Here is a 71,327-nt window from a genome sequence, read left to right as displayed (position 1 = left end):
GGCCATGCTCACGCAGGGCCTGCAGCCGCAGGGCTCGTTCGGGGAAGCAGCCGGAGCATCCGGACGCTCCCCAGGGGTCGCACCAGGCCTGGAGGCCCTGGCAGCCACAGGGGCTCCCGGGCTCCTCTGTGGACCCCTGGCCTGCAGCCCGGGGCGCTTGCGCAGCATCTGAATGCCCATTTGCTGCCGCCGCGCTGCCCAGGGCCCAATGGCCCAGCAGACAGCCACGATGGCCAGCAGCAGGGCAAGTGCAGCCAGCAGGACACTGACGTCGCTCATGGCTCCGGCATGTGCCATCGCAACTGCACTGGTGACTGTGGGGCCCCCCGACTTTTATTGGGGTAGCCTAGGGATGTCACAATGCTGGGGCCACCACACCCGGAGACATCCCGAGGCTGGGAACACCCCCTTTGTGCCGTCACAGCCTGACCCAGGGGCAGCAGGCCCGGCTCAGCCCTAAGGGTGCTCATGGCCCAGAAAGGCCTGGAAGTGGAAATGGAAGCTCAGCCCATGCAACTGATACCTTGCCAGGAGCAAGAGACACATCAGGAAGAGCCCTGGTGCTACCAGTGCCCAGCCCATGGCTCCCCAGATGCTGTGGCAGTGACAGCTGGAAACAGTCTCTGCTCTGTGCCTGAGGAGATCCTGTAGACACAAAGTGACCTGGAGTTGCCCATGTCCGGGGAGCTCTCCTGACCTGGCTGCCAGCTCCAGCTCCTTAACCTATCACCACAATTCCTGATGCAAAATTGCTTCTTCAGCCCCTTGGAGCTGCTTTCAGACTCTGCAAGGCACTAGGAGGTCTCCCCACAACCTTCTCCAGGCTGAGCAGATCCAGCTGTCTCAGCCTGTAGCCACAGCAGAGCTGCTCCTCTTAGCAAGCTGGTGGCTTCCTCTGGACTTGTTCCAGAGCACTTGTTGCATGTGCTGATGTTGGGCACAGCAGAACTCCAATCCCTGCTCCAGGTGCAGCCCTGCCTGGGCAGGTTCATTCCACAGGGTCAGGATCTGTGTCTGGCCGGTCAGTCCTGGCTGCTGGAACTGAGCAGGACTTGTGCTCCCACAGGGTCACCAGAGTGCTGCCCATGGCTCACAAAGCCTGACCTCATCCCTCGGGCATCTCTGCTGATGTAAAGCCCAGTCTCGCATGGGCAGGCTCCGGACTGGCAAGAGGGTGCCTGTGCCAGCCTCTCCTGTCGCCAGGCAGGGGCAGCAGCCGGCCGTGCTAGTGCTGCTTCCAGCCTGCTCTGAGTCACAGGCCTGGAGAGTGACAGCTTCGTTCCCGGCCCCAGCAGCTCCCAGCGCTTGGCAAGGCAGCGCTGACAAGGCAAACACCCTGGGAAGCGGCTCTGGGAGCTCTGCTGTCCTTCCCCTCTCAGAGACCAGGGCTGGTGTCCCCTCAGAGCCCCAGCCTGCGACGGGAGCAGCTCACGCAGCTGCCCATGGAGCAACAGGCAAATGTTTCAGCAGTCCAGACAGGAAATAAAAAGAGGAGTCAAAGGAAATTCTGCCCTGAAGCTCACAAAATCCCCCTGTGCCTGCTTCTGTGTGAGATGGGGCCTGCAGCGGGCCTGGGCACAACGTGTTGGGCCCTGCTGACTCAGGGTGTCCGTGCACAAAGTGTGTCCATGTTCCCAGGCCCTCTGAGCCCCCAGCAAAGGCCAGCACACAGCTTCAGCCTCCACTCCTCAAGTGCAACAAGTTCTTCTGCTCTCTCTGGGCTTCAGACTGCCCTCAGTTGCTGCTTTCAGCTGCCCCACTTGCAGTGTGCTGTGGCCCTCCTGTGTGCCCCTCTTCCCACACACCCTGATCCCTCAGGAGGGGCCTGCCTTGTGCCCCCTCTGCTCCCCAAACTGTGCTCCACAGCCAGAGCCCTTGGTGGCAATGGGGTCACAGCCCAGAAGCCCTGCAAGGGCCCCAGAGCTGCCTTTAAGTGACCCAGAGGAGGCTCTGCCGTGGGCAGGATCAGCTCCTGAGCCTGCACTTCCCTGCCCTTGAGCCTTCCTGGGGGAAGGGGAAATCTGGCAGGGAGTGGCCTGCAGGGTGGGGCGATGGAATTTCTCTTGGACAATTCACAGCAAGGATCAGGCAGGCCCTGCCTGCAGCATGGCACAGGCATGGGGACACAGGCAAAGGGACACAGGCAAGGGGACACAAGCAAGGGGACACAGGGACACAGGCAGAGGGACACAGGCAAGGGGACACAGGCAAGGGGACACAGGGACACAGGCAAGGGGACACAGGCAAGGGGACACAGGGACACAGGCACGGGGACACAGGCACGGCCCTGTGGCTTCCCAAGGAATTTCGTCCCCATGCAGTGCTGCCAGACACAAGGCTGCTTTGAAGCACTGCAGAGGCTGCTCTTGCAGCGGGGCAGCCCTGGGCAGGTGCAAAGGCAGAGCTGCACTTGGATGTCCCAGCCCTGCTCCGACAGGGATCAGCAGCAGAGCGTCTGGAGGAGCAGAGTGGGGCTGTGACTCCATCCCAATGTTATAAATTTGTATTGTGATATTGGCTTTTGCAGATGAATATTATATATTAAATACTTTTTAGCTATGCTAACAAGTCTTAAGTTTAAAAGAATTTCCTAGGTACAAGGCAAGGAAACTCCAGAGGGCAAGGACAGTGGGGCCCAAGTTGTTATCAGGAGAACAATAGAGCCCAAACTGTTATCAGAAGATATGAAGACCAGCTGCCCTCAGGGGAAGGATGAGGGGCCCAGGCTGTTATCAACAAGTGACCATCTGCAGCAAAATAGAAACCAAACTCCAAAATAATGCTGACCAGCAGAAAATAACATGATCCAAGAAGGTGGAACCAGGGAGGGGACATGCTTGAATATGCATTAACCTCTCACAGCAAAGATGGGATAAAAAGGACACTCCTGAGATACCAGGTGTGTTCCTGGTAACCCACCAGGGCACCCGGCCGTTTTAACCCTTTGCTTTATTTCTTTTGTCTCCTAATTGTCTTTTGTTTATATTAAATTATTTTTATAATTTATTAAGGTCACCAAGCTGTGACAGAAGGCTGTCAGGCCCAGCCTCGCAGGCAGGGGAAGGTCCCTGGGGACCCCTCTGCTTAGGGGCTGTGCACTGGCACGAGTCTCCCTTTGCTCCTTGCTGGCCTGGGCTGGATGCACTTTCCCTGGCCCATGGAGGGGTTTTCCAGCCCAGCCCAGCCCAGCCCAGCCCAGCCCAGCCCAGCCCAGCCCAGCCCAGCCCAGCCCAGCCCTTCGCTCTGCCCAGCCCTTCGCTCTGCCCAGCCCTGCCCAGCCCAGCGCAGCCCTTCGCTCTGGCCTGGAGTCTTGGAGTAGGCTCATCCATTCTCCCACATACCTTGCAGCACCCCAGCACAAGCCCCAAACACGGCCCTGTTCCTGCTTCCCAAACTTTTCCCTTATCAAGTGGCTTTGGAAGGATCCCATGCCCATGCTTCACACATCTGTTCCTCCCTGCTGGCCCTCCTGTCCTCCCCACTGTGGTATTTGCAAAATTACCAAATTCACAGCTGTGGGAGCTCTGAGTGCTCTGTGCTCTCTCCTCCAGGCCATCACAAGGGTGTGCCACTGTGTCCCCACAGCCTCCCCTCTGAGCCAGCTCCTCATTGCTGAGACAGCTGCCCATTCCTGCTGTCCTCTCACCTGTGCTGGTTTCAGCTGCTCTCTGATGTTCTGCCAGCAGCAAGAACCAGCACTTTCCACTCCCAATGCTGCTCAGAGGGTGCAAAACTCCCCAGCCAGCTTCTTTGTCTTTGGAGGAGGAGCACAGCTTTTTGTTCTGGAAACAATAAGAACCACTCCATTGATCCATACCTGCTCTTCCTTTTGTTATTCTTCAGTACCTGTCCTTCCCTTTGGAAACGTCGGAGCCAGAAGCCTAATCAGCTGCTCTGTGCAAACACACTTTGCTTTGTACTGGCTGTCTGAACACAGAGCCAGGAGAGAGAGCCCACGAGCTCCTGTTGGATCAGCTGTTGCCAACACACGTGGCCCAGGTAGAGCCTGTGATTTATTTAATATGTACAGTTACAATAATTTCATTTTGGAATCAGCCTCGTGAGACAGGTGTGAACAAAAGGGTAACATTTGGAGGAGAAGAATTCCTGATTTGTGCTCAGACAGAAGAAATTCTCCTCTGCTACCTTGGCAATAACACAATGAAGGAGGAAAGCAAAATCATTCTCATTCCCAACTCCCTTCTCTCCAGTAGCACCAACATATATTTTGAAGAGCCTCAGTGCAGGTTTTTTTATGGCAGAAAATAAACAATGAATCGTGTCCCCCCCCAAACAGAGGCAAGAATAACATCCTGACTGCCTGCAGCCTCAGCTGCTCACCTCCTGCAGAGCTTTCTGGCTTGACCAAGCCAAAGCACAAACAGATTTGACACTAGCCAACCCCTTCATTGCTGAAGGAGAACACATCCAAGACCTCCACATCTTGAATTCCAGGAGCTCCTGCAGTCCCTGTTTAGCTGGGGGCAGGGTGCTCAGGGTCATCACCTGCCCTGCAGAAGAAGCAGGACTCGGGTTATCAGAGCCTTTTGCTTCCCACTTGATTTACATCTTGGACACACCCAAAAAACCAAGGCACAGTACTACTGGACAGAGTAGTGGATCAAAAAATGCTCAGGCTCAGACTCACCCAGCACTTGAGAGGGTCTGATATTGAACTCCACATTAATTTTGAGTGGATCTGAGAAAACTGCATAGGTGGGAAAAGGCAGAGAATTTTGACTTCTTTTCTGTCTTCCATCATCCTTTTCCAGCGTAATTAACTCATCACAAATAATTCAGGCACTGAGTTCTTTCTCTTCATTTTCCCTGTGATCAGGCAAGTGCTGAAATTCCTCGAGTTTATTCCTTGTTTCAATCTACTCACTGAATCATTGTTGCTGATAACTCCCCAAAGGGAGGAGGAGGAGGCTGCTCCTCAGCATCTCACCGTGTGTGACAGCCAGAGCTGGAGATTTGGGCCAGACTGGTTAATTCTGATCAGATCTGGAGTTTGCTCCTTTGATTTGCTGAGCATGAAATCTAGAAAAGACTTTTAGGGGAAAAGATGATTTAAAATTTTCACTTGCCACTAACGTGGCATTGGATTGGCTCCCAGCCTGCCCTGAGATTTCTGTGATTTCTGTGTTGCTCTTCCCAATTCTCCTCTGATTTTGTGGTTCTCAGATTGGTGTAACATCCTGGTTTTCTTGCCCTGCTGCCTGCAGAGCACTTCTCCAGGATATGATTGAGAACTCAGCCCTGGGCACCAGCATAGCCAAAGGGAACGTCCCCCTCCATTCCAGCAGCTCCAGGGTTTCCACCTCCTTGTTGTGAGGTGCCCTTCAGAGAAGCATCATTTTCACTGGAGTGGCAGCTGATGCTTCCCACTAATTCAGAGCTGAGATAAAACCTCGGGGAAGCTCTGGAGCTGCAGGACCTTCACAGCCATAACTCTTCCCTCTGAGAGTATTTATGTTCTTGAGACTGATTAAGCTGGGCCTGAGCCATACCTCACACTCCTTGAGGGGCTCTCCTCCTGCAGAGGGTGACATCTCCTGGGAGCAGCAGTCAGAGATCTGGGATGGCAGGGAGTGAAAGCTGGGAGCCCACCAGGAATGATTTGAGGTGAAACCTCACAAGAAAAAATCTGAACTCCAAAATCCAGCACAGTTTCCCACCCTATCTGCAAAGGGAGGGAGCTTTTGGGGTGATTTCTCTAAGGATGAGGAGGGGGGACTCAAATCTTCCTTTGATTGTTCCTTCTGGTCATCAACTAAAGACAGGGAAGATATTTCTGTGGGAAACACCACTGCTGGATGTATCATCTCTCACTTGGAACATCCCCCAGGGACAGGACAGGGCAACAACAAAATGCAGCTAGAAGTGGGGAAAAGGAGAGGAAAGAGAAGAAGTAAAGAAAGTCAAAGTGAAAATAGGGAGGAGCTGCAGGGTCCTGCTCCCTCAGGTCCCTGCTGCCAAGGCAGCATCCAGGCAGGCACAACAAACTGGCTGGGGCTGCCACATGGGATGTGATTAACAGGAAACTGCATTTTCCCCTAACATTTTGAGTTAAAGGGGAAACCCTCCCATAGCCCGGGGAACTGCTCTCACTCAGAGGGGTACATGGGCCAGCTCCCCTGGCTGCTGGCTGGGGCGGGTGGCTCTGAGGAATGCTGCTGTGCCCAAAGGAATGAGGTGCCAGGGATGGCCAGCCCCAGGAACCAGGCTGCAGCAGCCACAGGCAGCAGCGCTTCTCCCTTCCCTCTCATCCCTCTGTACACGTCCTACTTCTACAAAGCTCCTGACCACCCCAGCTCCCAATTTCCCTCTCCTTTCTCCAAAGTGTGACATTCCCACCATCTGTAAGGCTGCCAAACAAGCGACTTTGCATTTCCCTGCAGGGCTGCGCTTCAATTAAAAGCTTTTCTTGATGTTTTAACTTTCACCTCGCTTAATTGAGGCTCCCTTTCTCAGCCTCCTCCTCCTCCTTTTTAATGAGAGGCTGAAATTCTGGTTAATGGTGTTTGCAACGGGCAACACCAACTACGCTTCAGAGGGCAAAGGCTGCTCCTGGCCTGGCTGAGAGCCATGGAGCCTGGAGCAAAGCCACTGGAAAAATATAGGATCCAGGCCACAGAACCAGTGATCCTGGCCTTTTACGTGATCCTGGCCTTTTATGTGATCCTGGCCTTTTACGTGATCCTGGCCTTCCTTGCTCAGGAAGCAAGGCTTCAGAAGCCTTCAGAAGCAGCACTGCTCCTTTCCCTGTTGGAAAAGCAAGGACCCAAGTGACAGAGCCCAAATTTCCCTTTCTGGAGCACCACTGCAGCACTACCACCCCCAAATATTTTAGAAGCGTGGGCTAAGTTAAATGTAGTGAAATAAAAAAAAAAAAAAAAAGAAGTCTGTACAACCTCTTTAATTTGCCTGCTAGTTTATGAGCAGGTAAGCTGCTCCCCTGCCAAGCTTTTCTTCACCAGAAAATAAAAAAAGGTTAGAAACACTTCATAAAAAATACTGAGCACTTCAGAAATTCTACAAGTCCTTGTGCAGGCGTGGGGATGATGTTTTGTGATGTACCCATCTTTTAAAAAAGATAATGTGTGTGAAACAAAGGCCACCCTTATTTTACAGCCAGCCAAGGCTGGATTCAGGAGGTTCCCATGAGGTACACCCAGAGCTGCTCACTGATGAAACCAAATCTTCTGAGGAAAGAAGGGATTGGAAGCTTCCAGGGAATTTCCCTCGTGCTGCTGGGAGCCGGGGAGGATGACAGAGCCATCACTGAGCTCTGCTGGCCGCTCCCCATCCCTCTCCTGGCCCAGCCCTGCTGGCTCCTGCCAGTGGCCCCAGGTTGCTGGGAATGGAGCAGCTCTGGACTGGGATGCACGGGAGTTTTTGGGGCTCATTGCAAAGGGTTTCCTTGCTCCAAGGCTGATCCTGCTGCAGGCACAGCCCCATCTTCCTGCAGAAGGTTCCCCCAGCTGCTCCCCAGAGCAGCTGCGCTCGCTGAGCCGCTCCACCCAGGTGGTGCCAGATGTCCTTGAAGCGCCGCCAAGGGAAGGGACAAATGTCTGCAAAATCACTCATCTCTCACTGTCCCGACCGTTTTATTTCATCCCTCACGCTTGTACAAGCTGGGACCCTCCTCGCCAGCTCTGCAGGAGCTTGAAACCCGAGCTGCTGCGCTGGAACACTTCCACAACTTCAGGCACAGCTTTTATTTCTGGCCTTGGAACAATATAAGAATTTCTGATCCTGGGTGCTTGGTCGTCTCTAAAAATCATTCATTTGCAGCATTGCATCGCCTCACAGTGCTGTGGTGTGGGATTTGGGAGGGAAGAGCAGGAGCTGGAGCAGAAGGGCAGCAGAAGGGCAGCCCCGTGCTGGGGCCTCGCAGATGGACGAGCAGACGCTGCCAGGGGGGAGCATGGGCTGGCGGCGAGGGAAGGGGGCCAGCAGGGCTGGGGGAACGCAGGAGCTGCAGCCAGGAGTAGGATTTACCAGCCCCGAGGGCTGACACTGCCCGCAGGGAGCCAGCACAGGCAGCTCTCCCGTGCCAGCGCAAAGGCAGGGCCGAGCTGGCTGGAGGAGCCCAGCTGAAGCGATCTTCCCTTAGCCCCCCGAAGTAATCCACGCTAGCTCTGTCGAATGGAGGGGTCAGGGAGATCCTTTGAGACCAAGAAAAGACCAAAAATGCTGCTTCTCCCTCCGGGGTATCAGAGGATGTTTATTCTGGCTAGCTTCCAGGGGAGAAGAGACCGGGTTTCTCCTTCCCGGACTCTTTCAAACCTCGGGAGAGGGGCGGGGGGACATACAACACCAACTGTTGTAGTGCATCTAGAAATCTTGGTACCTCCCAAGGGTAAAACTCACCTCTGGTTTGTGTAATGTTAGTTCCTACCTGAAAACCTTCTTTCCCTCCCACCCCTTCCCATTGGCTGTGACCTCCCTGCATCCCCTAATCACTCCTGCCCCCTGGTATAAGAGATAAGATCCAGAGCATTTCGCTCTCTCTCTTGCCCCGGATGGACGACAGACAATAAACCCGGGATTATTCCAGCAAGTTTGAGCCTCCTGTGTCTAGATACTTTGAGTCCGTGTTGTATCCACTCCAGGACCCCCTCCGCCGCCTCTGCCCAGAGACGAGCAGGCACCACGGGGGGTGGGACAGAGGGGTCCCATCGGGGAGCTGGATAGCGACAGAGTGGCGCCCGACCGTTGGGGCTGAACAAGCCCACGTTAAAGGCTTATCGGAGCCAGGGTGAGCCGTTCTTTGGAGACTTTGGATGCAGTTAAAAAAAATACAGCAAAAAAGTTTCCAAAAAGGAGTCGAAAATCCTCCAGCACCAGAGGACCGATTCCAGGGCAACAAGTATCCTTCCACCGCCAGAAAACGACAGAAAAAGGTAAGATTGAACTCGGACACCGGGCTGGGAGGGCTGGAGAGTGAAACAGACCCCGGGGGACTGTGTTCCATGTAACTCCTTCCCAGCGGCAGCAGACCCAAGCGTGTGGGGTTCCCCCAGCCGTGGGCAGAGACGGAGAGGGGGTGGGAGAGGGAATTCTCCCTGCTGCTTGTACAGTGTGAGTTTAATTGTAATCCTTTTGGTGCAACCTTGTTTTCTGTGGTAGGGAAAATAGACAGATTGTGTGCAGAGCTGCTGTGACCTCCAAAAATGGGATCCCGGCTATGCACACAAGAAAGGAGTCATACACAACAAATACAGAATTTTTTAAAAACCACAAATGTAAAAATTTCAAAACATAAGATAAAACAGTTTGTATCATATTTGACTCAGCAAAGTAAACAGATCGAATTGTTAAAATTAGATTCAGTAACTGCCTGGGATGAAATTGGAAATTTATTAACCTTAAAAATAGAAGGAGGAGACAAATCGGCCCTGAAATTCCTCCCAGTTTTTCTTTTAATTCGAAAAGAATTAGTTAACAGAGAAATAAAAACGGAAGACAATCAAGCACCACAGTATCCACCTAACTTTCCTAACTTTTCCCCCAAAACCTCTGTTCCCCCACTAGAAAAGATACCCGAGACAAACAATACAAGTTCTAATCCGGTGTGTCTCTCTCAGTCACCTAGTCCTGCCTCACAAGCCATCAAGGCTCCCTTCCTATACCCTGTCAGTGTTACAGAAAATGTATCTTTCTATCCCCACATGGCTGAGAGCCAAGATGGCGCTGGCCACGTGTTACCCGGCCACATGGTGAATCCTCCTGTGTATCCCCTTTCTCCTACCCATAATCCCTCCCAGCCCTGCCTGGCCCCACCCTATGACCCTGCCCCCCGAGGCTGTAACCCTATTCCCTGTTCCTCCGGCCCCTGTCCCGTGGGGAGGAGGAGCGGGGAGGGAGAGAGTTACACCCCTTGCTCCTGCAGAGGGTCAGGGAGAAGGGTGTCCCGGCTCTGCCCCCCGATGGGGGGGTGCCAGCCTCCCGGACCCGGCATGGGGTGGGGGGAGACCCCGAGACCCGGCATGGGGGGGGTGGAACCCCGAGGCCCGGTGTGGGGGGGGGTGGGACCCCGAGACCCGGCATGGGGTGGGGGGAGACCCCGAGACCCGGCATGGGGGGGGGTGGAACCCCGAGGCCCGGCGTGGGGGGGAGCGCTCCCCAGCCCGGCTCCTGCGGGGGCGGGGCTGGGGGCGGAGATGGGGTGAAAACCGGGGGCGGGGCTGGGGGCTGGGCCGAGTGGATGGTGAGGGGCAGAGCCCCTCCCAGTTCCCACGGTCCGGGGGGGCGGGGCCGAGATCGAGCAGGGAGGTGAGGTTGCCTCACCACATTCCAAAGGCGGGTGTGGTCGTGCTGCTGCAATCTGCCCTGATGGCCCCGGGGGACGCCCTGGGGGATGGAGGGGTGGAACCTCACAGCCTGCTCACAGTGTGGAGCCACATGGTGCCCCTGGGGGATGGGGGAATATGGGCTTCCCCGATGTCCGAGCAGGACAAGCCTCTCCCCCCTCCCAGTTCAATACAACTGGGAATGGAAAACAAAATGGTTTTAACTCAGCCATTTTCCCTACTGCTGCTCCGGTGACCTTTATTGGAGCAAGACCTCAAAACCGTACTTACAAACCGTTTTCATACCAAAACAAAAAAGAAATTTGCAAGGTACAAAGAGAATTTGGCCGTAATAGTGAAATATTTAAAAGCATTGTTAAAACAACATTAACTTCAAATGATTTAGTTCATACAGATATTAAAGATCTTTTTAAGTGTTTGTTTACACCATCTGAATTTGAATTATGGGAAAACACATGGAAGCGGTTTCTAAAAAACATACTGGTGGAATTATTAAAAACTAATCCCCAATATGTGGATTTATTAAATAATCCTATTACTTTAGAGCATTCTTGTGGTGAAGGAGTATGGGAAAAACCTGAGGACCAAACTAGGGCATTGCCAAAAGTTGTGATAGATAAAATCACTACAGCTGCAGAAAAGGCTTTCACACAGCTACCTACAGCTGACACTAAGGGCAGTTATATTAATGTAAAACAAATGCCCTCAGAAGGATTCCTGCAATTCTTAGACCGATGAAAAGAACAAGTCTCCCGTCAGGTAGAAGACCCCGTGGTACAGGCAGAGTTAGTCAAGGAACTTGCTCAGAGAAATGCTAATGAATCTTGCTGTAGAGTCATTTTAGGTTTGCCATTGGAGCCACCTCCTACACTCGCACAGATGTCAGCAGCCTGTGCAAGGAAAGCAGAGATGTTTTCGCAGGAAAAGAGACCTCCCTGGACCACCCCAAGACCTGTTGCTGCAGTTTCATCTGAGACAAGGAGTGAACAGATGACGCCTGACCAGCAACAGCAAATTTGTTTTTATTGCAGAAAACCGGGACACTTTGCTAAAAACTGTCCTTTAAAACAACAGAAACACACAGATATCAGCTTGCCAAAAAACTTACATCACAGCGTTTATCCACTCAGCGTGCAGACATAAATGAAGTGGAAACAAATCTCTGTCCTTTAATAAAAAGGGGGGACAGAGGGGAAAAACTGCAAAAATATAATTGTGAAAAACGTTTGCCTAATAAGGTCTGGCAACCGCAAAAGCGATTCAGACTTGTAACTTCTAAAGCTTTTTGTTTCAGATCTGACCGCTGGACTGTCGTGGGAGTAAATTTGCAGGATAATTCACAAGACCTGGCTGGACTGGATAGTAGGTATTTTGTTATTGGAGACACAGCACACACACCAATAGAGATTGAGGTGGCTCCCATGACAATCACGGGAGACCTAACACACCTCACTCTCTTAGCTAGGTGCCCCCAACCCCCTTTCTATATAGACAAAGGGCAGGGAATAGCCCAGGTAATCCCTGTTCCAACAGAAGTCCCAGTAGATGACAAAGCACCGGGAGTTTACTGGGCAGAAGTAGTGGGTGAAAACAAGCCAATTATAGGATGCAATTTAACACATAAATCAGAACATCTCCATGTAGAAGGGTTAATTGACACTGGGGCAGATGTGACCATCATACCGGAAAAGGTGTGGCCCACACAGTAGGAACTACAACCCCTGGCAGGAAAAATACAGGGTGTTGGAGGGATGAAACTGGCAAAAATTGCTAGAAATATCGTCCAGATCGAAGGTCCGGATGGTAGGATAGCTAGTGTCCGACCTTTTGCAATTGACTACAAGTGCCCCTTGTGGGGGAGAGATACCATGTTGCAGTGGGGGGTAAAACTCACTATTCCTGAGACACCTCAGGATTTTTGATAGAGGCCACTGTAGAGCGTCCTGTCCAAAAATTATCTTGGCTAGGTAATGATCCAATTTGGGTGAACCAGTGGCCTCTCAGCAAACAAAAACTTGGGGCGCTAGAAAAATTAGTAGAAGAAGAATTGGCTAAGGGACACATAGTAGAAACAACCAGCCCTTGGAATTCCCCGGTGTTTGTAATAAAAAAGCCAGGGAAAGATAAATGGCGTCTCCTTCAAGATTTAAGAGAAATAAACAAAAAAATACAAGACATGGGATCTCTCCAACCAGGAATGCCCTCCCCAACCATGCTACCACAAGATTGGCTACTAGCAGTACTGGATATTAAAGATTGCTTTTTTCAAATTCCCCTGCATCCAGAGGATGCACCAAGGTTTGCCTTTTCCATTCCTACCATTAACAGGGAAGTCCCAATGAAATGGTACCACTGGACAGTATTACCTCAGGGGATGAAAGCCAGCCCCTTCATCTGCCAGTGGTATGTGGGGTCATTGCTGTCCTCAGTGCGTGCTGAAAAGAGAGAGGCTATCATTTTGCATTATATGGACGATATTTTAATATGCTGTCCCAATAACAACATACTGAAAGATACCCTTGACCTAGTGGTTAAAGTTTTAACTTCTGCTGGATTCCAATTGCAGGAAGACAAAGTTCAAAGGATGCCACCTTGGAAATATCTGGGCCTGCAAATTACAGCACGGACTGTTGTTCCACAAAAATTGGAAATTATTTGTAATCCTAAAACTCTAGCAGATCTTCATTCTCTATGCGGGTCACTAAACTGGGTCAGACCCTGGCTAGGTCTCACCAATGAAGACCTGGGCCCCCTACTCAATTTATTAAAAGGGGAGAGAGAATTACTGTCTCCCAGAGTGCTAACTCCAGAAGCGAAAACTGTAATTGAAAAGGCACAAAAGGCCTTGACAGAAAGACAGGCACACCGCTTCAAACCTGAGCTGCCTTTCAAATTTATTGTCCTGGGAAAATTGCCCTACATGGGTTAATATTCCAATGGGCTGAAGGGCAGAGAGACCCACTCTTAATAATAGAATGGGTCTTCCTCTCCCATCAAAGACCCAAGACTATCACCAAGCCACAAGAGCTGATGGCTCAGCTGATTCAAAAGGCCAGGGTAAGGCTGCAGGAACTGGCAGGTTGTGACTTTATGTGTATTCACCTCCCAGTCAGGCTCTCTGGAGAAAGGAAGAACTCCCCTGAGAGACTGACCAAAGAGATGTTTGAGCATCTGCTGCAGAGCAATGCTAACCTCCAGTTAGGTCTGGACAGCTCTAGTGGGCAAATTTCAGTTCATGCACCATCACACAAATTGTTTCATGAGGAATTCCATCTCATTCCTCGTGAGAAAAGGAGCCGGAGGCCACTCAAAGCTCTCACAGTGTTCACTGATGCATCTGGGACATCCAACAAGTCAGTGATGACTTGGAGAAATCCACAGACTCAGCTTTGGGAAGCTGATGTTGAGTTTGTAGAGGGGTCACCCCAGCCAGATAGCTGAACTAGCTGCGGTCGTGAGAGCCTTTGAAAAATTTTCAGAACCAATTAATTTAGTTACTGACTCAGCCTACGTAGCAGGAGTGGTGTCCAGAGCGGAACAGGCAGTTCTCAAAGACATTGAGAACGAACATCTCTTTAGATTGCTTTCAAAACTGATTTACTTGGTCTCGAATAGAGAACAACCTTTCTATGTGATGCATATAAGATCGCACACCCCGTTGCCAGGTGAAATCGCTGAGGGGAACCGGAAGGCTGATTCCCTTGCTGCCCCAGCCGAAAAGGTATGTCTCCCTGATGTGTTTCAGCAGGCAAAAATAAGTCACCAACAATATCATCAAAATGTGCCAGGACTGATTCGTCAGTTCCAGCTGACACGGGATCAGGCCAAAGCCATCGTGGCTACTTGTCCCAATTGTCAGCTCCAGGCAGTGCCATCATTAGGCATCGGGGTTAATCCCAGAGGCCTTAAGGGCTGTGAGGTGTGGCAAACAGATATCACTCACATCCCCAGTTTTGGTCGCCTTAAGTATGTACATGTGAGTATCGATACCTACTCAGGAGCGGTGTATGCCTCTGCTCATGCAGGAGAAAAGTCTGTGCATGCTAAACAACACTTAGTACAAGCCTTTTCTGCAGCTGTAGTGATTTTATCTATCACAGCTTTTGGCAATGCCCTAGTTTGGTCTTCAGGTTTTTCGCATACTCCTTCACCACATAAATGCTCTAAAGTAATAGGATTATTTAATAAATCCACAACCAACCAATGGGATAACGTTTCAGGGACAGGGAGGGGAGGGGAAAAACACGTCACAGCTGCAGGGAGGGTCTACACAGAAACCAGGTAACTCCCAGAAATATGCACCACCACATCTACCCCTACTTTGATATATGTAATTAAATGAAAGGTAATGAGCTTATATGACTTACTGACCTGAAGCGGCCCACCAATTCCCATTTGCAGGCTGGTGAGGGTTACTCCGGTCTGCCAACTCTATATGGTTGACATCTGAGGTAGCTGAGATTAGCTTAACTATGCTTCTGTACAGTATTTTGCTTAGCACTCCAAACACTAACGCCGTTAGCAAAACAATGACTAGCAGTGACAGAATAGTTTTCACTACTGAAGCCCACCACCCCGAGAGTCCCCAGTTTTTAAACAGTCCATTGAACCAGTCATCTGCTTCTTGCTTGACTTGTCCGATCATGCTTTTCATCTCTCGGAGCGTGGCATGGATGTTAGGAGCTTTTGATGTCAGGTTCATGCAGCAGAGACCCTCCAACTCCTGGCACTCGTGCCCGTGGAGCAACAGGAGAAAGTCTATTGCAGCACGGTTTTGAAGTGTCACCTGCCTGGTAATTTCCTCATCTTCTAGGAGGGCACTTATGGCATTAGATGTTAAATTTGCTTGTTTTACCACCCAGCATTCTAGGTGTCGCAATTCACCTAGGGCCTTGGCTGCAGCCACCCAAGGAAGGAAAATGGATGCAGCAATTCTTTTTGATTTGGACCAAAGGAAAATCTCTGAGTCACAATTTTCATCTAATTTGGTAGCACTTCTCTTTTGAATTTTCTTGGTCAAATTGTTTTTATGGGTCCACTCAGCAATTAATGTTTGATTGGGCGCTAACAGTGATAGACACCCTCTGGTACACGGCCCTCCGAGGAGACGGGATGGAATTCCTGCCCATGCACGGTCCCCACAAATGAGGAACAGTCCTTTGGGGAGGCTTTTGGGATGTGTATGAGCTGAGGAGTGCACTTTGATGTAGCTTAGTACACGGCACCACCTTTTTGCTGTGAATTCTTCTCGATGTTGTACTATATGGTGGAATGTTTCTTTATGAGTTGGAGGACTGACCCTAAAGTGTACACAGTATGATGCTGGGGAGGAACCCAGCAGCTCTAACTCCTGGGGTTCCTGGCTTGCCTTAGGAAAATGGGGTAGCCACTCTTCGGCGGGGTTTCTTAACTCTGCTTCTACATGAGTGCTGAGTAGTTTATTACCTGCTTCAGGAGTCAGTGTACTAAAGCTGTGTGTGAATTCATCATGCTGCAAGGGAATTCCTACCAGGCAGGTAGATATAGGATTTTTTGCTGCTGCAGTAGAGAGACAAATGTTTTCCTGTTGGAGTGTTTGTGCCAGTGTCTTGGTTCTAGAAGACAGGTGTCTGCTAGGGAGAGCAGGAGCCTCCCTTGGGATAAAAGAATGTAGACCCCCTCCCTCCGAATTTTTATAAATTTGAAATCAAGGGGCTTTCAGGCAGAGATCTGGGGATAGGAATAACAGTTCTTTACTAGTATAACCAGGCAAACAAACAAACAATAACTACAGCAATAACAAAAAAACAGAACCAGGGACCCCGGGACAGCTTTCTCGGCTGAGATGGGATGGAGGAGAGGCTTTGTTTTCACAAACCCCTCGGGCAGTCAGTCCCGGTGCTCCTGCAGGGCTCCGAGGAACAGTCGGCTGGAACAGCAGGGACGAGCTGAGATCCTGGGCCGGTGGCTGAGGTGTATCAGCAGGGATGAGCTGAGATCCTGGGCCGGTGGCTGAGGTGTATCAGCAGCTCCACGGCGATGCCTGGCACTGCCACACGTCCCAGCAGGGCAGGGGGTGCGAGGCCACCAAGAAAGGGGAGAAGGAGAAGCAGCAGCAACTCCGTCTGGGTGATGGCAAAATTCTCTTCTCTCCACCGCAGCAGCTCCGCGACCCAGCACACGAACGTCCTTCCTTGAAGCCGAAGAAAGAAAGCCAGCCAAAATCTGTCCCCACCCTCCTTTTCTGCCCCCTTCCCACCCCGCCCTGGGCCCGGCCACTCTTTGTCCGTTGTCAAGCACTCCTAAGTACCGGTAGTTAGGTTGTCCCAGCACATAATGGGTAAAAATTCCCTGGGCAGGCCAGAACAACAAAACAAACAACGAAAAAGGACACCTAACCCTCAACACTATCCACCCCGAATTTTTTCCCATACCAAAATGTTACATCAAATATTAAACCTTTAAATTATACACGAACACATACTACTTTAACTATATACATATGTACATACAGATACAGATACAGATACAAGCACAGTGTCATGGGTAGTTCACCCTAAAACCAGGTCTCCTTGGGGTATGCACTGGGTCTCTCCATCTTTTTGCATCACCCACCAAGTGCAACCCGGTCCCTGAGCAAAGACAACCCCACGGATTGGACTGTCTTTGCTGGAGGCAGACTTAACCCAAACAGTTTTTCCCAGCATACCTCTCATATGTACCACTGGAACCTTATCTCCGTCTGTCGCTCTAAAGGGCTCAGATTGGGCAGGGCCTGCTCGGTTAGTTAGGAACCTCAGGTGTTCACCAACCACGTGGCTTTTGCTAAATAAATCTCCCAGTTCTTGAAAGTTCCCCCACCCAGTGCCTTCAAGCTGGTTTTAAGCAAGCCATTGCACCGTTCAACTTTTCCAGCAGCGGGTGCATGGTAGGGGATATGGTACACCCACTCAATGCCATGTTCCCTAGCCCAGCTGTTTATAAGGCTGTTCTTGAAATGAGTGCCATTGTCTGACTCAATCCTCTCAGGGGTGCCATGCCTCCAAAGGACCTGCTTTGCAAGTACCAGGATGGTGTTCCGGGCAGTGGCATGAGGCACAGGGTAGGTTTCCAACCATCCAGTGGTGGCTTCTACCATCGTGAGCACGTAGCACTTGCCTTGGCGGGTTTGGGGCAGTGTGATGTAGTCAATCTGCCAGGCTTCCCCATACCTATATTTGGACCAACGCCCACCGTACCATAGCGGCTTCAACCAATGGGCTTGCTTGATCGTGGCACACATCTCACAGTCATGGATAACTTGAGAAATAGTGTCCATGGTTAGATCCACCCCTCGGTCCCGTGCCCACTTATAGGTGGCATCTCTCCCCTGATGACCTGAGGCGTCATGGGCCCATCGAGCTAGGAACAACTCTCCCTTGTGTTGCCAATCTAAGTCTATCTTTGACACCTCTATCTTTGCAGCCTGATCCACCTGCTCATTGTTTCGGTGCTCTTCATTACCCCTACTCTTGGGGACATGGGCATCTACATGACGGACCCTCACAGACAGTTTCTCTACCCTGGTGGCGATGTCTTTCCACTCATCAGCAGCCCAGATTGGCTTTCGTCTGCATTGCCAGTTGGCCTTTTACCACCTTTCCAGCCATCCCCACAGAGCATTGGCTACCATCCATGAATCCGTGTAGAGGTAGAGTTTTGGCCACTTCTCTCTTTCAGCAATGTCCAGGGCCAGTTGAACAGCTTTGAGTTCAGCAAGTTGATCCACCCTCTCCTTCAGTGGCCTCTGCGACCTGTCGTGTGGGGCTCCATACGGCTGCTTTCCACTTCCGGTTCATCCCTACGATGCGACAGGAACCATCAGTGAGCAGAGCGTAGCGTGTTTCTTCTGCTGGCAGTTGGTTGTACGGTGGAGCTTCTTCAGCCCGTGTCACTTGTTCCTGCTCCTCTTCATCAGTGAGACCAAAGTTTTCACCTTCCGGCCAGTTTGTAATTATCTCCAAAATCCCAGGGCGATTTGGGTTTCCAATACGGGCGCGCTGCGTGATGAGGGCGATCCACTTGCTCCATGTAGCGTTGGCGGCGTGGTGGGTAGCAGGAATCTTTCATTTAAACATCCACCCCAGCACTGGTAGTCGGGGTGCCAGGAGGGGTTGTGCTTCTGTGTCAATCACTTCTGAGGCGGCATGAACTCCTTCATAGGCAGCTAAGATTTCCTTCTCTGTGGGAGTGTAGTTGGCTTTGGACCCTCTGTAGCTTTGGCTCCAGAATCCCAGTGGTCGGCCTCGAGTCTCTCCAGGCACTTTCTGCCAAAGGCTCCAGGACAAGCCATTGTTCCCAGCTGCAGAGTAGAGCACGTTCTTCACATCTGGTCCAGTTCTGACTGGGCCAAGGGCTACTGCATGAGCAATCTCCTGTTTGATCTGAGCAAAGGCTTGCTGCTGTTCAGGGCCGTAGTGGAAATCATTCTTTTTTCAGGTAACCAGGTAGAGAGGGCTCACGATCTGGCTGTACTCAGGAATGTGCATCCTCCAAAAACCTATGGCACCTTGGAAAGCTTGCGTTTCCTTCTTGCTGTTGGGTGGAGACATTGCTGTGATCTTATTGACGACCTCAGTGGGAATCTGATGCCGTCCATCTTGCCACTTTACTCCCAGGAACTGGATGTCTCGAGCAGGCCCTTTGACTTTGTTCTTGATGGCAAAGCCGGCTTCTAGCAGAATCTGGATGATCTTTTCTCCTTTCTCAAATACTTCCACTGCTGTGTTCCCCCACACAATGATGTCATCAATGTACTGCAGATGTTCTGGAGCCTCACCCTTTTCCAGGGCAGCCTGGATCAGTCCATGGCAGATGGTGGGGCTGTGCTTCCACCCCTGGGGCAGTCGGTTCCAGGTGTACTTCACTCCCCTCCACGTGAAGGCAAACTGAGGCCTGCATTCTGCTGCTAGGGGAATGGAGAAAAATGCATTAGCAATGTCAATAGTGGCGTACCACTTCGCTGCTTTGGACTCCAGCTTGTACTGGAGCTCCAGCATGTCTGGCACGGCAGCGCTCAGAGGTGGAGTCACTTCATTCAATGCACGATAGTCCACAGTCAATCTCCATTCTCTGTCAGACTTGCGCACAGGCCAGATGGGGCTGTTGAAGGGTGAGTGGGTTTTGCTGACCACCCCTTGGCTCTCCAGTTCTCGGATCATCTTGTGGATGGGGATCACAGCGTCTCGATTTGTCCTGTACTCTCAGCGGTGCACCGTCGAGGTGGCAATTGGTACTCGCTGTTCTTCCACCTTCAGGAGTCCTACTGCAGATGGGTTCTCTGATAGTCCAGGCAAGCTGTTCAATTGCTTAATGTCCTCTGCCTCCACAGCAGCTATTCCAAAAGCCCACCTGAGTCCCTTTGGGTCTTTGTAATAGCCATTTCGAAGGAAGTCCATGCCCAGAATACACGGGGCCTCTGGGCCAGTCACAATGGGATGTTTCTGTCACTCTTTCCCAGTCAGGCTCACCTCGGCTTCCAACAGAGTCAATTGTTGCGATCCCCCCGTCACCCCAGCAATGGAAACAGGTTCTGCCCTGTCATGGAGTTACTTTACCTTTAAGGGAGTTGGAGTTGCTGGGAAGTGCTTGGAGTCTTTTCTCCTGACCAATTATCGGTCATTGCTGAGAATTGACAGCAGTTTAGGCCATTGAAAAGTGGGATCAACTTGTGAACCCTACCTTAAAATGTAAAAGCAGAGCTCTCTGAGTTCTCTTTGTTTTCTGGCTGTGGAGGGTGGCGGAGCTCCAGGCCTCCCGTTCCCTGCCCAGGCCATGTGGCGGGGCGGGGATGGGGCCGGGCCTGCCCCGTCTCCCGGCCGGGAGATGGGGGGGGGCCTGGGGAAGGTTTTCCTCGGGCCCGGGCCGGGCCGAGCCGATCTCTGGCTCGGCTGCAGGTTTTGCTGTAACTACATTCACTAGAAACTGCCCAGTGAAGAAAGAGGGAAGCCCTGGACTTGCAGCGGGTTGGAGCAGCGACTACACGCTCCAGAGCAGCCATGAGGAACTTCCCATCGCAGACGGCTCCAGCTCCTGTTCGGCAGAGATCTCCAAACCAGCTACAAAAGCCTGGGCAAGATGTTAACTCTTTCATTACCCAGATGAGACTTGCGGATTAATCTTTTTATCCAGAGAGAGAGAGAGAGATCAACATGAAAAGAGACTTTATAAACTACCAGTGACAGGAAAGAAAAGAAGCTTCAAGAAAGGTAGAGAATTAAGAAGATGCTTTAATTAAGCTGAAATATCTCCCTGTTAAAACTATGGAGATGGACAATGAAGTCTTGAAAAGAACTCCTTTAATTCATGATATAAGATCTAGAGAGGAATAGTGTTCAAAGTGTAAATTTGAGTAAAGAGTAATTATAGTATAGTGAAGTACTGGGAGATTAAAAGCCTTGAGAGGCCATGAGAAAACTGTTGAGAGATTTGAAGCCCTGAGAGGCTATGAGAAAACTGTTTTCTGGTGAAGCTCACAGAAACAGATGAAGAAGACTTTTTTTTGCCTTTGAATAACTTATCCTTAAAAATGCTATCTCTAGACGCATGGCCCATACACACTTCAGAGTGATGTGAGAATGGGAGGAGTGAACTCTAATAATAGCAGCTCTGGACAGCTAACATTAGGGCAATAGAAAACTATAACAAAAATAGTTTTCTTGTGAGAAACTCCATAAATTAACAAGAAGAAACTTCTGTTTCTCTATAAAGATTGGTAAAAAGACTAGCAAGAATTGGGACTGTTTTAACCATCAGAGTTCCAGAGTTTTTGTCTCTGTTGTCATGTGAACAAGGGAATAGTGGGTAGATAGGGGATGGAAGGGTTTTTCTGGAAGTTTATTCTGGTGTTCTTATTATTGTGGTTTGTCAATAAACTTTCTTTTTTTTTTCCCTTTTAAGTTGTATGCCTGTTTTGCTCTTATTCTAATCCATATCTCACAGCAAGAAGTAAGTAATTTTCTTAGTTAGTGGTTTAAAACCACGACATGCCCCCACATGTCCTGAGGGCATTAGGGTACACTGTGCACCAATATCAACTAAAGCTTCGTATTTTTGTGGCTCTGATGTGCCAGGCCATCGGATCCACACCGTCCAAAAGACCCGGTTTTCCCGTGCCTCTTCCTGGCTAGAGGCAGGGCCCCTCTAGCACTCTAGGAGAGGTCATCCTCTCCTCCTTGGGCATACATGCTAGAGGTTCCTTCAAGGGGATCATCCTCTTTTCTGTAATATCTGCCAGTTTGGTCACGGGAGGTTGAGGCTACCTTCACTTTAGTGGAACCTTTCTGGTTAATGGTTCCTTGCCTGAGTTGACGCACTCGTGCTGCCAGGGCAGAAGTGGGTTTCCCATCCCACTTTCCCATGTCTTCCCCATGGTCACGTAGAGAGAACCACAGCTCAGTTCGTGAGGTGTACCCTCTCTCTCTAGCTGGGGGACGTGGGGCTTGGAGTTTTGGGCTTGTGACCCGCACTGGTGCCATATGGAACTGCTCTTCCTCATCTCTTCCCTCATTTCCCTCATCTCCTCTTTGAGTTCCTTAATCACAGCAGAAATCTTAGCCTGATGTGGGCCATGGACCATACTGGCGAAATGTCTAAGCCTGGTGGTGACAGAACCCACCGTTTCTCGGCTGTTATCGGCATTAATCGTTGCAATATAGGTGGTGTAGTCACGTGGCCCTAGATTTGCCAGACTCCACAACATCTGCCCAGTGCACCTGACTTTGTCGGGGTCATTATCATGCTGTCCACCCCTCCCAAAAAGGACCTCTAATATTGCCACTTCTCTCAGCTGTTGGATCCCTTCCTCAATGGTTTTCCATTCCCTTCTATGATAGTGCTCTTCCATTCTCTCTCTGTGGACAAACCTCTCTCTTACACTCATCAAAAGCCGCTCCCAGAGGGAAAGGGGCCCTTGCTCCCTGACGAATATCTGATTCACACCTGAGTCCTGGGTCAAGGGTCCCACATTCCTTGCCTCACCACCATCCAGCTGCACGCCTGTACCCATAAGGTCCCAGACCCAAAGTAACCAGGTTGTATAAGGCTCAAGCCCCCGCCTCACAATGTCTTTTTGTAACTTACGGAGACTGTCATATGTCAGAGACTCAGTAATGATTTCAACTTCTGGCTCCCTTGTGGGTTGTGAGGGCCCTCCTTTCTTATCCTTATCAACAGGGTGCTGTGATTTCATCTTAGACTTTCTTGTTTCCACAGGGGCAACAGCTCCTGGCTGTGACTGTCCTTGTGGTTCAGCTGGAACCTGGACAGTTGTAACGTCTGTGGGTTCCACTGCAGCACCATCAGACTCTCCCTCTTTGAGGCAGGGGGAGGGTTTCCCAGCAGCTGAGGAAATGCATTCCTTTAGCATCTGGCCCATCTCATGCATCTCCCTCACCAGAACCCCCACCCACTCTGGGTGGTTCATTTCTGAGGTGGGCTGTGGAGCAGGGGCAGGATCTAGAGCAGCACCCCCTGTCTCTGGGGCTGTGCCAGGCTCTGGATCAGCACTCTCTGTCTCTGGGGCTGTGCCAGGCTCTGGAGCAGCACCCCCTGTCTCTGGGGCTGTGCCAGGCTCTGGGGCAGCACTCACTGTCTCTGGGGCTGTGCCAGGCTCTAGAGCAGCACTCCCTGCCTCTTTCCCTTTGTCTCTGAAGGCTAAGTAGAACAGGCCTATCAGTATCACCAGCCACTGTAAGATGTCATTAGCATTCAGAGATGATTTTAACGCTTCGAAAACTTGCGGGGTAGGCCCAAGGAACTGGGTGAAAGGTTGGGAGAAAATTTCCCCAGCTGTCTTTTTCTCCCAGTAGGTACCATTAATAAAGTAACCCAAAAACCATCCAGTTAGTGTGTGACAGCTCTGAATCCATGAGCCCGCCGTCCAGAGGACGTTAAACATCCATGAATTCCTCACCTTATCAATCCACAAAACAAGCTGGATAATAGCCACAGTAGCCTTAGTTATAGGACCCATATTTAAGTAAGGTACCGCAAATGGGGGAAATATAGCTGTGACCACATGTCCCCCGAACCTGGGTAAGCTCAACAGCATGGTTCTACCTAACAAGGTTTCTAAATCCAGCACACAAAAGTTAGGTAATTTAAGAACTGTTATTCTTTTTATGCCCTTTTCTCTCAGTGCCCCACGGATGGGCGCCAAAATCTGTCTTGGTTCTAGAAGACAGGTGTCTGCTAGGGAGAGCAGGAGCCCCCCTTGGGATGAAAGAATGTAGACCCCCTCCCTCCGAATTTTTATAAATTTGAAATCAAGGGGCTTTCAGGCAGAGATCTGGGGATAGGAAAAACAGTTCTTTACTAGTATAACCAGGCAAACAAACAACAATAACTAGAGCAATAACAAGAAAACAGAACCAGGGACCCCAGGACAGCTTTCTCCGCTGAGATGGGATGGAGGAGAGGCTTTGTTTTCACAAACCCCTCGGGCGGGCAGTCCCGGTACTCCTGCAGGGTTCCGAGGAACAGTCGGCTGGAACAGCAGGGACGAGCTGAGATCCTGGGCCGGTGGCTGAGGTGGATCAGCAGGGATGAGCTGAGATCCTGGGCCGGTGGCTGAGGTGTATCAGCAGCTCCACGGCGGTGCCTGGCACTGCCACACGTCCCGGCAGGGCAGGGGGTGCGAGGCCACCAAGAAAGAGGGGAGAAGGAGAAGCAGCAGCAACTCCGTCTGGGTGATGGCAAAATTCTCTTCTCTCCACCGCAGCAGCTCCGCGACCCAGCACACGAACGTCCTTCCCTGAAGCCGAAGAAAGAAAGCCAGCCAAAAAACTGTCCCCACCCTCCTTTTCTGCCCCCTTCCCACCCCGCCCTGGGCCCGGCCACTCTTTGTCCGTTGTCAAGCACTCCTAAGTACCGGTAGTTAGGTTGTCCCAGCACATAATGGGTAAAAATTCCCCGGGCATGCCAGAACAACAAAACAAAACAAAACAAAGGACACCTAACCCTCAACAGCCAGAGTCACCCAGATGTTCTGGCGTGGCTGTGGGACGATCCAGGCTGCTGTCAGGCTGCTCAGTGTGAGCAGGATGACAGCAGGGTTAAGGCTCATCATGGATTTGAGTAAGAGGTAGGTTATTTCTAAAAAAAAAAAGGAAACAGATATTCTTTAAAACATATTCACAGTTACAGTATGCAGGTCAGAGGCTAGAGAGGTTCCTTCTTGCTCTCTTCAGCGGCGTCTTCTCTTGGAAGCAACAGCCACTTGCTTCTCTTTTCTTCTTGCTGGGGCTGGATTCTTTGGAACAAAAGGTTTTACCCATTTCTGAGGAATCCATCGGGGGCCTGAAGGGGTGGATACACACACGTAACCTCGCCCCCAGGTGACAAGTTCATAGGGACCCTTGGTTTGCCAAGTTTCAGGGTCCCTGATTAAAACCGGCGGATGCTGTGACAATTTAAACTGATCACCACTGTTAAAATGCCGAGTTACAGGAGGATTCATGTTTTCAAATGAGCAGTTTAGGAAATTAATGGTAAACAGAGCTTTAAGGAGTTTCTGTAGGGGAGACATCCACACTGCCTCGCTACCTTGCCTGGCTGTGACTTGTTGGAGCGTCTGGTGTGTACGCTCAATTACAGCCTGACCTGTGGGGGAGTGGGGGATGCCAGTTTTATGTTCCACTCCCCACTGCTGGACAAATTCCAGGAACTCCTTGGATTTATACGCTGGGCCATTATCTGTTTTAATTTCTTTAGGGATTCCCAGTACGGAAAAGGCCTGTACTAAGTGTTGTTTAGCATGCACAGACTTTTCTCCTGCATGAGCAGAGGCATACACCGCTCCTGAGTATGTATCAATACTCACATGTACATACTTAAGGTGACCAAAACTGGGGATGTGAGTGATATCTGTTTGCCACACCTCACAGCTCTTAAGGCCTCGGGGATTAACCCCAATGCCTAATGATGGCACTGCCTGGAGCTGACAATTGGGACAGGTAGCCACGATGGCTTTGGCCTGATCCCGTGTCAGCTGGAACTGACGAATCAGTCCTGGCACATTTTGATGGTATTGCTGGTGACTCATTTTTGCCTGTTGAAACACATCTGGGAGACATACCTTTTCGGCTGGGGCAGCAAGGGAATCAGCCTTCCGGTTCCCCTCAGCGATTTCACCTGGCAACGGGGTGTGCGATCTTATGTGCATCACATAGATAGGTTGTTCTCTATTCGAGACCAAGTAAATCAGTTTTGAAAGCAATCTAAAGAGATGTTCGTTCTCAATGTCTTTGAGAACTGCCTGTTCCGCACTGGACACCACTCCTGCTACGTAGGCTGAGTCAGTAACTAAATTAATTGGTTCTGAAAATTTTTCAAAGGCTCTCACGACCGCAGCTAGTTCAGCTATCTGGGGTGACCCCTCTACAAACTCAACATCAGCTTCCCAAAGCTGAGTCTGTGGATTTCTCCAAGTCATCACCGACTTGTTGGATGTCCCAGATGCATCAGTGAACACTGTGAGAGCTTTGAGTGGCCTCCGGCTCCTTTTCTCACGAGGAATGAGATGGAATTCCTCATGAAACAATTTGTGTGATGGTGCATGAACTGAAATTTGCCCACTAGAGCTGTCCAGAGCTAACTGGAGGTTAGCATTGCTCTGCAGCAGATGCTCAAACATCTCTTTGGTCAGTCTCTCAGGGGAGTTTTTGCCTTCTCCAGAGAGCCTGACTGGGAGGTGAATACACATAAAGTCACAACCTGCCAGTTCCTGCAGCCTTACCCTGGCCTTTTGGATCAGCTGAGCCATCAGCTCTTGTGGCTTGGTGATAGTTTTGGGTCTTTAATGGGAGAGGAACACCCACTCTATGATTAAGAGTGCATCTCTCTGCCCCTCGGCCCACTGGAATATTAACCCATGTAGGTGTGGCAATTTCCCCAGGACAATAAATTTGAAAGGCAGCTCAGGTTTGAAGCGGTGTGCCTGTCTTTCTGTCAAGGCCTTTTGTGCTTTTTCAATTACAGTTTTTGCTTCTGGAGTCAGCTCCCTAGGAGACAGTAATTCTCTCTCCCCTTTCAATAAATTAGTAGGGGGCTCAGGTCTTTATTTGTGAGACCTAGCCATGGTCTGACCCAGTTTAGTGACCCGCATAGAGAATGAAGATCTGCTAGAGTTTTAGGATTACCAATAATTTCCAATTTTTGTGGAGCAACAGTCCGTGCAGTAATTTCCAGGCCCAGATATTTCCAAGGTGGCATCCTTTGAACTTTGTCTTCCTGCAACTGGAATCCAGCAGAGGTTAAAACTTTAACCACTAGGTCAAGGGTACCTTTCAGCATGTTGTTATTGGGACAGCATATTAAAATGTCGTCCATGTAATGCAAAATGATAGCCTCTCTCTTTTCAGCACGCACTGAGGACAACAATGACCCCACATACCACTGGCAGATGAAGGGGCTGGCTTTCATCCCCTGAGGTAATACTGTCCAGTGGTACCATTTCACTGGGGCTTCTCGGTTAATTGTGGGAATGGAAAAGGCAAACCTTGGTGCATCCTCTGGATGCAGGGGAATTTGAAAAAAGCAGTCTTTAATATCCAGTACTGCTAGTAGCCAATCTTGTGGTAGCATGGTTGCGGATGGCATTCCTGGTTGGAGAGATCCCATGTCTTGTATTTTTTTGTTTATTTCTCTTAAATCTTGAAGGAGGCGCCATTTATCCTTCCCTGGCTTTTTTATTACAAACACCGGGGAATTCCAAGGGCTTGTTGTTTCTACTATGTGTCCTTTAGCCAATTCTTCTTCCACTAATTTTTCTAGCGCCCCAAGTTTTTGTTTGCTGAGAGGCCACTGGTTCACCCAAATTGGATCATTACCTAGCCAAGATAATTTTTGGACCGGACGCTCTACAGTGGCCTCCATCAAAAATCCTGAGGTATCTCAGGAATTGTTACTTTCACCCCCCACTGGGACATGGTATCTCTCCCCCACAAGGGGCACTTGTAGTCAATCACAAAAGGTCAGACACTAGCTATCCTACCGTCCGGACCTTCGATCTGGACGATATCTTTAGCAATTTTTGCCAGTTTCATCCCTCCAACACCCTGTATTTTTCCTGCCAGGGGTTGTAGGTCCCAATGTGAGCACCACACCTTTTCTGGTATGATGGTCACATCTGCCCCAGTGTCAATTAACCCTTCTACATGGAGATGTTCTGATTTATGTGTTAAATTACATCCCATTATGGGCTTGTTTTCACCCACTACTTCTGCCCAGTAGACTCCCAGTGCTTTGTCTTCTACTGGGACTTCTGTTGGAAGAGGGATCACCTGGGCTATTCCCTGCCCTTTATCTATATAGAAAGGTGGTTGGGGGCACCTAGCTAAGAGAATGAGGTGTGTTAGGTCTCCCGTGATTGTCATGGGAGCCACCTCAATCTCTATTGGTGTGTGTGCTGTGTCTCCAATAACAAAATACCTACTATCCAGTCCAGCCAGGTCTTGTGAATTATCCTGCAAATTTACTCCCACGACAGTCCAGCGGTCAGATCTGAAACAAAAAGCTTTAGAAGTTACAAGTCGCTTTTGCGGTTGCCAGACCTTATTAGGCAAACGTTTTTCACAATTATATTTTTGCAGTTTTTCCCCTCCGTCCCCCCTTGTTATTAAAGGACAGAGATTTGTTTCCACTTCATTTATGTCTGCGCGCTGAGTGGGTAAGCCCTGAGGCTTAAGTTTTTTTGCAAGCTGATATCTGTGTGTTTCTGTCGTTTTAAAGGACAGTTTTTAGCAAAGTGTTCTGGTTTTCTGCAGTGAAAACAAATTTGCTGTTGCTGGTCAGACGTCATCTGTTCACTCCTTGTCTCAGATGAAACTGCAGCAACAGGTCTTGGGGTGGTCCAGGGAGGTCTCTTTTCCTACGAAAACATCTCTGCTTTCCTTGCACAGGCTGCTGACATCTGTGCGAGTGTAGGAGGTGGCTCCAATGGCAAACCTAAAATGACTCTACAGCAAGATTCATTAGCATTTCTCTGAGCAAGTTCCTTGACTAACTCTGCCTGTACCACAGGGTCTTCTACCTGACGGGAGACTTGTTCTTTTCATCGGTCTAAGAATTGCAGGAATCCTTCTGAAGGCATTTTTTTTACATTAATATAACTGCCCTTAGTGTCAGCTGTTGGTAGCTGGGTGAAAGCCTTTTCTGCAGCTGTAGTGATTTTATCTATCACAGCCTTTGGCAATGCCCTAGTTTGGTCCTCAGGTTTTTCCCATACTCCTTCACCACATAAATGCTCTAAAGTAATAGGATTATTTAATAAATCTACATATTGGTGATTAGTATTTAATAATTCCACCAGTATGTTTTTTAGAAATCGTTTCCATGTGTTTTCCCATAATTCAAATTCAGATGGTGTAAGCAAACACCTAAAAAGATCTTTAATAGCTGTAGGAACTAAATCATTTGAGGTTAATGTTGTTTTAACAATGCTTTTAAATATTTCACTGTTACGACCAAATTCTCTTTGTACTTTGCAAATTTCCTTTTTGTCTTGGTATGAAAATGGCTTGCAAGTACGGTTTGAGGTCTTGTTCCAGTAAAAGTTACTGGAGCAGCAGTAGGGTAAAAAGCTGAGTCACAATCATTTTGTTCTCCATTCCCGGGAGTTGTATTGAACCGGCAGGGGGGAGAGGCTTGTCCTGCCCAGGTATCGGGAAGGCTCGCATTCCCCCATCCCCCAGGGGCACCACGTGGCTCCGCAGAGATAGCAAGCCGAGGGGATCCACCCTCCGGTTCCCCGGGGCGTCCCCCGGGGCGTCCCCCGGGGCCATCAGGGCAGATTGCAGCAGCACGACCACACCTGCCTTTGGAATGTGGCAAGGCAATCTCACCTCCCTGCTCATTCCCGGGCCCGCCCCCCCGGACCGTGGGAACTGGGAGGGGCTCTGCCCCTCACCATCCACTCGGCCCAGCCCCCAGCCGCGCCCCCGGCTCCTGCCCCATTTCCAGCCCCTGCCCCAACTCCCGCCTCATCTCTGCCCCCAGCCCCACCCCCGCCTGGCTTCGGGGTGCCCGTTCCTTCCCCACACCTGTGGAGAGACACAGCTCCTCCCCGGCAGGAGCCGGAGGAGTGCACCCCCCCGCCCCCCGCCGGGCCTTGGGGTTCCGCACATCCCCACACTGGGCCCTGGAGGCTCACACCCCCCTCCCAGGGGGCAGGGCCGGAGCACCCTTCCCTCTGCCCCTCTGCAGGAGCAAGGGGTGTAACTCTCTCCCTCCCCGTTCCTCCTCCCCCCGGGACAGGGGGCAAAGGTATCGGGAATAGGGTTACAGCCTCGGGGGGCAGGGTCATAGGGTGGGGCCAGGCAGGGATGGGGGGTATTGCAGGGTGGAATGTCAGGGGGAACAAAGGGGTTGTGATAAGGGTTGGGGGCAGGACCCGGTGGGTGGGAGGGATTATGGGTAGGAGAAAGGGGGTACACAGGGGGATTCACCATGTGGCCGGGTAACACGTGGCCAGCGTCATTTTGGCTCTGCACATGTTCTTGAGTAAGTTCAGCCGAGCCCTCCCCTCCTTGCAGGGAGGATTTTAAGCTATGTTTTTCGGGGTCTTCTGCGGGGAGGGAAGGGTCCGGGCAGGAGTTTTTGTCTGCCTGTAATGCTTCAGACAAACCCTCTGACCGGGGGGGCCGAGGGAAGCGGGGGAAAAGAGCGAGCCGGAGGCTTTTGCCTCTGTAGAATGGCTTTCCAAATTAAAAGAAACAATGGGAGGTATTTGCCAGCTGTGCTGTCCCCCAGTTCAACTTGCATAGTAAGTGCTTGTCCAACCTTTTCCCAGTCAGGCAGGGAATCAACATTCAAATCCAGAAAATGCAAAAAAACCATTTTACTAATTTCCTCAGCTTATTTTTTGAGAAATTGATATTTCCAGCCTTTAAAATATTCTTAATATGGGAATATTTATTCCTTTCCTGTGTAGACAAAAAGGAACCTATGGCCAATCTTAAGGCTTTGATACACAGACTGGTCTAACCTTTTTTTTTTTTACCACCGAGAAAAGCAGAAAAGATCCAAACTGCGGTCAGGATTTAAAAACCACCGCGGAGCCCAGGACGCGCCGCCGGCACCGCCCCCACACACACCACGTGTGCAGCCACGTGGGCTCCCTCGGTCCAGATACCGGGGAGAGGCTCTGGCACCGGCACTACCAGCACTGTGACTCGCAAAACCCGACAACAACCGCCGGATCTCCCGCACCCCCCGCGCCCCACCCAGTACCTGTTTCCTGAAGGATGCGCGGTGTTCGAAGAAAACAGAAAACAAAAAAAGAGGTTCTCAGTCCGAGTTGACTCATGTACTCACGGAGCTACCAACTCGACCCCCGTCAGTAAAGACTGCAGGGTAAGTGACGGTACCTAGGCTTGTTAAAACACCCGTGGGGTGTTTTCCAGCCGTCCCGGGGGGATTCAAAGCCCCTACGTTGGTCGCCACCTGAAGCGAACTTCCCTTAGCCCCCCGAAGTAATCCACGCTAGCTCTGTCGAATGGAGGCATCAGGGAGATCCTTCGAGACCAAGAAAAGACCAAAAAGTGCTGCTTCTCCCTCCGGGGTATCAGAGGATGTTTATTCTGGCTAGCTTCCAGGGGAGAAGAGACCGGGTTTCTCCTTCCGGGACTCTTTCAAACCTCGGGAGAGGGGCGGGGGGACATACAACACCAACCAATGGGATAAAGTTTCAGGGACAGGGAGAGGAGGGGAAAAACACGTCACAGAGAAACAAAGTAACTCCCAGAAATATGCACCACCACAATCCTGCAACAGGGAAAAGGAGTGATTCAAATGCATGTTTGAAATGAACTTTATCTGCAGGGGAATGGACCTAGGCATCACCCATTTCATGGCACTGTAAAACAATTTGCTCCATCAGGGTTTTAATTTGGTTTTTGTTTTACTTTTTGTTTGGTCGGTTTTAGTCAAACAAATCTTAGCAATCCATGTTTTATGGGCACTGCTGGTGGGGGGGCAGCACGGAACATCAATTCTCAAGGCTTCCCTGGAGAGAAACAAGAAATAAAGAAACAGCCTTGGAAAAGTTATGGGCAGAGGTTCTAGTTTTATTCTGCTGGTTTGGCTCTGTTACTCAATCCCTGGCTCTAATAACCAGTTCTGTTATCAGCAACAGGGGAAATATAAACACCAACAGCCAAGCACGACCACCCCAAGGAACACTTACGCGTATTTCCTGCTGGATGCTGCTCTGAGAACATTTTGGGTGAGGCCATTCCAAAATGTCTGTAAAACAGAGACATTCTAATGAGAATTTAGTTTAAAACATCAAGATGTCTTCAAACCAAGGCTTTCAGAGGCAGACAATGGCTGAAGCAACACTGTCCTACTAAGAGTACGCTCTTTATGCAAAAAAATTAAGAATTTGAGCAAGACTCAGACTCACATAAATGGCCTCCCGAATTATTGCACTAATTAATCTCCCATAACGCTAACTTCTATGACCAGAACTGAGCTTTTTCCCTCACACAGAATAATCTGTGACAAAAGACATCTCAGTAGGCCAACCCTGAACCTTCAGTCCACGAATAGCAGCAGATAAACATTAACGCCATTTCTCAGAGCTTTGTGCCTGGTCAGCAACAAATGCCCCACAGCATCCCTTGAGGAACCTGCAGCTGCGATTCTGCTGCACAACTCCAGCTTCACCCCTCTGCACGTGCCAAGCTGCATCCCGCAGAGCTCGGGAAGCATTATCCTTCCTTCTGAGGAAGAACTAATTTCTGACAAGATAAAGTCATGCCAACGGCACCGAGCCGTGACTCTTTTGCGGGTATTTAAAGACGTAAGGCCCAGGCCCAGCGCACAGAGCCAGCAGGGCCAGCACAGGGCGGGGGATCTGCGGTCCCCGCCTGTCCCTGAATCGCCGCCGCGTGCCCTCCCCAGCCCGATCCCTGCTGCCACCATCGCACGGACGGTGAGGAACCGAGCGGCCTTCCCACAAACTTCCCTAGCAGCAAACAGACTCAAATACGCAAAACAGGCTCCTCTACACCCTCCAGGCCCGCATCCTCATGCACCCTCATAAGCCTTCTCTAAATAAAATCTCAGCACTGAGGAGCCATGGCCTGAGCCCGGACTCGCCTGCGGGCAGCGCCCTTTGCCGCTCCCGCAGCCCACGATCCCCCCACCCATATCTATGGCAAACGCTCAGCGCCCCGCAGCCTCTTGCTGTCCCCGCGGCCCGTCGCTGTCCCCCTCAGAGCTCTGACCTGCGCGGGGCACGCGGGCAGTGTGGGCGCAGCGCGTGGCAGCAGCAGGGGCAGGCGGCTCGCGCTCAGCATGGCGGCGGTCGGGGCGCGCGGGGCCGCGGCTCTCCTGGAAACCTCCACCCACGTGGGCTGCGGGGGGGCCGAACCACGCCGCAGGACCCCCGCAGAGGGCTGCCCGCAATAATGCCTGATCGCGCCGCTCGCTTTCGCCAAGACGACCAAACTCTGGCGATGGCGGCGCAGCTGCACGCCGGCTTCCCGATACCGGCACAGAGCTCGCTGTCCCGGCAGACACCCGCCGGGGCGGGAGACGGGCAGCCAAGCGACGCGGTGGACACCGGCGCAGTGAGAACACTCCGGGTCCTGCGGCGGCCGCGCACTCAAGGTCGGACAGGATAAAGCGCAGGGCGATTGCAGCGGCCTTGCGTCAGGCTGAGAGCTGCGCACGCGCACATCCAGGGGGGCGCCGCCGCATGTGCCAGGGCTCCTGGGCCACCTCCACCCCAATGCCGCGCATGCGCGCCGGGGCCGCGGGCCCTCGGTGCGGCGGGGTGGGAGCTCCCTCTGTCCGCCCGGGGCTCGCACAGAAACCGGCAGCACATAGCTCCGGTCCCAAAGCCCTGCAAACCAGTCCTACCGCTCCCAGCAGCAGTAAAAAGGGCTGTGGGACCAGGTGCACCTGGAAAAACGCCTGTGAGGGTTGAAACTGATACTTCCTCAGGCCCAGAAGAGAAACGGGACCTGAAATCAAACCAAGGAGTTCAGAATTCCACAGCATTCCCAACCTGAACTCAAACCCAGCACTGAGCCAGTGCCTGGGAAGAAAGGATCCCTGTCCCAGTCAAATCCAGAACAGAAGGAACACTCGGACAGCTCTAAGAGAGAATCCTTATTTATTTAACATCTATCCTAACTTATATATATCCTACATCTATCCTAACTTATATATATCCTAACTTACATATCCTAACCTATCCTAACCTATCCTAATTTATTTACATCTATCCCAGCAGGGCTCTCCTATGACTGTGTATGCCCTACTGGGGTCCGGGGGCCGTCTTGGCCGAGCCTCCTGGAGACCCCACAACCTCCATGGTCTCCTGGGGACCGTCTGCCACCGAGCTCGGGCTGTCCCTGGCTGGCTCAGGCACGGTGTCCTGGGAGCCCTGGGGTGGACACTGGTAGCTGCAGGACACTCAATGGCTCTCCCAGCTGCTCCTGGGAACACTTCTCTGCCTCCAGCTGGGCTCCTGGTTTTGCTTCCTGCCTTTCCCTGGCCATCTCAATGCTCTGAGACGCATCAGGGCTGTCGATGTCCATGGCAGGTTGCTGATCTCGAGAGGAGCAGGGAGAGCTGCCCAGGGCTCCCTCAGTGTCTCAGCCTGAAGGGCTTCCTTAGAGGCTGGGAGGGATTGAGGCCTCCAGGAGTGATGCCCTGGGAGTGAAGCAGGAACATGGGTCTCCGCAGGCAGACATTCTTGAAGGGCTGGGGTCTCTCATAAGAAGTGGACCCTCTGGGAGGCTGCTCTGAGGAACACAGCGTCTCAGCACTGGCGAGATCCTCAGAGGGAGAGAGGTGGTCAGCAGCAGCAGCAGGGGTCTGGTAGTCTTGGAGGTCCTTGGAGGCAGTAGAGGCTGCTGGAACATTGCATCTCTGACCGCCTGAGCTTCTCGGAGTCGACTCTGAGGAACACAGCGTCTCAGCACAGGCGAGATCCTCAGAGGGAGGGAGGCGGTCAGCAGCAGCAGGGTTCTGGCAGGCCTGGAGGACCTTGGAGGCAGTACAGGCTGCTGGAACGTTGGATCTCTGACCGCCTGAGCTTTTTGGAGGCGCGGTCAGTCTCCAACGGAATCTTTTGAGACGGCTGGAGGCCATCCCAGGAATGGCCATTCTGGGTGGGAGCAGCCTCTTGGAGGGTCGGAGGCACCGGGAGCAGCGGGTCGAGGCACAGCAGGACAGGCCGCCACGCTTGCTCAGCCGCTTCAGCTGTGCCCACAGCGCCCACCACAGCTGGGAACACATCCGCGCCGATGTCCCACGCAGAGGCCGGAGCAGCAGCAGCAGCTCCTGCAGCTGCTTGGCCATGCTCACGCAGGGCCTGCAGCCGCAGGGCTCGTTCGGGGAAGCAGCCGGAGCATCCGGACGCTCCCCAGGGGTCGCACCAGGCCTGGAGGCCCTGGCAGCCACAGGGGCTCCCGGGCTCCTCTGTGGGCCCCTGGCCCGCAGCCCGGGGTGCTTGCGCAGCATCTGAGTGCCCATTTGCTGCCGCCGCGCTGCCCAGGGCCCAATGGCCCAGCAGACAGCCACGATGGCCAGCAGCAGGGCAAGTGCAGCCAGCAGGACACTGACGTCGCTCATGGCTCCGGCATGTGCCATCGCAACTGCACTGGTGACTGTGGGGCCCCCCGACTTTTATTGGGGTAGCCTAGGGACGTCACAATGCTGGGGCCACCACACCCGGAGACATCCCGAGGCTGGGAACACCCCCTTTGTGCTGTCACAGCCTGACCCAGGGGCAGCAGGCCCGGCTCAGCCCTAAGGGTGCTCATGGCCCAGAAAGGTTTGGAAGTAAAAATGGAAGCTCAGCCCATGCAACTGATGCCTTGCCAGGAGCAAGAGACACATCAGGAAGAGCCCTGGTGCTACCAGTGCCCAGCCCATGGCTCCCCAGATGCTGTGGCAGTGCCAGCTGGAAACAGTCTCTGCTCTGTGCCTGAGGAGATCCTGCAGACACAAAGCGACCTGGAGTTGCCCATGTCCGGGGAGCTCTCCTGACCTGGCTGCCAGCTCCAGCTCCTTAACCTATCACCACAATTCCTGATGCAAAATTGCCTCTTCAGCCCCTTGGAGCTGCTTTCAGACTCTGCAAGGCACTAGGAGGTCTCCCCACAACCTTCTCCAGGCTGAGCAGATCCAGCTGTCTCAGCCTGTAGCCACAGCAGAGCTGCTCCTCTTAGCAAGCTGGTGGCTTCCTCTGGACTTGTTCTAGAGCACTTGTTGCATGTGCTGATGTTGGGCACAGCAGAACTCCAATCCCTGCTCCAGGTGCAGCCCTGCCTGGGCAGGTTCATTCCACAGGGTCAGGATCTGTGTCTGGCCGGTCAGTCCTGGCTGCTGGAACTGAGCAGGACTTGTGCTCTCACAGGGTCACCAGAGTGCTGCCCATGGCTCACAAAGCCTGACCTCATCCCTCGGGCATCTCTGCTGATGTAAAGCCCAGTCTCGCATGGGCAGGCTCCGGACTGGCAAGAGGGTGCCTGTGCCAGCCTCTCCTGTCGCCAGGCAGGGGCAGCAGCCGGCCGTGCTAGTGCTGCTTCCAGCCTGCTCTGAGTCACAGGCCTGGAGAGTGACAGCTTCGTTCCCGGCCCCAGCAGCTCCCAGCGCTTGGCAAGGCAGCGCTGACAAGGCAAACACCCTGGGAAGCGGCTCTGGGAGCTCTGCTGTCCTTCCCCTCTCAGAGACCAGGGCTGGTGTCCCCTCAGAGCCCCAGCCTGCGACGGGAGCAGCTCACTCAGCTGCCCATGGAGCAACAGGCAAATGTTTCAGCAGTCTAGACAGGAAATAAAAAGAGGAGTCAAAGGAAATTCTGCCCTGAAGCTCACAAAATCCCCCTGTGCCTGCTTCTGTGTGAGATGGGGCCTGCAGCGGGCCTGGGCACAACGTGTTGGGCTCTGCTGACTCAGGGTGTCCGTGCACAAAGCGTGTCCATGTTCCCAGGCCCTCTGAGCCCCCAGCAAAGGCCAGCACACAGCTTCAGCCTCCACTCCTCAAGTGCAACAAGTTCTTCTGCTCTCTCTGGGCTTCAGACTGCCCTCAGTTGCTGCTTTCAGCTGCCCCACTGGCAGTGTGCTGTGGCCCTCCCGTGTGCCCCTCTTCCCACACACCCTGATCCCTCCGGAGGGGCCTGCCTTGTGCCCCCTCTGCTCCCCAAACTGTGCTCCACAGCCAGAGCCCTTGGTGGCAATGGGGTCACAGCCCAGCAGCCCTGCAAGGGCCCCAGAGCTGCCTTTAAGTGACCCAGAGGAGGCTCTGCCGTGGGCAGGATCAGCTCCTGAGCCTGCACTTCCCTGCCCTTGAGCCTTCCTGGGGGAAGGGGAAATCTGGCAGGGAGTGGCCTGCAGGGTGGGGCGATGGAATTTCTCTTGGACAATTCACAGCAAGGATCAGGCAGGCCCTGCCTGCAGCATGGCACAGGCATGGGGACACAGGCAAAGGGACACAGGCAAGGGGACACAAGCAAGGGGACACAGGGACACAGGCACGGGGACACAGGCACGGCCCTGTGGCTTCCCAAGGAATTTCGTCCCCATGCAGTGCTGCCAGACACAAGGCTGCTTTGAAGCACTGCAGAGGCTGCTCTTGCAGCGGGGCAGCCCTGGGCAGGTGCAAAGGCAGAGCTGCACTTGGATGTCCCAGCCCTGCTCCGACAGGGATCAGCAGCAGAGCGTCTGGAGGAGCAGAGTGGGGCTACAAAGCCTCCAACCACTGGGGTGCATTTGTCAGCCCTGCAGGCATCTCTCAGGAGGATGTCAGTGGAAATGACAAAACTGCAAGGAGTTACCCCCAGTTTTCCATGGAGGCAGCACATCAGAGGCATCTGGCAGTGCTAAGGCAGGCCAGGCCTGCCAGCATTGCTTCAAGGCCTGTGGGGAGCTCCACATGAACTCCTCCACGTTCCTTTTTCCCCAGGGATTTGAGGGCAGCTCCTGCTCTCTGGCCCCAGATGCCGCGAAGTTACCCTGTATTTAAAAACGAGATTCACTTAATAAATTATAAAATTAATTTAATATAAACAAAAAGACAATTAGGAGACAAAAGAAATAAAGCAAAGGGTTAAAATGGCTGGGTGCCCTGGCGGGTTGCCAGGAACACCCTGGTATCTTGGGAACACTCTTTTTATCCCCTCCTGCTATAATGGTTTAATACATATTCAAACATATGAACCTCCCTGGTTCCTCCTTCTTAAAATATGCTTTTGCACAGTTTTTATTTTCTGCTGGTCAGCACTATTTTTCCTGGTCATCATTATTCTTGCTGATGAGCATTATTTTGGAGTTTGGTTTCCTTTCTTTTGTACATGGTCACTTGTTGATAACAGTCTGGGCCCATCATCCTTCCCCTGAGGGCGGCTGGGCTTCATATCTTCTGCTGATAGCAGTTTGGGCTCTATTGTTCTCCTGATAAGCAGCTGGGGCCCCACTGTCCTTGCACTCTGGGGTTTCCTTGCCCTGTACCTAGGAAATTCTTTTAAGCTTAAAATTTGTTAGCAAGAAAAAAGTACATACATAGCTAAAAGTATTTAACATATAATATTCATCTGCGAAAGCCAATATCACAATACAAATTTATAACAAACCCCTCCTCTTCTGTTTTTTATAAATCATTTGGCTTGAGCAATAATCCTTGTTTTCTAGCTTCTAGCACTCGTTCATTTTTTCCACAAATCAATTTAGCTTCTTCCAACAGATCTTTCACATTATTATGTTTTCTTAATACCATGATTTTTTTTGTTTTTGCCGTTCCAGATGTAGCCAATTTCAGGTTTGTAGGCATTTGCTATTCCTTGAACTATATTGGTGATCAACCAAATTAAACAGGGGATTAAACAAAGAAGAAATATTAAACCAACTGTAGCACTGCTACAAGGGGAAGAAACTTAGCTTCTTCTACTACTCTATCCCCAATACATTATTCCACCAATTAGTGGTCATTACTGATTTTCATTTTTGGACCGGCACATGGGCCATTTTTCTGATAGCCTTGGCGATATCTAGAATGGCATTTTTATTGTCATTGAAAACAACAATCTTATGTATTAATTTTCTCACAGAACACCCCTTCTTTTAGCCAATAAATAGTCTAAAGCCAGCTTATTTTGATATATTGCAGCTGAGGCTTTGCATCACTGACTGGCTATTAATTCCATAGCTCCAGCTGTTTCACTGGTTATGATTTCTACAACAGCTTGGAGTTTCATAATGCAAAAATTTGGGTTCGATATCCCCAACTTCCATCTTGTGCCCAAGAATGTTTCCAATATGCGTTCAGGGGCCATTTCTCATCTCCCCGTTTTTGAGGTGCTCCAAACCATTCCCTTTTATTTCTTTCTAGGTCCTCAAAAACCAACACCCCCAATTGATTTCTGTCTCGTCCTGACAAAAGGAAAAGTCCTGGTTGAATCATTCTCAGAGTACAACTCCCTTTCCATTGTGAAGGGAGCTTTGGGTATGCTCTTTTCTCACATATCCCAAAATAAGACATCTGATGCTTTCTAATAGTCATTTTTATGTTGATTTATATCTCCCCAAAATTTGGCTATTTCTGGGATTCCAGAGTAAGGATTTTTCCCTGTACTATTACACTGGGAGAATCTGTTTCTATTACCATGTACACAATTTTTTTTTTTTTTACTTTCCTTTGGGTCTAATACAGAGTTGGTTTCTCTGGAACTTACTATGTACAAGTTTTATTACCAATTTTATACTTTTTACCAGGAGTATTTCTCACTTCATGAAGAAATTTTCTCCATTTAATTGCTGTTTGAGCTTTGCTTACAGGTCCTGACGTGAGGTTAATACAGGCCTAGGTTGCTGTGTTGGCTTTATCTTTTCACTTACCATTTGCTCTCTTACCAAACCTTGGTTATTTCTCCTGGCAACAACTGTGAAGCAAATCCATCTTTTTTCTCCTTTTGGGCAGTTGTTTTCTAATCTATTACTACTTGTTCCTAGATTTTCTGTGGTCTAATATTTTCCCTTTATGCATACAGGTACTTAATTTGGATGGGTTATAGCAGTGATTATCGATACTGGTGTGGGTAATAAGAAAGAAACCCCGGTGTCTTCCCATGTAAAGCTTTCGATAGCATTTGTAACATGGCTTTGCTGGTGTCCCAAAAGGGAAAAAGGATAAGTGACAGAAGAAGGAATAATAGGGGTCCAGTATGGCTTACACCCCCACCAATCCTGCCTATGAGTTTGCAGCTCACAGCAGGTGTTTTATATTCTTCTTGGTGGCGAGTTGTAGTGGTCAGTCTGGTCTTGCCCCCTATTTCCTTGTCACTTCCTCTTTTGTAATTTCCAAGCAAATTTCTTTTGACACCTTTTAACAGCAGTTTCCCACCGTTCCTCAGGTATTTCCCACTCAACATGCACTAGTAATTTCCCATCTGTAAAAAAAAAGTTATCATTTAAGTTATTCTTAATAGTTTTGGCACACAACACTTTGTGCAATGAGAGGCTTAACTTTGTGAACCACAAAACCTATTTTTTTCTAATTTAAACACTTTTATTTAATCCAGATAGCATGTCCTGTATTGGGATGATTTAGACAAGGTATATGATGTGACACTGATGGAAGTTGTGGTTCTCCCCCCTCCTTTATACAAATCATAGGCAAAAGCAAAAATATGCGAGGATTTCCCAACCAAAACAGCCCCAGTCCTCCTGTTTGGAGAGGAAGTTTTCCTCCCCAAGGTGGATATCCAAAGTGTCTCAGAACCTGTCCAGGCAGGACTTGAAACTACTGATACAGGCTTGGTCTTACTTCTCAGTTAGGCGTGATTCTTAGCTCATCCTTTGGACTATTTGGATTGTCTCAGTTCATTACCACCGGTCTCTATCCAAGAGTACATTTGGTATCGCTTGGTTTGGGTATTACAGTCCAGTCCTCAGGTCTTTTGATCTTATTGGTGTGAATCCAACTTCACTCTTTCAGTAGTACCTGAAAACGATTTCTTAATAACACAGGGAGAATGAAAACATCACATCGAAATTTTCCATCAGTATTCTTTAAAATTCTTGGGTTAAACGAAATTTAACAGTTAACATAGGAGCTAATCTCTTTCTGCGTGTTCAAATTAGTTAAACAAGAAAGGCTAGGTTAGTTTTAACTTCAAATAAATTACATTTATTACCTTTTTACTCTTTGGTTAATATTTATTTGTTTTGCTTCACAATCTTCTTTTATCAGTTTCTTAGAACAAACCCCTTCCTTTTAACAACAAGAGTAAAAGAAAGAAAGGGAAGAAAAAAATAAGAGAAAAAGAGATCTTATTTCAAGACATTAAACACCTTGATGAGGTTTTGAGAACCTAACGAGCAAGCCTACTTTTGCTTTGGTCCCATCATACACCAGTCTGTTTCTCGGCTGTTGTTCCGTTCCTTCTTTCCCATTCACAGCAGTTTTTCAGGCCATCTCTCTCCCCCCCTGCTGCCCCAGCTCTGGGCTGAGCAGGCTCTATTCAGCCGCTCGCTCTGCAGGGAGTGGCCCATAGGCTGTCACTTGCGTGCCGACCCTGGGGCAAAGCCCGTGTCCCCTGTCTCCCTGCTCTGCCGTCCCTTCACACACAGGACTGGCATGTTCGAACACACTCAGCTCCCACCACAGCCGGGGGGCAGAGCCCGGAGTCCACAGCGCTCTGGTCTGGGGCTCCTCTGCTGGGAAACCTCCTCGCTCCTCAGCGGCAAACCTCACCCAGCACCGCTGCCAGGCTGGCGAGCGCTGCCGGCACCCCGCACCCCTCGAGACCCCAGCACAGACAGGGCGGGTCCCGCTCCAGCAGCGCCACTCACGAACCGCGCTCTGCACCCTTCACATCGGGTGGGAGAGGACCGGGAGCCGCCACACCGGGCCCTGCTGTTCACCACTCACAGGGACCGGGTCCTACTGCAGCCGCTTTACATAAAAGCAATAAAACAACACCTAAACCTAGCAGCTCCTAACCCAGCGCTCCAGATGCTCCTAACATCTCCTATTTCAGGCACAATTCTCACCTCTAATTGTGCTTGAAAGTTTTTCTCCCCACAAGCCAGTGCTCACTCTTCGGAGCCAACAAGACACTTCACGCTCTCTTTCTAAAAATCTTTACAACTCTAATGGAAAGGATCGCAGACCTCCCTCTCTCTCTGCCACTATCATCTCGCCACTCTTTACACCACATCCCTCCAGAATCTCCACTACACAAATTACTCTGCTTCAGAATCAACTACAAATTCCAACACCTCCTTTTGGGGACCCTCCCCAAAGCCATCAAAGGCGCCAGACACATCTCACATCAATGCAGAGCAGATGACCTCCGCAGAAAGGCCAGAGAGACCAGTCAGCTAGCCACCTACCTTTACCAACTAAAACAAACTTGCAGTTACCATTTTCACTCTCTTGAACAGATCTTCAGTCAAGCTAGAAATGAAGACACAGACATCATTCTTCTCTAAATTTTCTTCTACAAGTACAAAGGGTCCATCTTCACACAGCTGCTTAATGTGAATAATCTCTAGTGTAACTTTTCTCATGACAAGATATGATCAGGTCTTTTATTCTTACAGGCATTTAGATACATTGACAAGTTTCTGACAATACCTTTATGTTTCAACAGTACTTGCAGCTTATATACTATGAACAATCTATAGCAAGAACCAGTCTTACCATTGTTTTCAAGCTCTTCTTTCACAAAATAAGACTCATCTCTAAATTAACACATGTACTTATTAAAATAGACCAAGTTTAGAGTCTCCACAATTCTCTTCTCAATTCAAAACACCAACAATCCTAATTCTAATCTTTTAACTGGGCCCAATTCTGCTTCTTTAATAAGCACAACTGCAAAACAACACAAGCACTTCTAAAGACATGTGCACTCTCTTGGCAAATTCAAAAGAACATGAAATCATGGCGATTTTGAGCCTGATCTTTAGCTAAACACACCATCACAATAACTCTTTAGTAATCATCAGAGAGACGATCAGCATTTCATATTGTGAAAAGAGAGACCAAATAATTTTCAGCAGCAGTAAAAAGATTTACAACAATCCACAGGATTTTGCTTTTAGGCTGGCACCAGGTTCTGCTGTTAAGAACCATGGGCTGTGCCCATCAGCAGGGGACACAAACAACATTATGGTTAACAGCTCTAACACTTATTGACAAACTGATAAGTTTCCACCTCAAGGAGTGAGTACTATGCAAATTACTGTAACTTGCCTTTAAAATTAAAATCAAACACAAAATTCTACGATATTCACTAATGTAAAGAAATTGGAAGGCATACTAAGAAATGGGTTTGTTTCTCTACAAAATATTGCAGTCACTCAAGAAAAAAACAAACAGAGCTTACTTCTTTGTTCCACTTTCTCCCAGGATGCATTTCTTGGAATTCTTCTAAGCTCCTCTCCAAAACTTCTCTGCTCTTCCTGAAATCTCAAATTTTAAGCACCGACATAGCTTACTGCTGCAGAAGCCCACAGCACAATCACACACGGAATTCTCTCAGAAGCCGGTAAAACAAAGGCTTGCAACTTGCAGCTCCCTTGGTTTGGAGCTGATACCATACGCCAGTACTGCTCCATATCTCACTCACACATCTGGCTAAGAAAAAGCTCTCTGAGACAGTTTGACACCAGTCCTTACTCCCAGAATCACAGAACTTAATGTGCCAGAGGTCTCATAAGACCCCGGCATAGAAAACCGGGGTCCCAGAGGGACTCACCCAGCTGTCTCACCATTGGGCATGTTCCCGGCCTGTTTCACAGCTTCAGGAGGTTCCAGGAGTCACTGAGAGCTCCTCTGATCCCCCTGTGCCTGGAGCAGGGAACCCGAACCAGCGTCTGTGGTTCAATCCAGCCTGCCTGCAGCCGCCTAAACACAGCTCTGCGGCTTGAGAGCTCCAAATAAGTTTATACAATCCAGGGGCACCAAGACCTAGAAGGCCCCTGCCCTCACTTTACTCAAAAGGGATGAGCTGAACTCATCCCCTCAGGGCACCCTCCGTGCCCTGATCTTATCAGGGTTCGGCCCGACTCACCGCCGGCCGGAGCTCCAGGAGTTCTCTTGCACTCCTGAGGCTGACCCGCCCCTCCGTCTCAATAGCTCGGCAGGGAGTAGCTCTGGGAGCACGATCTCCCAGAAAAACCTTTCACTGTCGCCACAGCGGGGCAAAAAAAAACTTCTAAAAAAAACCTCAAAAAAACCCCAAAAAACAAACAACTTCAAACGCTGAATCGCATACCAGCTCACCAAAGCGACCCCTCCCCCGCAAGCAGCTCTTGTTGCCCAGGGGGGAGGAAAGGCGCGGACAGAAGATTGTTACCGCTGAAGATCAATAGATCACGCGGACACAGGTTGAGGTGTGGTAAAGAAAGAGCAGAGTTTATTTTTCCTCCCAGGATTTATAGGTTTCCGACCACGGCCAGGGATTGGATGGTCAGGATAACACTTTTTCACTGCACCGGCCATGAGAGATGCCCATCAGAAGACATGTAACAGAAAGAATGTACACATATCTATGTTTACAGTTACTGTCCTGGGAAAGTCCTTAGAAAACTATGTTAGCAAGCTCAGAAGCTGAGTTTTCAGGGCGACATCTCACCCTTTTTGGTTTAAGAAAAAAAAATGAAAAAGAAAAATGAACAAAGAAATTAACAACATTATAATCAATCAAAAAAATAAATAATAGAAAAATACAATACTCCATACAATCAGAAGGCTGTAATTTCAGGGTGATATCTCACCCTTTCGTTATTACAAAAAAACCTAAAAAAACCCAGAAAAACAACAAAACTCAAAAATAAATGACACAGTTATCCAACATCAACACCTGCTTGTGGATGGCTCTCAATTTGGTCACAGAGGCAGAATCCATGGCCAAATTGAAAGGTGCCTGGGAAAACCTATGAAATGCTATGACAGCAGTCTGTAATTCTATCAGTTGGGCTGATCCAGCCTCATGACTCTCCAAAAACCTAAAAAAACAAAACAGCAACATCAATGGAAAGATTAATGTAATCAACTTGAGGAGCAGAAACTGCTCACAGAACCTCCTCCAGCATCTACTGTGCCTGTGGGGTCAGTGTCAGAGGTGACTTTAAATCAGAGTCCCCCTTTAATAGACCAAACAAGGGAGACTGTTGTGTCGTGGTCAGTCCCATGTAAGGACACAACCATGTGAAAGTCCATTAATATTTGGACATCATTCATGCAGTGTCTGCACTGAATGCAAAAAAAATAATTGCACCTCCAAATGCGGGACTGTTAGTCCCAATATTATTTTTGACCCTCAAATAATTTCAGGGAGGTTGTAGAGATGAGCAGCAGGAAACTGCCTGCAAACTCCAGAGAGGGCTAGAGCCCCATATCATTGGCAAATGCCAGCAAATTTTGCACGCCTTATGGCAAAATCTCCATTGATATCTCTGTGTGGGCTCAGCATTAATGATAGCTGGCACCAAAAAGACAAATTTTGGTCTGTCATCGGGATGCAAAGGAATTGCAAAGAACAATCCTTCAGATCCACGATGAGGACTAGCCAATCAACAGGAAGCATAGCAGGTGAAGGCATGCTAGCCTGCATCACCCCCATGCTTTTTCATCATAGCAGTAACTTTCTGGAGGTATTGTAGCAACCTCCATTTCCCAGACTTCTTCTTGATATAGAAAACTATAGCAACCCCCATTTCCCAGACTTCTTCTTGATACAGAAAACAGGAATGTCCCAGGGACTGGTTGAAACTCTGTGGATCACTGTGATCCAACTGTTCTTGCATCAAGTCACGGATGGTGACTAGTCTATCATGAGAGAAGACAACAGAAAATGCTGAACTAAGAGTCAGCCTCAAGTTCTTCTTTGTGTTGAATGTGTCAGCATTGGGTCCAGGGGTCACTCCGGGGGCCCATCAGCAAACCAGACAATCGTGATGTCCATGCCAGTGTCAAAATCCACGGAAACTAATCTCTGACAGCATCTCACCAAGGATGGACCGGGTGCAGACCCATTCAGGATGATTCCTGGCTGTCAGAACAGCAGTCCGTGAACCCAGGGAGGTCCAGGGAACCCGAAGCCACCATCTCCCTGCAGCTGGGTCTCAGCTCTGTGAACATAAAACTCAAAAGGCACAAAGTGACTAAATCCAGGTCCCGCAGGGATAGGAACAGGAGGCAGGAGTGTGGAACCCATGGCAGAAATGCACCCCAGGAATTCCGAATCAATGTCCCCTAGGTGAGCAATGGTGCCTTGACAGTGACATTCAACCATGCCACAAGAAGAGCACTCATGCCCTCACCCACCGGACCAAAGCATTTAGAAACACATGGAATGCCTGATACGCTCAGCTGCACATTCATTTTACAAGAGAACAAGGTTCAGAGGCCAGCCGAAGAGGCTCCAGCAGCCTGGGACCCCTGGCTCGTCAAGGCCACTGGCTTTTTCCCTGCAGCATCACCACCCGAACCAGTGGTAAACAGCTCAGGTCCTTAGTGTGCCGCGGCCGCAGGAGGCGACAGGGGAGGCCTGGCCCCAGCTGCAGGCTCGGGTGATGCCTGGGAATCTGAGGCGGGGGGGTTTGGAGGCAGTTCAGCACAGCCCGCTCCCGGCGCGGGGCAGCGCTCGGAACCGCCCCTAACAGCGTTTCTTCAGGGGCGAAAGGTCCAAGAAGCGGTGCCGGCTGCTCCTGCAGGGGAACAGCGTGCGTGGCTGCCGGCGTGGGGCCTGGGCCCGGCCCGTCCCCCCCGCGGCGCAGAGCACGACCCAGCCACAGCAGGGACACGGGACAGACCCTAAGGCATCCCCCAGGGCCGGCGCCACCCCCCGTTCAGGCACCCCCCCATCAGTCTGTGCTGGTGTAAGAGACGGCCCGAAGATTCCCTCATCTGTCTCACAACCGTCTCAAGGACAGAGACTGAGACCCTGAATATCACAAGGGACTTGGTTTGGGGGTTTGGGCCTAGCTGAGATGGATGTTTGCTCAGTGATTGTTTGCAGGTGGTTGCACGGTACACTGCTCTCGTTCCTGCTGGTGAGCAGAGGCTTGGTAACCTGCACAACGGGTTTTCCACGACTCATGGCTCTCATTCCTGCTGGTGAGCAGAGGCTTGTGCCTGGTACCCTGTGCAATGGGTTTCCACAACACCTTGTCCTTGTTCCTGCTGGTGAGCAAAGACTTGCAAGACATGGATCGCTCTGTACCCTACACCTGCTCCCTGCGCAATGGAATTTCATCACAATGATCATCAATCTCATCTGGTTTTGGCCCTGCGCCCCTCGCTCTGCAAAAGACTATAAAATTATACCCCAAACTCACCTTCCTTTGAGATCTCCCCAACGGACAGAAGACTCTGCGTCGTTGGACGGCTGAGTGGACTTCGACGTTGGTAGCTATAATCCCCTTACTCTCTTTCTCTTATGCTTTGCTTTCTCTTTTCTTTCCCTCTATCGCATATTAGTGCTGATGAGCACTCAATAAAGTGTGTTTTCTTGTTTAAGTCCTTGGTTTGCTGATAATCTTTTGTACTCTAAGACTGGCTAAAAGAACCACATCACGAATCCCACCTTGCGGATCGTGACATAAATTGGCGTCACGGACAGGATTCTGAGAGACAGAAGGGGTTGCAGGTTGTTGTGCAGTCTGTATCAGGGGAAGGACGTTTCGCTTCAGCCGCACCTAGCCTGCCATGCTGGTGAGCAGTGTCTAGAAAGCAAGGGAGGCGACTCGAATTTCTCGCAAACTGCACACGCCCAGGTGCAAAGCACCCCTACACTCATTTGAGGGCTCTGTCTTCAGAATTTTACACGGGATCTTTGAGTACAAAAGGTGGGACTTACTGGTTTTTTATATGCTGACTGCTTGGTGTAGCGGAGAGTCTGAATTTTAACATAAAGGTGTGCCTCCCAAGCAGATTTGGTCTCTCCACCCACGACAGGGGGGAACGCAGCGTTGGCTGCGTCTGATGTAGTGTGACTGAGTTTTACCTCCCTGTAGTGGTTCTGTGTACTGTTATGTGTTTTTGATGAATTTTGACTGCTTGGTGTAGCGGAGAGTCTGAATTTTAACATAAAGGTGTGCCTCCCAAGCAGATTTGGTCTCTCCACCCACGACAGGGGGGAACGCAGCGTTGGCTGCGTCTGATGTAGTGTGAGTTTTACCTCCCTGTAGTGGTTCTGTGTACTGTTATGTGTTTTTGATGAATTTTGACTGCTTGGTGTAGTAAAGAGACAACTTGAATTTTAACATAAAGGGGTGCCTCCCAAGCAGATTTTGTCTCTTCATCCATACAGGGACGCGAAGGGTGACGTGGCAAAGGCTGCGTCTGTGCGTAACTTAAGTCTTACCTCCCTGTAGTGGTACTGAACCCTTCACACACACAAACATGAGTGAACACTCTGAAAACTCTAGTATAAAAGATAAAGCTGCATTCATTGCTTTGTTAGCAAAACACAATGCTAAGCCCTCCCCAGCTGGGGAAGAATGGGCTCAAAATAATTGGTACAACCTGGAAAATGTAACTGATAGAATTTGCTCCCTGCAACATGAGGCAAAATTCAAATTTGGCCATAATAAAACCATAATTTGTTCTGTATTGGGAGCTTGCCTTACGTCAGCTGTAGAGGCTCGCATGAGACGAAGGCAGGAAGAAAATGCAATTATTGAATCCCTACAAAATTTAGTTGAAAGTTTGCAAAATGAAAATAATTTGTTACGAACTGCTCTGAGTGAGGAGTGTGCCAAAAATTCACAGTGTGCTGATTCCTTTAAGGAGTCGCTGGAAAAAGAAACTCCTCAGATAAATCACAAATATTCTCAAGCAGAATTACATTTGGTAAAAAATTGTGGTGAAAACTGTTGCTCCCAAATAAGACCTTTGATTAAAACAGAATATAACTATATCAATGATGAAGATCTTGATCCACATGTAACCACTAAAGAAATCCCGTACACTGCTACTGAATTGGCTAAGTTAAAAAAGGAGTACGAGCATCTCCCTCACGAGTCAGAGACAGAATACGTATTTCGAGTGTCTCTCACAGGGGGAGATCAAATTCGATTATCTGAACAAGAAGCAAGTGGTTACTGGGGACATGGTGTTTTCTTAACAACAGGAGATAACCGCAACCCATGGTCCCTAACACAGCGAGCTGCATATTGGGCAGAGGGACTTAACCCCCTGGAAAGGGGAGATCCTGTAGCTCTAACCGGCTCCCCAGACCAAATTCTCAAAAACATTCATAAGGCAGCTTGTCTACAACTGATTTATGAAAGAAAATTAATTGTTGGTTATGAATCACCAATTTTGTTACCTGTGAAAGCCGAAATTATGACCCCTTTAATTTGTGGTCTTCCAGAATCACTGAAACCTACAGCAATTCTCCTCCAAACAACCACAGATGATATCCTTGTGGGAGGAGATGAAAAAGAAGTAATAAAAAATAAAGATGCTGAAAAGAGGTACACTACCTGGGAAAAGGGACTGTTGGTAGTTAATCCAGCTCTCATAGAAGTAGAAAAAATTACACAACAACAACCAATTGCATTAAAAGGCCCTTTTGAAATTACTAAGACAGCCACTACTGGGACTCTCCACCCTGACGGGGTGGCCCAGAGGGCCTCAGTGAGAAAGTGGTATGCCCAGATTGAACATGACTCTAACATCTTCTCAATAACAGAAGAAGCTGTAAAAAATCAGGTGATACAAAAAACTGAGAGCTTAAGTAGCAGCCATGACAAACCTGACTTGATAATTAAAGAAACCTCTCTTAACATAAAAACAGAAAAGGGTAGGATGATTTCTAGCCTACAGTATTGGTGGAACTTGGGGGTGAAGAAAGGGGTACTGAAGGGTTTAATGGTTAACCTGCCACTTAAAAAATTAAGTAAATTGGTCTCTCAGTGGCAGGATTCCAGCCCCATTGTACCAAGCGCTCCACCTCACCCTCAACTGATTCTGGGCAGTGGGCCAAAGCAACACCACTCACAGGTTCTGGACAGTGAGCAAAAACAATCAGCAAACTCTTGGTTCACTGATACCTCTGCCAAACGAGAGGGAGAGGTGTGGAGGTGTGGGGCAGTAGCCCTCCACCTTTCCTCTGCTGAACAAATCGTTACTGAGGGAGAAAGCAGCACTCAGGCTGCAGAGCTGATAGCTGTTTGGAGTGTTTTCCAACATGAGGTACAGAATACCTCTCTTGTCTACACTAACAGTGTCTTATCTACACTAACTCCTATGCTATGTTCAAGGGATATACTGAGTGGCTTCCTTTTTGGCAACAAAAGGACTGGGAAGTAAACAGAATTCCAGTATGACAAAAGGAAAAGTGGCAAGAAATTCTATGCTTTCTGCTGGTAAGAGTGGGGATTATATCTTGGTTAGTCCAAACTGAAACTTTTAAAAGAACTACAGGAGAATATGCATGGGTAACCTCCGATGCCCTGGGGATAGAGCATTGGATAAACACCCACTGGATAATTCCATCGTTTTAATCTCCTGCCCCTATGTGGCAGACTCTGTTTTGTTTATTTTCTACAGAAGAACACCGAGGGACATGAAGATCAGATAAACCATGAACTTATAGATTTAAAATAAATGCTGTAACAAAGCCTATATTTAGTGTAATAATCACATACCATGGTGTGAATACCCCTTTTTGTGCTAAATGACAAAGCTAATGTTTTCCCTGTTTTTTCTGTTAACTCAAGGTGATGATGTTTCAATACGCTGCAGACTGAGTACCGGATCCCACACTGAGCCTGTACACAGTCAAGTTGCCGGATCTCGTGGCCAGGTTATATCTTGTGAAACTTGAAATCAAGATTGTTGGCTGAATGTAACGGCTGTACAGTTGTCCTCCAAAGTCGTGTGTGGTAAAAACAATACCAAATATTGGGGGGAGCTTAATGTTCAGGTTGTAGTACCTACCACACAGCCACCAAGTAGATTGACTCCAAAAATTTTTGAAATTGGACCCTATGTAATCAGGAAAACTGGACAACAACAAATGCTATTTAACCCAGCACGGTCTATCAAACAAGTCGAATTACTAATGCAAAACAATGTCTCAGAGATTCAGCCAGCTTGTTCACCTTTTTTGTAAACTTCCTTTGAGGGGCGGACAACCTGGTTGCGAAAGCGAAATTCTTTTCACAGACGGATGACAAGAGATATAACCGGTGTTGTGGGATCAGGACTAGGAATTTTGAATAGTAATGATTCAGAAGTATTGATGAATAAATTGGCTGTTGCAACTAAAGATTTGACCAAAATACAGCAACCACTGAGGTCATCTTTAACTGCTTTGGGAACCCAACAGTGGTTGCTATCAAACATATTACCAAATTGGGAAAGGGTAAACGTAGATGATCACAAATTAATAATTGATGCACTCAGTGCTACCCAAAACAATGTTTCTCTGGCTCTTAGCTGTATTCAAGCCCAGTTGTGGATGCAGTCAGTTGCTGCATCAATTATCAGAGAGGGTGAAGAAGGCACCTTTCCCACTGAGATTCGGAAAATAGTCTGGGACAATGCCAATGATTTTGAAAAAGAATTTCAATCTTGGTGGAATTTGGTAAATTTTACCTACGATCCCACCACAAACACAGCCACAGCTTTTGTGTTGACAATACGTAATGCTTCAGTACATTCAATCTTTCCTATCATTGCACTGGGGCTGAATCATGACGGAGCTGTTCTCTATCCTTTAGAGCATAGGGAATGGGCCCTTCAGGCTGGTGGGAAATGGCAAACTGTTGGTTTAGAAAATTGTATTGTCCGGGAACAAAAGGGGTTTATCTGTGAAAGTAATGCAATCAAAGCTCAAGACATTTGTTTAGACACAGAACAGAATATCTGTCATTTTGAAATCCATCCTAATGAGACTTCTGAAACAGTGCTTGTGTATGTAGGCAATGGATGTGTATGCTTGAGAACTGCTTGTGATAGTATGCTTGTAGAAAACATAGTAGTGGATACTAAGAATCATTCAAATTTTTGTGTATGCAATTTTACTGAGATTGTAGGATGTGACTTTTCCTATTTAGCTCCAGTTACTTCATATTATCTTTTGCAGTATAATTACACTTTGATTCATCGTTTAGTGCCTGCTCCAATTGGAATGAACTTTACTCTGGTAAGGCAATTGTTGCTTCACCAGGATTTAATCGAAATTTTGGAAAAGATCAAAAAGGATGGACAAAAGACCTTAGTTACGGTTCACCACAATGTGAAAGGAATACATCGTGTTCTGGAAAGAGTAAGGAAAGATGCTGAACACAAGTGGTGGGACACTCTTTTTGGGTGGTCACCAACTGCTACAGGTGTTTTGAACAAATTGTGTCATCCCATCATCGTCCTCTTGGTTTTAGTTTTACTTGGTTCTATCTTTGTTCTATCAGCAATCTTGTACATCCTGAATTGGAGAATGATGAAGCGGTTGACACAATTGACTTCCATAATGGATGCACACAACATGATTGGTACTTTACATGTTGCTGATACCCCTAAGGTTATCAATACTCGATGAATTATGCAGGCACTACAATAAATAATCTGACATTGTGACTATGAGGTTAATCATTTTATCATGGTGTATTTTAGAATATAATTTATTGTTTGTTTTAAGATAAGAAACCAATATGTAAGTCTTAGTTGAAATTATATATATGGAATAGTTTTTCTTTGAAATCAGCATATTGATTTTCTTATTGTTTTTGTTTTCTCTTTTTCCTTTTTCTGTCCCTTATCTTTTCCCTACTACCTGTCTCTGTTTTTTCTGGGATATACTACCAACTGTAACGAGTCCTGAAGACTTCAGAGAAGAATTCTGCAGCAGTACTACAACATCGTGCAGAAAGACCTCGACGATTGTGAGCCACGGGGTGGTGTAAGAGACGGCCCAAAGATTCCCTCATCTGTCTCACAACCGTCTCAAGGACAGAGACTGAGACCCTGAATATCACAAGGGACTTGGTTTGGGGGTTTGGGCCTAGCTGAGATGGATGTTTGCTCAGTGATTGTTTGCAGGTGGTTGCACGGTACACTGCTCTCGTTCCTGCTGGTGAGCAGAGGCTTGGTAACCTGCACAACGGGTTTTCCACGACTCATGGCTCTCATTCCTGCTGGTGAGCAGAGGTTTGTGCCTGGTACCCGGTGCAATGGGTTTTCCACAACACCTTGTCCTTGTTCCTGCTGGTGAGCAAAGACTTGCAAGACATGGATCGCTCTGTACCCTACACCTGCTCCCCATGGAATGGAATTCAGCACAATGATCATCAGTCTCATCTGGTTTTGGCCCTGCGCCCCTCGCTTTGCAAAAGACTATAAAATTATACCCCAAACTCACCTTCCTTTGAGATCTCCCCAACGGACAGAAGACTCTGCGTCGTTGGACGGCTGAGTGGACTTCGACGTTGGTAGCTATAATCCCCTTACTCTCTTTTCCTTATGCTTTGCTTTCTCTTTTCTTTCCCTCTATCGCATATTAGTGCTGATGAGCACTCAATAAAGTGTGTTTTCTTGTTTAAGTCCTTGGTTTGCTGATAATCTTTTGTACTCTAAGACCGGCTAAAAGAACCACATCACGAATCCCACCTTGCGGATCGTGACAGCTGGGAGGGCACGCGGAGGCGGCGACCCCGCCCCGGGCTTCCACCGCCGGGGCGCCGGCTGAGGCGGGGTTACACCCCCTGGGTCCGCGGCGCCCCGGACAGCCTGCTGGCAAGGATCCAACCCCGCCCCGGGCTTCCACCGCCGGGGCGTGGGCCGAGGCGGGGTTACACCCCCCGGGTCCGTGGCGCCCCCGACGGCCCGCTGGCAAGGCTCCAAGGCCGCCTCAGGCTTACACCGCCGTGGCGCTGGCCGAGGCAGGGTCACGCCCACCGATCCCGCGGCGGCTCCGTTCAACCCGCCGGGGGTCCCGGCGATCCCGGGGGAGCCGACCTCGGGCCCCAACCTCAGAAAGCTGCACCTTCGCCAGATCCTGAGCAGCCGGAGCAACCGGGGCTGATAACTGACCAGCAGAGCCTCGATCAGGGAATCGCCTAAAGCCTCCAAAGCCAACTGCGAAAAAATCGCTTCAACCACAGGGAAAAAACCCTCAGTTCTCCCATACTCACACAATCGCTGAAAGTCAGCATACGAAACATCCCTCTTTGATCAGACACCGCATGCCATATCTCCAGAACCAGGCCCTCCGTAAGAGAAAGCCCAAAACCATCCATAACCACAGGCTAGACAGTACCCTGTAACACACGTCGGGTTTCACCAGATGTTACCGCTGAAGATCAATAGATCACGCGGACACAGGTTGAGGTGTGGTAAAGAAAGAGCAGAGTTTATTTTTCCTCCCAGGATTTATAGGTTTCCGACCACGGCCAGGGATTGGATGGTCAGGATAACACTTTTTCACTGCACCGGCCATGAGAGATGCCCATCAGAAGACATGTAACAGAAAGAATGTACACATATCTATGTTTACAGTTACTGTCCTGGGAAAGTCCTTAGAAAACTATGTTAGCAAGCTCAGAAGCTGAGTTTTCAGGGCGACAGAAGATCACCACTAAAGATAACCTTGGCTCTGCTCTGAGACCAGAGCTGCTATCCCGCTGCGAACAGATTTGATACAACACCCCTGCGGCTCCTGGACTACAAGCCCCAGTTCTGGTTTGCCACCCTGGGGCTCCAGGACAGGAGCTTGCAGGGAGGAAGTTAATCACTCCATGTGTCCCCACCGTGATCCAGTCCCTGTGGAAGCATTGACGCCTGTTTACTCTTACTCCAGCACAGCACAGAAAACCTTTCCTCTTTAACAACTGTAAGAGATGGTCCGAAGATTCCCTCATCTGTCTCACAACCGTCTCAAGGACAGAGACTGAGACCCTGAATATCACAAGGGACTTGGTTTGGGGGTTTGGGCCTAGCTGAGATGGATGTTTGCTCAGTGATTGTTTGCAGGAGGTTGCACGGTACACTGCTCTCATTCCTGCTGGTGAGCAGAGGCTTGTGCATGGTACCCTGTGCAATGGGTTTCCACAACACCTTGTCCTTGTTCCTGCTGGTGAGCAAAGACTTGCAAGACATGGATCACTCTGTACCCTACACCTGCTCCCCATGGAATGGAATTCAGCACAATGATCATCAGTCTCATCTGGTTTTGGCCCTGCGCCCCTCGCTTTGCAAAAGACTATAAAATTATACCCCAAACTTACCTTCCTTTGAGATCTCCCCAACGGACAGAAGACTCTGCGTCATTGGATGGCTGAGTGGACTTCAACGTTGGTAGCTATAATCCCCTTGCTCTCTTTTCCTTATGCTTTGCTTTCTCCTCTTTTCCCTCTATCGCATATTAGTGCTGATGAGCACTCAATAAAGTGTGTTTTCTTGTTTAAGTCCTTGGTTTACTGATAATCTTTTGTACTCTAAGACCGTCTAAAAGAACCACATCATGAATCCCACCTTGCGCATCGTGACAACAACACAATACAATTGCTCACCCTCACTCCAGCACAGCACAGGAAACCTTTCCTCTTTAACAACACAATTCCAAAAAAACCCAGACTTTAGCGTAACAATCACACCTATTTACGCATTCTCACATCTGTTCCATTCAACTCCACCCAGTCACAGCAAGACAATAAGGTGCTCTTTACTTCCCAGTTACTTGTTAATATCCACCCATGGGCACTGTAATATGTCAAATATCTCAAGTTTCTTGGATTATTCCTCAATTTGGCAGTTTTAAGTCCAAATTTCTTGGATTTAATCCTCAACTTGACAAAGTCTTAGAGAATCCACATTTTACTCTGTTTTCCCAGTGGATTGTGCCAGGAAAACCCTGGGCTCCCTTTCCCGAGGGGCTAACATCTCCCCTGAGACCCAGTCCCAGTACCCCCGGGGGTATCTTGAAACCCCCACTTCCCGCTCCCCCAAAGATTACTTACAATCCATCTTCTTCTTTGGGTCTTCGTGCACAAGAATTATGCAGCAAAAATACTGTGGTTTTTAGGGAGCCTTTTTCCCCTTTCCTTTGCTTTATTCCTCTCCTTCTTGTCCTCGGGGTTTTGACCTGCAGGCGCTTGGCCCACGCTAGGAGAAACGGAGAGGGGTCTGCTGAACTCAGCAGGGGCGCGCCCGTTTCCCCGTTCTGGATCTCCGGTCGTCCTAGAGGTGAGGTGCTTATCCCAGACGAGCCCACAAAATTATTAAAACGAGATTCACTTAATAAATTATAAAAAGAATTTAATATAAACAAAAAGACAATTAGGAGACAAAAGAAATAAAGCAAAGGGTTAAAATGGCCGGGTGCCCGGGCGGGTTGCCAGGAACCCACCTGGTATCTTGGGAACACTCTTTTTATCCCCTCCTGCTATAATGGTTTAATACATATTCAAACATGTCCCCTCCCTGATTCCTCCTTCTTAAAACATGTTTTTGCAAAGTTTTTATTTTCTGCTGGTCAGCACTGTTTTTGCTATTCATCATTATTCTTGCTGATGAGCATTATTTTGGAGTTTGGTTTCCTTTCTTTTGTACATGGTCACTTGTTGATAACAGTCTGTGCCCATCATCCTTCCCCTGAGGGCGGCTGGGCTTCATATCTTCTGCTGATAGCAGTTTGGGCTCTATTGTTCTCCTGATAAGCAGCTGGGGCCCCACTGTCCTTGCACTCTGGGGTTTCCTTGCCCTGTACCTAGGAAATTCTTTTAAGCTTAAAATTTGTTAGCAAGAAAAAAGTACATACATAGCTAAAAGTATTTAACATATAATATTCATCTGCAAAAGCCAATATCACAATACAAATTTATAACACCTGAGTGATGCCAGCCTGGCTTAAGGTAACTGGGTGTGAAATGGCTCATGGAGGCATCTGCCAAAACAGCCAAACTTCAGCTGCTTTCCTGCTCCTGGGGTGGAAGGAGATGGCAAGAGCATGATGGCTCAAACACAGCACGACATCAGGCTGCACCCTGAGTCAGGCTGAGTCACACCACCCCACACACTCTGTGCAGGAGGAGAGAGCAGCCCTGGGATCAAGGGTTATCCTCCAGGCTTCCAGGGGCTGCCTGGCAGAGAGGGGCTGCAAAGGACATGAGCAGTGGGAAGGGGCAGAGGGCAGAAATAAACCCAGTGCAGGGGTGGGAGGGATGGAGGTGTTTGACTCTGGTATGTAATTGCTCCAGTGGCGCAGTGAAGGATCAGTCAGATGCTTGGCTAAATAATCATCTCCAGGGGACCACAGCAGGAGCACAAGGACTTGGGGTGGGCCTTCAGCACAGAGCTGGTCACCCCACAGCATCCTCCCAGGCTTCCCTGGTTTCATCCCCATGATCCCAGCGGGGCTGGCAACAAGCATCGGCCTGGAGAGCATCACAACATAAATCAGAAAGCAACCCTGAGGCAGCAAGGCAGCAAGAAGGCAGCTGGGAGGCTGCCTGTGCCTGCCAGCACTCACCAGCCCTTCCTACAGGGCAAGTGACAGAGCCCTGTCACTCAGCGAGGATGCAGGAGACCAGAGGGAGCACAAACCACATCTCACCCCTCCACAACTGCAGCTGCCTTAGCAAGGACCCGAGGTGCCTCCAGGAGCCATAATAATGAGGACAATTAGTGCAGTACAAATGAAAATTTCCAAGTGCTGCACTCTGTTTTTACCCTGACCTGAAGCAGCTGAGGTACAAAGCCAGTGGTTTTGGGAAGGCTCTGAAGGCTGGTCCCAGCGCTGCTGAGGGGACAGGCCGGCGTGAAGGTCACCAAGCTGTGAGAGAAGGCTGTCAGGCCCAGCCTCGCAGGCAGGGGAAGGTCCCTGGGGACCCCTCTGCTTAGGGGCTGTGCACTGGCACGAGTCTCCCTTTGCTCCTTGCTGGCCTGGGCTGGATGCACTTTCCCTGGCCCATGGAGGGGTTTTCCAGCCCAGCCCAGCCCAGCCCAGCCCAGCCCAGCCCAGCCCAGCCCAGCCCTTCGCTCTGCCCAGCCCTTCGCTCTGCCCAGCCCTTCGCTCTGCCCAGCCCTGCCCAGCCCAGCGCAGCTCTTCGCTCTGGCCTGGAGTCTCGGACTAGGCTCATCCATTCTCCCACGTATCCTGCAGCACCTCAGCACAAGCCCCAAACACGGCCCTGTTCCTGCTTCCCAAACTTTTCCCTTATCAAGTGGCTTTGGAAGGATCCCATGCCCATGCTTCACACATCTGTTCCTCCCTGCTGGCCCTCCTGTCCTCCCCACTGTGGTATTTGCAAAATCACCAAGTTCACAGCTGTGGGAGCTCTGAGTGCTCCGTGCTCTCTCCTCCAGGCCATCACAAGGGTGTGCCACTGTGTCCCCACAGCCTCCCCTCTGAGCCAGCTCCTCATTGCTGTGACAGCTGCCCATTCCTGCTGTCCTCTCACCTGTGCTGGTTTCAGCTGCTCGCTGAGGTTCTGCCAGCAGCAAGAACCAGCACTTTCCACCCCCAACGCTGCTCAGAGGATGCAAGACACCCCAGCCAGCTTCTTTGTCTTTGGAGGAGGAGCACAGCTTTTTGTTCTGGAAACAATAGGAACCACTCCATTGATCCATACCTGCTCTTCCTTTTGTTATTCTTCAGTACCTGTCCTTCCCTTTGGAAACGTCGGAGCCAGAAGCCTCATCAGCTGCTCTGTGCAAACACACTTTGCTTTGTACTGGCTGTCTGAACACAGAGCCAGGAGAGAGAGCCCACGAGCTCCTGTTGGATCAGCTGTTGCCAACACACGTGGCCCAGGTAGAGCCTGTGATTTATTTAATATGTACAGTTACAATAATTTCATTTTGGAATCAGCCTCGTGAGACAGGTGTGAATAAAAGGGTAACATTTGGAGGAGAAGAATTCCTGATTTGTGCTCAGACAGAAGAAATTCTCCTCTGCTACCTTGGCAATAACACAATGAAGGAGGAAAACAAAATCATTCACATTCCCAACTCCCTTCTCTCCAGTAGCACCAACATATATTTTGAAGAGCCTCAGTGCAGGTTTTTATGGCAGAAAATAAACAATGAATCGTGTCCCCCCCCAAACAGAGGCAAGAATAACATCCTGACTGCCTGCAGCCTCAGCTGCTCACCTCCTGCAGAGCTTTCTGGCTTGACCAAGCCACAGCACAAACAGATTTGACACTAGCCAACCCCTTCATTGCTGAAGGAGAACACATCCAAGACCTCCACATCTTGAATTCCAGGAGCTCCTGCAGTCCCTGTTTAGCTGGGGGCAGGGTGCTCAGGGTCATCACCTGCCCTGCAGAAGAAGCAGGACTTGGGTTATCAGAGCCTTTTGCTTCCCACTTGATTTACATCTTGGACACACCCAAAAAACCAAGGCACAGTACTACTGGACAGAGTAGTGGATCAAAAAATGCTCAGGCTCAGACTCACCCAGCACTTGAGAGGGTCTGATATTGAACTCCACATTAATTTTGAGTGGATCTGAGAAAACTGCGTAGGTGGGAAAAGGCAGAGAATTTTGACTTCTTTTCTGTCTTCCATCATCCTTTTCCAGCGTAATTAACTCATCACAAATAATTCAGGCGCTGAGTTCTTTCTCTTCATTTTCCCTGTGATCAGGCAAGTGCTGAAATTCCTCGAGTTTATTCCTTGTTTCAATCTACTCACTGAATCATTGTTGCTGATAACTCCCCAAAGGGAGGAGGAGGAGGCTGCTCCTCAGCATCTCACCGTGTGTGCCAGCCAGAGCTGGAGATTTGGGCCAGACTGGTTAATTCTGATCAGATCTGGAGTTTGCTCCTTTGATTTGCTGAGCATGAAATCCAGAAAAGACTTTTAGGGGAAAAGATGATTTAAAATTTTCACTTGCCACTAACGTGGCATTGGATTGGCTCCCAGCCTGCCCTGAGATTTCTGTGATTTCTGTGTTGCTCTTCCCAATTCTCCTCTGATTTTGTGGTTCTCAGATTGGTGTAACATCCTGGTTTTCTTGCCCTGCTGCCTGCAGAGCACTTCTCCAGGATATGATTGAGAACTCAGCCCTGGGCACCAGCATAGCCAAAGGGAACGTCCCCCTCCATTCCAGCAGCTCCAGGGTTTCCACCTCCTTGTTGTGAGGTGCCCTTCAGAGAAGCATCATTTTCACTGGAGTGGCAGCTGATGCTTCCCACTAATTCAGAGCTGAGATAAAACCTCGGGGAAGCTCTGGAGCTGCAGGACCTTCACAGCCATAACTCTTCCCTCTGGGAGTATTTATGTTCTCGAGACTGATTAAGCTGGGCCTGAGCCATACCTCACACTCCTTGAGGGGCTCTCCTCCTGCAGAGGGTGACATCTCCTGGGAGCAGCAGTCAGAGATCTGGGATGGCAGGGAGTGAAAGCTGGGAGCCCACCAGGAATGATTTGAGGTGAAACCTCACAAGAAAAAATCTGAACTCCAAAATCCAGCACAGTTTCCCACCCTATCTGCAAAGGGAGAGAGCTTTTGGGGTGATTTCTCTAAGGATGAGGAGGGGGGACTCAAATCTTCCTTTGATTGTTCCTCCTGGTCATCAACTAAAGACAGGGAAGATATTTCTGTGGGAAACACCACTGCTGGATGTGTCATCTCTCACTTGGAACATCCCCCAGGGACAGGACAGGGCAACAACAAAATGCAGCTAGAAGTGGGGAAAAGGAGAGGAAAGAGAAGAAGTAAAGAAAGTCAAAATGAAAATAGGGAGGAGCTGCAGGGTCCTGCTCCCTCAGGTCCCTGCTGCCAAGGCAGCATCCAGGCAGGCACAACAAACTGGCTGGGGCTGCCACATGGGATGTGATTAACAGGAAACTGCATTTTCCCCTAACATTTTGAGTTAAAGGGGAAACCCTCCCATAGCCCGGGGAACTGCTCTCACTCAGAGGGGTACATGGGCCAGCTCCCCTGGCTGCTGGCTGGGGCGGGTGGCTCTGAGGAATGCTGCTGTGCCCAAAGGAATGAGGTGCCAGGGATGGCCAGCCCCAGGAACCAGGCTGCAGCAGCCACAGGCAGCAGCGCTTCTCCCTTCCCTCTCATCCCTCTGTACACGTCCTACTTCTACAAAGCTCCTGACCACCCCAGCTCCCAATTTCCCTCTCCTTTCTCCAAAGTGTGACATTCCCACCATCTGTAAGGCTGCCAAACAAGCGACTTTGCATTTCCCTGCAGGGCTGCACTTCAATTAAAAGCTTTTCTTGATGTTTTAACTTTCACCTCGCTTAACTGAGGCTCCCCTTCCCAGCCTCCTCCTCCTTTTTAATGAGAGGCTGAAATTCTGGTTAATGGTGTTTGCAACGGGCAACACCAACTACGCTTCGGAGGGCAAAGGCTGCTCCTGGCCTGGCTGAGAGCCATGGAGCCTGGAGCAAAGCCACTGGAAAAATATAGGATCCAGGCCACAGAACCAGTGATCCTGGCCTTTTACGTGATCCTGGCCTTTTATGTGATCCTGGCCTTCCTTGCTCAGCACTTCAGAAGTAGCACTGCTCCTTTCCCTGTTGGAAAAGCAAGGACCCAAGTGACAGAGCCCAAATTTCCCTTTCTCGAGCACCACTGCAGCACTACCACCCCCAAATATTTTAGAAGCGTGGGCTAAGTTAAATGTAGTGAAATAAAAAAAAAAAAAAAAAGAAGTCTGTACAACCTCTTTAATTTGCCTGCTAGTTTATGAGCAGGTAAGCTGCTCCCCTGCCAAGCTTTTCTTCACCAGAAAAAAAAAAAAAGGGTTAGAAACACTTCATAAAAAATACTGAGCACTTCAGAAATTCTACAAGTCCTTGTGCAGGGGTGGGGATGATGTTTTGTGATGTACCCATCTTTTAAAAAAGATAATGTGTGTGAAACAAAGGCCACCCTTATTTTACAGCCAGCCAAGGCTGGATTCAGGAGGTTCCCATGAGGTACACCCAGAGCTGCTCACTGATGAAACCAAATCTTCTGAGGAAAGAAGGGATTGGAAGCTTCCAGGGAATTTCCCTCGTGCTGCTGGGAGCCGGGGAGGATGACAGAGCCATCACTGAGCTCTGCTGGCCGCTCCCCATCCCTCTCCTGGCCCAGCCCTGCTGGCTCCTGCCAGTGGCCCCAGGTTGCTGGGAATGGAGCAGCTCTGGACTGGGATGCACGGGAGTTTTTGGGGCTCACTGCAAAGGGTTTCCTTGCTCCAAGGCTGATCCTGCTGCAGGCACAGCCCCATCTTCCTGCAGAAGGTTCCCCCAGCTGCTCCCAGAGCGGCTGCGCTCGCTGAGCCGCTCCACCCAGGTGGTGCCAGATGTCCTTGAAGCGCCGCCAAGGGAAGGGACAAATGTCTGCAAAATCACTCATCTCTCACTGTCCCGACCATTTTATTTCATCCCTCACGCTTGTACAAGCTGGGACCCTCCTCGCCAGCTCTGCAGGAGCTTGAAACCCGAGCTGCTGCGCTGGAACACTTCCACAACTTCAGGCACAGCTTTTATTTCTGGCCTTGGAACAATATAAGAATTTCTGATCCTGGGTGCTTGGTCGTCTCTAAAAATCATTCATTTGCAGCATTGCATCGCCTCACAGTGCTGTGGTGTGGGATTTGGGAGGGAAGAGCAGGAGCTGGAGCAGAAGGGCAGCTCGGAGCCCGTGCTGGGGCCTCGCAGATGGACGAGCAGACGCTGCCAGGGGGGAGCATGGGCTGGCGGCGAGGGAAGGGGGCCAGCAGGGCCGGGGGAACGCAGGAGCTGCAGCCAGGAGTAGGATTTACCAGCCCCGAGGGCTGACACTGCCCGCAGGGAGCCAGCACAGGCAGCTCTCCCGTGCCAGCGCAAAGGCAGGGCCGAGCTGGCTGGAGGAGCCCAGCTGAAGCGATCTTCCCTTAGCCCCCCGAAGTAATCCACGCTAGCTCTGTCGAATGGAGGGGTCAGGGAGATCCTTTGAGACCAAGAAAAGACCAAAAATGCTGCTTCTCCCTCCGGGGCCTCAGAGGATGTTTATTCTGGCTAGCTTCCAGGGGAGAAGAGACCGGGTTTCTCCTTCCCGGACTCTTTCAAACCTCGGGAGAGGGGCGGGGGGACATACAACACCAACCATTGGGATAACGTTTCAGGGACAGGGAGGGGAGGGGAAAAACACGTCACAGCTGCAGGGAGGGTCTACACAGAAACCAGGTAACTCCCAGAAATATGCACCACCACATCTGCCCCTACTTTGATATATGTAATTAAATGAAAGGTAATGAGCTTATACGACTTACTGACCTGAAGCGGCCCACCAATTCCCATTTGCAGGCTGGTGAGGGTTACTCCGGTCTGCCAACTCTATATGGTTGACATCTGAGGTAGCTGAGATTAGCTTAACTATGCTTCTGTACAGTATTTTGCTTAGCACTCCAAACACTAACACCGTTAGCAAAACAATGACTAGCAGTGACAGAATAGTTTTCACTACTGAAGCCCACCACCCCGAGAGTCCCCAGTTTTTAAACAGTCCATTGAACCAGTCATCTGCTTCTTGCTTGACTTGTCCGATCATGCTTTTCATCTCTCGGAGCGTGGCATGGATGTTAGGAGCTTTTGATGTCAGGTTCATGCAGCAGAGACCCTCCAACTCCTGGCACTCGTGCCCGTGGAGCAACAGGAGAAAGTCTATTGCAGCACGGTTTTGAAGTGTCACCTGCCTGGTAATTTCCTCATCTTCTAGGAGGGCACTTATGGCATTAGATGTTAAATTTGCTTGTTTTACCACCCAGCATTCTAGGTGTCGCAATTCACCTAGGGCCTTGGCTGCAGCCACCCAAGGAAGGAAAATGGATGCAGCAATTCTTTTTGATTTGGACCAAAGGAAAATCTCTGAGTCACAATTTTCATCTAATTTGGTAGCACTTCTCTTTTGAATTTTCTTGGTCAAATTGTTTTTATGGGTCCACTCAGCAATTAATGTTTGATTGGGCGCTAACAGTGATAGACACCCTCTGGTACACGGCCCTCCGAGGAGACGGGATGGAATTCCTGCCCATGCACGGTCCCCACAAATGAGGAACAGTCCTTTGGGGAGGCTTTTGGGATGTGTATGAGCTGAGGAGTGCACTTTGATGTAGCTTAGTACACGGCACCACCTTTTTGCTGTGAATTCTTCTCGATGTTGTACTATATGGTGGAATGTTTCTTTATGAGTTGGAGGACTGACCCTAAAGTGTACACAGTATGATGCTGGGGAGGAACCCAGCAGCTCTAACTCCTGGGGTTCCTGGCTTGCCTTAGGAAAATGGGGTAGCCACTCTTCGGCGGGGTTTCTTAACTCTGCTTCTACATGAGTGCTGAGTAGTTTATTACCTGCTTCAGGAGTCAGTGTACTAAAGCTGTGTGTGAATTCATCATGCTGCAAGGGAATTCCTACCAGGCAGGTAGACATTGGATTTTTTGCTGCTGCAGTACAGAGACAAATGTTTTCCTGTTGGAGTGTTTGTGCCAGTGTCTTGGTTCTAGAAGACAGGTGTCTGCTAGGGAGAGCAGGAGCCTCCCTTGGGATGAAAGAATGTAGACCCCCTCCCTCCGAATTATTATAAATTTGAAATCAAGGGGCTTTCAGGCAGAGATCTGGGGATAGGAATAACAGTTCTTTACTAGTATAACCAGGCAAACAAACAAACAATAACTACAGCAATAACAAAAAAACAGAACCAGGGACCCCGGGACAGCCTTCTCGGCTGAGATGGGATGGAGGAGAGGCTTTGTTTTCACAAACCCAGGCAGTCAGTCCCGGTGCTCCTGCAGGGCTCCGAGGAACAGTCGGCTGGAACAGCAGGGACGAGCTGAGATCCTGGGCCGGTGGCTGAGGTGTATCAGCAGGGATGAGCTGAGATCCTGGGCCGGTGGCTGAGGTGTATCAGCAGCTCCACGGCGGTGCCTGGCACTGCCACACGTCCCGGCAGGGCAGGGGGTGCGAGGCCACCAAGAAAGGGGAGAAGGAGAAGCAGCAGCAACTCCGTCTGGGTGATGGCAAAATTCTCTTCTCTCCACCGCAGCAGCTCCGCGACCCAGCACACGAACGTCCTTCCCTGAAGCCGAAGAAAGAAAGCCAGACAAAAAACTGTCCCCACCCTCCTTTTCTGCCCCCTTCCCACCCCGCCCTGGGCCCGGCCACTCTTTGTCCGTTGTCAAGCACTCCTAAGTACCGGTAGTTAGGTTGTCCCAGCACATAATGGGTAAAAATTCCCTGGGCAGGCCAGAACAACAAAACAAACAACGAAAAAGGACACCTAACCCTCAACACTATCCACCCCGAATTTTTTCCCATACCAAAATGTTACATCAAATATTAAACCTTTAAATTATACACGAACACATACTACTTTAACTATATACATATGTACATACAGATACAGATACAGATACAAGCACAGTGTCATGGATAGTTCACCCTAAAACCAGGTCTCCTTGGGGTATGCACTGGGTCTCTCCATCTTTTTGCATCACCCACCAAGTGCAACCCGGTCCCTGAGCAAAGACAACCCCACGGATTGGACTGTCTTTGCTGGAGGCAGACTTAACCCAAACAGTTTTTCCCAGTGTAATAAAGAATTGAGTAAATAAAAATTCGGAATAAGTTTAAATAAAGTATGTATAATTATAACTAAATGTAAGTATGGAATAAGGAATTCTCCTCCCGGTCGAGGTAGAATTCCTTTTCCAAAAATCACGAATTGCAAAAGAACCCCCCCAGATAACAGGTTTCAGCAGACTCATCAACTCGGAGGAAAAGACAGGACACAGGCCATCATAGAAACAAAAGAACCAGCCTAAAAGTCTACCTCCAGAGAAAGGCAACGCCCGGCCGATTTCGGCCGGAGACCATCAAGCAAGACAAAAGGGACAAGCCCCAGGAAGATGGTCGTTGCCAGAATCGAACACCACACCCGCCAAACCCATACTACAGAAACTCAATCAAGAAAGACAAAGAAGAGACTACTCCTCCGAGATATCCATCGGCGCTAGCCCGGATCTCTCAATCCTGCTGTGATGAAAAATGTTAAAATACATACAGACTCACTTTGCATTTGAGGAGACTCTGCCCGGATACTTACTGACTCAATGTTCTAGGCCAGGAAATCCATTCACCAGACAATCAGGGACATTTGGTGAATGGAAACTGGTTGGAATTCTAGCCTGGGGACATAAAATCCCTATAAAAACCCAGGCCAGAGAACCCTCAGACGTGGATTTGGGAACACCTATACCTTGCGTATAGACCCTGTCCACCCAGCGCTGCGCTGTCCATTTATTGTGGTTTTTTCCTCGCTGTTTGTTGCTTTATTAATTTATAATAAATTAATCTTTGTTAATCTTTAATTTGCCGTTGCATTTATAACACCAGCATACCTCTCATATGTACCACTGGAACCTTATCTCCGTCTGTCGCTCTAAAGGGCTCAGATTGGGCAGGGCCTGCTCGGTTAGTTAGGAACCTCAGGTGTTCACCAACCACGTGGCTTTTGCTAAATTAATCTCCCAGTTCTTGAAAGTTCCCCCACCCAGTGCCTTCAAGCTGGTTTTAAGCAAGCCATTGCACCGTTCAACTTTTCCAGCAGCGGGTGCATGGTAGGGGATATGGTACACCCACTCAATGCCATGTTCCCTAGCCCAGCTGTTTATAAGGCTGTTCTTGAAATGAGTGCCATTGTCTGACTCAATCCTCTCAGGGTTGCCATGCCTCCAAAGGACCTGCTTTGCAAGTACCAGGATGGTGTTCCGGGCAGTGGCATGAGGCACAGGGTAGGTTTCCAACCATCCAGTGGTGGCTTCTACCATCGTGAGCACGTAGCACTTGCCTTGGCGGGTTTGGGGCAGTGTGATGTAGTCAATCTGCCAGGCTTCCCCATACCTATATTTGGACCAACGCCCACCGTACCATAGCGGCTTCAACCAGTGGGCCTGCTTGATCGTGGCACACATCTCACAGTCATGGATAACTTGAGAAATAGTGTCCATGGTTAGATCCACCCCTCGGTCCCGTGCCCACTTATAGGTGGCATCTCTCCCCTGATGACCTGAGGCATCATGGGCCCATCGAGCTAGGAACAACTCTCCCTTGTGTTGCCAATCTAAGTCTATCTTTGACACCTCTATCTTTGCAGCCTGATCCACCTGCTCATTGTTTCGGTGCTCTTCATTACCCCTACTCTTGGGGACATGGGCATCTACATGACGGACCCTCACAGACAGTTTCTCTACCCTGGTGGCGATGTCTTTCCACTCATCAGCAGCCCAGATTGGCTTTCGTCTGCATTGCCAGTTGGCCTTTTACCACCTTTCCAGCCATCCCCACAGAGCATTGGCTACCATCCATGAATCCATGTAGAGGTAGAGTTTTGGCCACTTCTCTCTTTCAGCAATGTCCAGGGCCAGTTGAACAGCTTTGAGTTCAGCAAGTTGATCCACCCTCTCCTTCAGTGGCTTCTGCGACCTGTCGTGTGGGGCTCCATACGGCTGCTTTCCACTTCCGGTTCATCCCTACGATGCGACAGGAACCATCAGTGAGCAGAGCGTAGCGTGTTTCTTCTGCTGGCAGTTGGTTGTACGGTGGAGCTTCTTCAGCCCGTGTCACTTGTTCCTGCTCCTCTTCATCAGTGAGACCAAAGTTTTCACCTTCCGGCCAGTTTGTAATTATCTCCAAAATCCCAGGGCGATTTGGGTTTCCAATACGGGCGCGCTGCGTGATGAGGGCGATCCACTTGCTCCATGTAGCGTTGGCGGCGTGGTGGGTAGCAGGAATCTTTCATTTAAACATCCACCCCAGCACTGGTAGTCGGGGTGCCAGGAGGGGTTGTGCTTCTGTGTCAATCACTTCTGAGGCGGCATGAACTCCTTCATAGGCAGCTAAGATTTCCTTCTCTGTGGGAGTGTAGTTGGCTTTGGACCCTCTGTAGCTTTGGCTCCAGAATCCCAGTGGTCGGCCTCGAGTCTCTCCAGGCACTTTCTGCCAAAGGCTCCAGGACAAGCCATTGTTCCCAGCTGCAGAGTAGAGCACGTTCTTCACATCTGGTCCAGTTCTGACTGGGCCAAGGGCTACTGCATGAGCAATCTCCTGTTTGATCTGAGCAAAGGCTTGCTGCTGTTCAGGGCCGTAGTGGAAATCATTCTTTTTTCAGGTAACCAGGTAGAGAGGGCTCACGATCTGGCTGTACTCAGGAATGTGCATCCTCCAAAAACCTATGGCACCTTGGAAAGCTTGCGTTTCCTTCTTGCTGTTGGGTGGAGACATTGCTGTGATCTTATTGACGACCTCAGTGGGAATCTGATGCCGTCCATCTTGCCACTTTACTCCCAGGAACTGGATGTCTCGAGCAGGCCCTTTGACTTTGTTCTTGATGGCAAAGCCGGCTTCTAGCAGAATCTGGATGATCTTTTCTCCTTTCTCAAATACTTCCACTGCTGTGTTCCCCCACACAATGATGTCATCAATGTACTGCAGATGTTCTGGAGCCTCACCCTTTTCCAGGGCAGCCTGGATCAGTCCATGGCAGATGGTGGGGCTGTGCTTCCACCCCTGGGGCAGTCGGTTCCAGGTGTACTGCACTCCCCTCCACGTGAAGGCAAACTGAGGCCTGCATTCTGCTGCTAGGGGAATGGAGAAAAATGCATTAGCAATGTCAATAGTGGCGTACCACTTCGCTGCTTTGGACTCCAGCTTGTACTGGAGCTCCAGCATGTCTGGCACGGCAGCGCTCAGAGGTGGAGTCACTTCATTCAATGCACGATAGTCCACAGTCAATCTCCATTCTCTGTCAGACTTGCGCACAGGCCAGATGGGGCTGTTGAAGGGTGAGTGGGTTTTGCTGACCACCCCTTGGCTCTCCAGTTCTCGGATCATCTTGTGGATGGGGATCACAGCATCTCGATTTGTCCTGTACTCTCAGCGGTGCACCGTCGAGGTGGCAATTGGTACTCGCTGTTCTTCCACCTTCAGGAGTCCTACTGCAGATGGGTTCTCTGATAGTCCAGGCAAGCTGTTCAATTGCTTAATGTCCTCTGCCTCCACAGCAGCTATTCCAAAAGCCCACCTGAGTCCCTTTGGGTCTTTGTAATAGCCATTTCGAAGGAAGTCCATGCCCAGAATACACGGGGCCTCTGGGCCAGTCACAATGGGATGTTTCTGTCACTCTTTCCCAGTCAGGCTCACCTCGGCTTCCAACAGAGTCAATTGTTGCGATCCCCCCGTCACCCCAGCAATGGAAACAGGTTCTGCCCTGTCATGGAGTTACTTTACCTTTAAGGGAGTTGGAGTTGCTGGGAAGTGCTTGGAGTCTTTTCTCCTGACCAATTATCGGTCATTGCTGAGAATTGACAGCAGTTTAGGCCATTGAAAAGTGGGATCAACTTGTGAACCCTACCTTAAAATGTAAAAGCAGAGCTCTCTGAGTTCTCTTTGTTTTCTGGCTGTGGAGGGTGGCGGAGCTCCAGGCCTCCCGTTCCCTGCCCAGGCCATGTGGCGGGGCGGGGATGGGGCCGGGCCTGCCCCGTCTCCCGGCCGGGAGATGGGGGGGGGCCTGGGGAAGGTTTACCTCGGGCCCGGGCCGGGCCGAGCCGATCTCTGGCTCGGCTGCAGGTTTTGCTGTAACTACATTCACTAGAAACTGCCCAGTGAAGAAAGAGGGAAGCCCTGGACTTGCAGCGGGTTGGAGCAGCGACTACACGCTCCAGAGCAGCCATGAGGAACTTCCCATCGCAGACGGCTCCAGCTCCTGTTCGGCAGAGATCTCCAAACCAGCTACAAAAGCCTGGGCAAGATGTTAACTCTTTCATTACCCAGATGAGACTTGCGGATTAATCTTTTTATCCAGAGAGAGAGAGAGAGATCAACATGAAAAGAGACTTTATAAACTACCAGAGACAGGAAAGAAAAGAAGCTTCAAGAAAGGTAGAGAATTAAGAAGATGCTTTAATTAAGCTGAAATATCTCCCTGTTAAAACTATGGAGATGGACAATGAAGTCTTGAAAAGAACTCCTTTAATTCATGATATAAGATCTAGAGAGGAATAGTGTTCAAAGTGTAAATTTGAGTAAAGAGTAATTATAGTATAGTGAAGTACTGGGAGATTAAAAGCCTTGAGAGGCCATGAGAAAACTGTTGAGAGATTTGAAGCCCTGAGAGGCCATGAGAAAACTGTTTTCTGGTGAAGCTCACAGAAACAGATGAAGAAGACTTTTTTTGCCTTTGAATAACTTATCCTTAAAAATGCTATCTCTAGACGCATGGCCCATACACACTTCAGAGTGATGTGAGAATGGGAGGAGTGAACTCTAATAATAGCAGCTCTGGACAGCTAACATTAGGGCAATAGAAAACTATAACAAAAATAGTTTTCTTGTGAGAAACTCCATAAATTAACAAGAAGAAACTTCTGTTTCTCTATAAAGATTGGTAAAAAGACTAGCAAGAATTGGGACTGTTTTAACCATCAGAGTTCCAGAGTTTTTGTCTCTGTTGTCATGTGAACAAGGGAATAGTGGGTAGATAGGGGATGGAAGGGTTTTTCTGGAAGTTTATTCTGGTGTTCTTATTATTGTGGTTTGTCAATAAACTTTCTTTTTTTTTTCCCTTTTAAGTTGTATGCCTGTTTTGCTCTTATTCTAATCCATATCTCACAGCAAGAAGTAAGTAATTTTCTTAGTTAGTGGTTTAAAACCACGACATGCCCCCACATGTCCTGAGGGCATTAGGGTACACTGTGCACCAATATCAACTAAAGCTTCGTATTTTTGTGGCTCTGATGTGCCAGGCCATCGGATCCACACCGTCCAAAAGACCCGGTTTTCCCGTGCCTCTTCCTGGCTAGAGGCAGGGCCCCTCTAGCACTCTAGGAGAGGTCATCCTCTCCTCCTTGGGCATACATGCTAGAGGTTCCTTCAAGGGGATCATCCTCTTTTCTGTAATATCTGCCAGTTTGGTCACGGGAGGTTGAGGCTACCTTCACTTTAGTGGAACCTTTCTGGTTAATGGTTCCTTGCCTGAGTTGACGCACTCGTGCTGCCAGGGCAGAAGTGGGTTTCCCATCCCACTTTCCCATGTCTTCCCCATGGTCACGTAGAGAGAACCACAGCTCAGTTCGTGAGGTGTACCCTCTCTCTCTAGCTGGGGGACGTGGGGCTTGGAGTTTTGGGCTTGTGACCCGCACTGGTGCCATATGGAACTGCTCTTCCTCATCTCTTCCCTCATTTCCCTCATCTCCTCTTTGAGTTCCTTAATCACAGCAGAAATCTTAGCCTGATGTGGGCCATGGACCATACTGGCGAAATGTCTAAGCCTGGTGGTGACAGAACCCACCGTTTCTCGGCTGTTATCGGCATTAATCGTTGCAATATAGGTGGTGTAGTCACGTGGCCCTAGATTTGCCAGACTCCACAACATCTGCCCAGTGCACCTGACTTTGTCGGGGTCATTATCATGCTGTCCACCCCTCCCAAAAAGGACCTCTAATATTGCCACTTCTCTCAGCTGTTGGATCCCTTCCTCAATGGTTTTCCATTCCCTTCTATGATAGTGCTCTTCCATTCTCTCTCTGTGGACAAACCTCTCTCTTACACTCATCAAAAGCCGCTCCCAGAGGGAAAGGGGCCCTTGCTCCCTGACGAATATCTGATTCACACCTGAGTCCTGGGTCAAGGGTCCCACATTCCTTGCCTCACCACCATCCAGCTGCACGCCTGTACCCATAAGGTCCCAGACCCAAAGTAACCAGGTTGTATAAGGCTCAAGCCCCCGCCTCACAATGTCTTTTTGTAACTTACGGAGACTGTCATATGTCAGAGACTCAGTAATGATTTCAACTTCTGGCTCCCTTGTGGGTTGTGAGGGCCCTCCTTTCTTATCCTTATCAACAGGGTGCTGTGATTTCATCTTAGACTTTCTTGTTTCCACAGGGGCAACAGCTCCTGGCTGTGACTGTCCTTGTGGTTCAGCTGGAACCTGGACAGTTGTAACGTCTGTGGGTTCCACTGCAGCACCATCAGACTCTCCCTCTTTGAGGCAGGGGGAGGGTTTCCCAGCAGCTGAGGAAATGCATTCCTTT

General features: G+C 49.8%; 1 protein-coding gene and 1 long non-coding RNA gene across 3 annotated transcripts in view; one reads left to right on the top strand and one right to left on the bottom strand.

Moving 5' to 3' along the window:
• Positions 1 to 3,881, bottom strand: part of LOC147650449 (uncharacterized) — an 8,265-nt gene extending 4,384 nt beyond the window's left edge. The window contains exon 1 of one of the 2 annotated variants that reach the window (XR_015276725.1): positions 3,818 to 3,881. Coding sequence is in view for 1 of the 2 variants with exons in the window: in XM_086851776.1 (XP_086707902.1) it covers positions 1 to 297 (297 nt within the window). In the remaining variant the exon portion in view is untranslated. Of the gene's footprint in view, positions 3,006 to 3,817 lie in introns of those variants that run through there. The other variant, XM_086851776.1, reaches the window with a different exon arrangement.
• Positions 3,882 to 38,042: 34,161 nt separating this feature from the next.
• On the top strand, positions 38,043 to 64,510 carry LOC147650448 (uncharacterized). Its single transcript, XR_015276726.1, has 2 exons — positions 38,043 to 41,805; positions 63,730 to 64,510. It is a non-coding gene; the product is annotated as an uncharacterized LOC147650448 (long non-coding RNA).
• Positions 64,511 to 71,327: the final 6,817 nt, after the last annotated feature.

Source organism: Cyanistes caeruleus, chromosome 15 (genome assembly GCF_971803275.1).
Source record: "Cyanistes caeruleus chromosome 15, bCyaCae1.hap1.1, whole genome shotgun sequence".
In the NCBI taxonomy this organism is placed as follows: Eukaryota; Metazoa; Chordata; class Aves; order Passeriformes; family Paridae; genus Cyanistes; species Cyanistes caeruleus.
The sequence above is the reverse complement of the archived record's forward strand: the minus strand, read 5'-3'. Positions and strand labels throughout refer to the sequence as shown.